This window comes from Coenobita brevimanus, chromosome 93 (genome assembly GCF_032717465.1).
Source record: "Coenobita brevimanus isolate Jiangsu-jjx chromosome 93, ASM3271746v2, whole genome shotgun sequence".
Taxonomy (NCBI): domain Eukaryota; kingdom Metazoa; phylum Arthropoda; class Malacostraca; order Decapoda; family Coenobitidae; genus Coenobita; species Coenobita brevimanus.
This window is the reverse complement of record NC_137046.1, coordinates 3,639,912-3,712,000: the sequence shown is the minus strand read 5'-3', so window position 1 is coordinate 3,712,000 and position 72,089 is coordinate 3,639,912.

The following is a 72,089-nucleotide window of genomic DNA, read 5'->3' as shown; positions in this document are numbered from 1 at the left end:
CATCTTTAACTGGAAAAAAAAAAAAGGCTGGATATGATAATGATGATGATGACCGTTGATGATTGACGATGACAACGACGACGACGACGACGATGATGAAGATGAGATTGGATAGATGTTGATGATGATGATGATGATGATGATGATGATGATGATGATGATGACGATGATGATGATGATGATGGTCGTGGATAACTGTAGTCCGGTTGTTTCAAGATAAGTTTACTGTGAAGAGGGAGAACCTAGTAACTAGGGGCTCCCTCTTTTCACTTATCATTCAATTATCTTTCACTTATCATTCAAGCCATCTATAGTTCTCGCGGCAGCTGGAACTGGGGTGGAGGCTTATTGATGATGTACAAACACTATAAAATAGAAATTCTTCAGTGCTGGTTATGGCGACATCAATACTACTTGTTTTGTGATCCACCCGTCACATCAGACAATTCCCCCCCAGTCAGGCCTTATTAGAAACCAACAGGGCATTCACTCAGTGGCCGGGATATGGCACCTGGTATAGACAGAGAAGTTGACAAATGATAAAACAGATAGGTCTTTGGTCCATCAGATGAGACAAACGCATAGAAAAGGATATATATTTTAATTCTTTCAAGGTCACATGGTGTACTTCATTAAGCAGTGCCTTTTTTAAACGAGAATTTATTATATCCATAAATACATTTGTTTTTCTTCTAAGTTTTTGCACGGGAAGCTTAATTATGAAGAAAATCTAATATATCATAGAGTGTTACAAGAATTCTCGGTAAATGCACCAACTTTAACTGGTAATAATAACCAGTTGTCATATTCAGCACTGACTCAAGTATTTTGTCTCAATATCGTTTTTCCATCCCAGAAATGATACTTTATTACGCTCGCCACAAAATGATCATTGTATTATTATTCTCCACGCACACCAACTGCCTCTATGTCAAAGTCTGGTTTTCTTTCTCCACACTATCAGTTTCAAGATATTCTGGACTTGTACAATTGGTCTGTCCTCGAAAGTATGATTTTTCTTGGACTGGAACAAGGGAGTGTGACGCAGGATGATGGTTTATGATACAGCACGGTGTTATCAAAAGAAATATGGGTTTTCTTTTACAACGTTTTTCTTTTTCCCTTCGGCGTCCTTCCTTTGCCACACCCAGTCTCATGTTTTCTTCCACCTTGCTCCCTCTCTGTTTTGTATCTCCCACTTGCCCTTATCCCTTCCTCCAAGTGAGTCTGACTCTTTGTATTCCTCCTTACCTCCGTGTCTCATCTCTCCTTCACTCCCTTATCTCTGGTACCTGCATGAGTATCTTTCGCCCTAATATTGTACCTCCCTCCCTCTCACCTTTTCCCTCCTTCTTGACCCTTCTCTCTCTCTCTCTCTCTCTCTTCCTCCCTTATCCTTTCCTTGACAGACTGTTTGCACATTCCATAAGTCTCTCTCTCTCTCTCTCTCCCTTCTACTTCTTTACTTCTCTTCCCCATCTCTCTCTTTTGCACCTGTCTCTCCCTGTCTTCTTTCTTTACCTCCCTATCCCTTCCTCTCTCCTAATACTCGCCTTCTCTTTCTCCCCCTCCTTCCTCTCCCCCCCCCTCTCTCTCTCTCGTCAGTTCCCTAAACTCCTTTCCTTACATCAAAAGTACTGCTAAAACACACACACACACACACACACACACAGTGTGTGTGTGTGTGTGTGTGTGTGTGTGTGTGTGTGTGTGTGTGTGTGTGTGTGTGTGAATCATCTTCTCTATAACGTAGGTCACTCCTTTGTGAACGGTGTGTATGTGGGTATGGCAGTGGTAATATTGGTGGGCGCCAGTATACAGGGCATCTCACGAAATGTCCTGGATGTTAGCTACAATTACTGATGACCTCATGGGTAAATTAGACTGAGGCAATTTTCACACATAAGTTATTAGTAACTGTGGCTCGGTAACGGACTGATAATTGAACACATGTTGATATACCATTTTTACTTAGAATTAGTCCTAGAATCATCTGAGGTTTGATACACATCTCCTCAGACACTCTGTATAATTCTCATTCCCCCCACGCTGCCCCGGCCCTTTGCACATACTGAGAAAAAGCTCCTGCAGAGTACCCAATCACCTCGCTTCTTGACTCATGCGAGATTCTGCCTTGGGGGAAAAATGCTAATATGGTGATGTTTTATGTAAGCAATTATACTATGAGGGAAATAGGGCTTTCGATGGCCTACTTATCATAATAACATCAACCTCCCCTACGAAGGTAATATTGCTTTATACTTTTCTACCCAGACACTCCTAGCATTCACAACTTGCACACACCCTTGAACAAAGTGCCTGCTTAATGCATGAATAAATAAGGTGGTAGATAATCATGAAGCTAAGTTTAATCTATCGGTCTATCATTCTATCTATTCGTGCTCATTTACTTCTCTTACACCGCATCCAGTGAGAAGTGACCCTGTTACAAAAGTACCTCAACGTATTACTTTTCTTTTCCTTAGTAACAATCCTACCTCAAACAGCACACCATCCTTCCCTTATACACTCCCTAGCCATAATCCTGCAATTAATTTTTGGCCAATTTCTCCTTCTCCGAACCTGAGATTGGGAAGAAGGGTAGGGTCCAGAAACAGGAGCAAGAAAGTACAAATGCAGGAGAAATATCAATTGAGATTCCAGTAAAACAGGCCATCCATCCAAATATTCAATATTAAACAAAACAGTAAATAAATAACAGACGTATAAGAAAAGGATAATGAAGCCTAATTAGGTTTATTTAGGGCAGAACACTGATGAATTCTTAGATCTGTAGTTCGGTAGAGCGGGATGGCAAGAGCGTCCATCTATCTGAACTTATACTATCTCGCCAATAAAATCTTTCAGTTAGTTAGCCTTTCACCTCGTCTTTATTCTATGTCTGTCTCTGTACTATCTGACGGCCTATCTTGTGGTGACTATGACCAACAAAAAACCGAGATAAAGAAAATAAACAAATAAATAAAAAACACCCCCTCCTACCACGACCCTTTATCTACCTCGTTCTCAGTCTCCTTCTCCTTCCACCTACAATCAGTAAAAGAAGTAGTTCTACGTAAAGACGTATTTTTGAGTATCGACCGGATATTTGTATGCACCATTCATAAGGACTGCTGGAATAATAATACAAAAATGAATTAGTGAAGCTTCCATTTAAGTGTTTCATCCAGTGTTACATTGTTGCTGGATATGAAAGTAGTGATACTCGCTTTGCTGACTGAACTTTCTGTGAATATGAACCTATGAGAGTCCACAAAGGGGTAAGTATAATCAACGTGCAGATCCCGCTGCCTTTCACAGCATCCACCAGCAGGTCATAAAAATACCCCAGCGACTGCCACCACACCAGTCCTTAATAAGACAGCCCTATTACATATTAAGTATGAACGATGTGATGCTCTGTTCAAGCAGGAATATGTGAAGTTTAGGGGGGCTAACCAATGCGCGTAACTGGGTTGTTGGGTCTAAGGGAACAGCTTGTCGTATTCATGATCAAAGTCAGACACAAAAAAAGAGAAAATGCCGGCAATGTGGTGTTTGTGGCGCAACCCCTTTCTTTCATCAATCATTACTTACACAACCCACAAAGAAAGGAAAATAAATTCATAGGAAACTATACGATGGCGTTTCAAAAATATTTTTTAGCTCATCTTTCTTTACTGTCACTTCCCACGAAAACAGTAATTTCTGCCAAAAATACTTATATATATATACACAGAAAACAAAACTGAGGGATGTACAAACTTTCCTTTATGCCAAACACAGACACAAATACACAGACATGAATTCCAAAGCATACATTCCTCCCTCTTGCACGCATCCCATCTCTCCTACACGCATCTCGATCGAAAAAAGGAAAATATCAACTGATACTGATCCAAGTCATAAAACGAGAAGCACATCAAGCAACACAGAGCGACCTGCCTTCCTCTCCAAAACTGTACCAAGAAAAAAATTAGCTCCACCTCCCCCATCCCCTACCTCCAAATCCTCCTCTTTTCCTTCACCTGTTCCTCACTCCCAAAGAGTGGTTTGGTCACGATCCTGAGTTGGTTCAGGGACGTCACAGTGTCAATAAAAGGGTCGCTCCGAGTCACAATGATACCTCTGGCCACATGTCCAGCTCTTCGAGTGATTTTTTTTTTAAATCTTTGTGTGTGTGTGTGTGTGTGTGTGTGTGTGTGTGTGTGTGTGTGTGTGTGTGTGTGTGTGTGTGTGTGTGTGTGTGTGTGTGTGTGTGTGTGTGTGTGTGTGTGTGTGTGTGTGTGTGTGTGTGTGTGTGTGTGTGAGAGAGAGAGAGAGAGAGAGAGAGAGACAGGCAACTGACTGTGTGTAATCTGAAAGTATATGCGTAGACAGTAAGTGCATCCAACCAAGAAGGGCGAGTGAGACATGTTTGTATATGGATAATAAGACACTAAATTTTTTAAAATGAATACACCAAGGACATGCTTGAGTCAGCACATACACGTAACAAGAATAAAATCATACATTATGAGGCCACCGCTGACAGTCGTCATCCCGCCCATGTGAAATATGTGGCAGAAACTGTAAGCTGAACATTACTCACACCGTCAACACCCACCCTGACTGTTTGCCTCTGATACACATCCCTCGCAAATCACTCACAGCAAAACCACGCCCTGAGAAATATGGTAACACCCAGGAGTCAGAGGTGATCTAAGCGTTCCTATAAATACTTGGGTGGTTCCACGTAACGGTCACTGGTAATCAAGGCTTCTTCATCCATCCCTGATTTATAGGCAGGGGCTTGAACTCGTCCGAGACACAAATTAGTTTCATTTCGTCTTGTGGGTGTCGAGGGAGGCTGCGTACTCCTTCAGCCGTGACACTTAAAAGATAGACTAGAAAGGGGTCCCATTTGGCTCCTTGAAGAAACTGTGATAAGACTGAATCGGTGGGAGGTTCTGGTCTTATGGCTTCTGTCAACGTTGTTGCACTACACCCTACTTCATTACTCGCGGACTGTCACCCCAAACCAGTGCGATAAATTGTGATAAAGCGTGATTAAGACAGGGACTGGGGGTGGTCGTCTGACTGTGTGGCTCCTGTCGATGCTGTTACACTGCAATCTCATTGCACCACAGGAGGAGAGACACCCCAACCAGTCCAGAGTTCATCCACGATGACAGTCACAGAACACTGCCAAGCCACTCTATCAACTTATCGGCTAAGTAATGAAGGCAGAGCTGTGTATATGCTCAGTGACCCCTTTTCAATGTCAGATCGTCAACTCATTCTGTTCCCCTACTTAAGTCCAAGTTATTATTTGGTACCGTGAGGCTCGCACTACCAATTTGGTTAAGTATATCCCCCCCCCTCTCTCTCTCTCTCAGAAAAATATGTAGACTAGTTTTTAAGCAACTTGTTATTCATGGTTCTTCAATTTGACCCTCTCTCTCTCTCTCTCTCTCTCTCTCTCTCTCTCTCTCTCTGGGAAAGGGAAGAATGGTGACCCATGACCTGACTCGACCTGACCTGACCATACATACCGCACTAGGTGAGGCCACTGCCTTCACCAAGATATTGTTATCCTTGTCTATTCTCTCGGGACATGAATTAACGATAAATACGGTACATGGGCGTATTTACATATGTTTATATATGTATCCAAGTACTGATAGAGACATGCTGGAGTTCGTGCGTTACCGGTATGTGCCCATGCAGGGGTGTACAGAGTTTTGCTTACTTACACAGCAATTAGGTATATAGTTCAAATTTCCTTCTTTCTTTATAAACAAAAAACAATAATAACTAATGCATGCAATATAAAGATTAGCCTGACATGAGGCTGTATGCTCAGCCTTTTCATTTCCATTATATTCTACATTCTGCCGATGCTATGAAATGTCCTTCAGGCTTTTTAAACCCTGCATGGTGCTACTCTTCATTTTTTTTCCTGTAGGTTAAAAGCAGGAGGGTTTGGAGGATGGGGGAGAGACCCACTTGCTGTGCTGTCCTTTTTTCCAACTTGTGCAACTTGAGTATTGTATCAGTGTCAAGGCTGGACAGCCTCGTATGGACCGTACGGTGTGTGTGCTCTGTGTGTGTAACTCCCCCCCCCCCTCTTTCTCTCTCTCAATCTATCTATTTATCTCAGACAAATCTGTATGCTTTTAGAGTAACTTTTATCCCTGACCCTTTCATTTATCTTTTAACACTGCATTCTCCGCTTACCTTCCTTCACCTCATCAATCGTTTACTCTTTTCCACTCTTCCACAGTATATCACCTCTCTTCCCATTCTACTGTACATCAGTAACAACTCCTATTCTCTTTCACTTGCCTCTTCCCTACTCCATCTTTTCGTCTTCCTCTCTGCTTCTCATTTACTCCTCTCCCACTGTTTCCCCTTCACTTCATCTACTCACTCTTTTTCTCTTATGTCTTTTTCAATGCAGTATACGAAAGGAGTTAAAAAGAGTTGCCGGGCGACTAAGAAGAGGAGGCAGGAGGTACCAGAGAAGGGAGGAGGAAGGGATGTGAGAAGAGAGGTTATGAGGAGATGAACGAAAGGAAAGAGAATGAGATGACAGAGTGGGAGAAAGAGATGACAGGACTCTTGCTAACTGTCGATGGTTGCGAGTCATTTGGCTCCTAAGGTTTCAGATTTACGAGCCAAATAAATTTTTAGTAGGCAAAATGACTACGAGCCGAAATATTTTACGAGCAATAAAAATGTTTAATTATTTACACACTGTGATGATTATAATCATATAATGAGGTTTTAAAAATTCACAATGGCGACAAGGAAAGACTTAATAATCGATCACAACGTGCTTTTTTGTTCATTTAAGTCAGATTTACTTATTCTGTTGTTTACTGGGTTTTGAAGTGGGTGTATTTTCTCCTCGCCAATAGGCGACTTGCATGTAAAATTTGTTCGCCGAAGGGAAAAAATACTCGCATTTGCGAGCTGTGGCTCGCCAAACAAGAGCCCTGGATGAAGGAAATATAAAATGAAAGTTTAGAAAGTAAAGAGGGAGAGAGTGGTGGAGGGAACAGGAAATGTGAAAGAGGTAGTAGGTAGAGAGTGAGAGGAGAAACGGAGCAAAGTCAAGAGGAGGGTGGCACGAAAGGAAGTATGACCGAAGAAAAGTGAGTTAGGAAGCGACAGAAGCAAGGGATACAAAAACTTGTCCTCCACAAGCAGGTATTAAATATTCTTCTTACATCATTAGAACTCAAGCCAGCCAATCTACATAAAAGACTAACCCCCAACAACGATACAATGCCCTGACATAGTTACACCTGCCACGCTAATCTGTGTGTCTTTTAAACTCCCTCCTAATGCCTGAAGTAGATTTTTTCCGCAAGCCTGTTGCGGCTTAGCCTGATATTCACCAAGATACCTGCCATCAACTGCGGGGCAAACTAGCATATTCATTTACTTGATCTGGGAGAATCACAAAGGGCATTTGAAAACAATGGCGCAAGGATTCCACAGTGTAGTTGTCTTCTACTGTGAATTGTATAGCCTTTATAAACAATGTGGAATGGGCACGGGGTGACTTACATTACACAGATCTATACTAACGAGTGCTGTTTCGATGCGACTATATATAAACACACACTGACTAGGATGCCACAGGAAGGAACTGGAAGTGTGATTCTCTAGTGTCCTCGGATCGGGTGAGTGGACAATTTGACCTACTGCCTATGATCTCCAGTCTTTTAAACGCAGTGGGTCCATGCATCTCGATTGGAACAGATCTTGAATTTGGCTCTCTGTTATCTTGTTTGATTTTTCTTGGAAGGAATAACTTTGCGGGCTCCTGGCCTTTGGTTTCTTTCTTATTGCATAAAAAAAAAAAAATCACTGAAAATGCTCCATTATCTGACCAAAGCGTCTGTGCTGGGTGTCTTATTCCACAAAGTAGAGTGCTGGGAAAAGGCTGAGAAAAATACAGACGACTTCGAGGTGCTTTTTAAGAGAGAAAGACTATGCATCAAGTTAGAAAGGGACAGAGAATGATAGATGAAGGGGAAAAAAAAAAAGTATTCAGATGTGGTAAGAGAGAGAGAGAGAGAGAGAGAGAGAGAGAGGCTGTGAAGGATATGCGAACGGAAGGAGAGGGGAACAGGGATACACAGAGAATGAATTAGGGAGAGAAGTGTGAAAATTGAGAGCAAAGAGAGGCAGAATAATATAAAAAGAGTGAATACAGCATTTATATATGTACAGTATGCACACTGTTGTAATGGAAAGTTTTCACAAGTCTGACACAGGTGGGCAGCTCTACCATACACGTTCAAGTCATATTTTATGGGTCCTGGGGCAGCATTTTTAACGGATCCTTAAGAATTACGAATAAAAAACAATCCTAGCAGGCAACTAATATCACAGAAGATCTTTTGTCGCTTTACTATGGCTCTAGTTTGGTGGTAATACGTATGGCAGGTGTGGTGTGGAGAAAAGCGTATATACAAGGAATCTCCTACACAGCTTTTGCTCTGAACCAAGGAACACACACTTGTCACTTGAGAAATTCTGTAACTAACCCCCATTCTGTGTTTCACACACACTGGTATAATTGCAGAAGATTTTTGTGGAGTTGGAAATGCATGTGGAAAATGTGTTGGTATGACTGTGTTTGTGAATTAGAGTCTGTAGACAGTATGTCATAAAGGGAACCCCAACAGGGGGTGAACCTGTGTGACATACTGATGCATCTTTTTCAGTGTCCGTTCCTGCGCGGCGAGGTTGTACCTAGATCAAGAGAGCGAAAGTACTCCCAAAGGAAGAAAAAGGGAGACAGGAATGGGAAGGTGGTAAGAAAAGAAAGAAAAAAGAATCATAGTAACGGCTATGATAGTTCCGATAATGTCAGTGATTATTACTCCATTAGTAAGAAGGTTACCGGTACTGGTATGTTTCTGGCTTCGTTTGCCAGTCTGTCTGTCTGAACGTCTCAGCAACATTATGGAAAACTAGTGGATCGAAGTATACAGAAGTTTGTTTGTTTTTACAATAGATGAAAAGAGGATGAAAAACAAATAAAAAAATCCGCAGGCAAGATTACAGTTGTCTTCCATTCATAAAAAATCTGTAACAGTTGGCTCTGAAATGCTGTAGGTAGAAGTTTGGGGAGAATCTAATCTGGGAAAACGAGTTCCAAAGAGAAGCAGTATGACTGTCAAAAACGGTCGGCCTTTTCTTATTTTCATCCTCACTCTCACCTCAGCCCTAGCAACCATCTGCTTCATTATCCCTACCTGGAGAGATAAGCCAAAGGGTACCGTATCGTCCCTAATGACCGTACCGCTGCCTTACTGCCATAATTAGTCATCATTAATTCCCTCATTAAGCCACATATCTCACGACAACGTCAAGATTGACAATTTTCCGATTACCTCTTCCTGAAAAATGAGCAGAAAATTAATAATCCATCTTTCCTCTATTTCATGCCTGATGCCTATACCTAGACTTCATGTGAAGTGCCTGCGTCAGAATCGTCTCCTTGCCTCTCTATCACAGTTTTACTCTGTTCACTTTACCTTGGCCTAAAACTACCCTTCCTCCATTATGAATACTAACCTGCAACAGGAGATTTACAGTAGATTATGCTGCCAATCATGAAGTGCTGCAGAAAGTATGTAGAGCCATAGTACTGTCTTCTACCACTGAGATCGTGAAATACGCTGCAAAAGAATGATAATCTGGGCCAAATTAAAGTGAAGGAACTATAGTCACCACGCCTTCCCACCTGTCTCAAGCCGTCCTCCCTCACGTGATCCTCCACCTTGTTCCCTTTATTCCTTATGGCTTAAACTATTTGGTCATTCATAATTATCAAAAATTCCCCAAAATTGTCAGTATCTAATTACATAACTGAAGTATACCCACAAAACCAATTCTCACTCAGGGTTTTGCACACTATTTTTTGTCATTATACTAACCTAACATTCATCAATCATTCTCAGTTCACCTTTATCTCATCTATCAGCGGGCATTTTACTGTAACTATCGCTTGGGGAGTCCTAGGATATGTACAGTACGTGACTGTCTGCTGCGAAGTAGTACAGGTCTCATGGTGGCTACTGTGTTCTGTGGTTCTTGTGTTGGGTTTGTTGTTCCCTCTAGTTTATCTGAGGGACTGACGCTGTTTAAAAACCGTGGAGAGCAACAAGGGTGAACACAAGGGGGGCTGAGGTGAAGTCAGATTGAATGATGAATGAGTGTGAGTCTTAGACAGCCACCGCTTTGGGAAAAACATAAAACCCCTGACGAGGGCCCACGATCCTGCGATATCAAAAGTGCTAATGGATCCTGAGTAACCAAAGGAATCAACGAATCCTGGAAAACAAAAACATCACAGAATCCTGGAGTTACAATCTGGCTTCCCTTGTTTTATAGTGCAGATTCGTCACAGGCTTCGGCTTATAGTCCATTCGTCCCTTGGCTAACAGTGAACCCAGTATCGGGGCTCAGCAACCATCCTTATGTACATTATTCCGGTACAGCCGGCTTTACGGCAAAAGACTTTGTGTTATGGAATCTCCATCGGGTTGATGGTCAAGCTAGAACAAATTAATCAAAAGATGCAGAGTGCGTGATCAAGTTTTGGGGTTAGCTGGTTAGCAAAAAAATAAAAAATAAATTAAAAAAAAAAAAATAAAAAAAATAAAGCAGCTGTAAATGGAAGCGATGGCGACGTGGCCGGAGATCTCGTATTTGTATATTTTTAAAAAGTGAGATCTGGTTACGCTTGGTTCGTTGGAACAGCTTAAACCATGTATATGAACTTTCTATTTCTTAATGCCAATCTATGGGATCATTGGCTCACAAACCTTAGAAATAGAAAAAAAAGAGTCATACTTAAGACCAAAACGCAAAGATACCCGGCAATAGAGTTCAAGAGACTAAAGGACATGTCTAGGATGATGGAGTGACTCAGAAGCATTTGTTAACGGATGACAAAGCTCGAGGTCAGCAGCTACTTAATGTGCTAAGCCTAATGACTTTTCACTTTCATATCATTATTCCTATTTCTCTCTCACACTACTGTGGTGAGTGACATTGTTGTGTTAGGAATATTCATGGTTGTAGCAAATATGTGAACTGAAGTTCCCTCTCATAGCTTTTCAGCATTCTATCCAAATTTCTTCCCTTCTCTCTGTTACTCTAGTTTTTCTCAATCCCCACTTCTCTTTAATTCCTCACCTTCCCTTCCCCTATTTCACATCCAACAGTCTCACAGCCTCACCTTGCTCCCCCATCCACATATGTCTCCCCTCCCCCTCTCGTTACATCATATCAGTATAACCTTGAACTCAGAATGATACTGTCTTGTCCCAACCCCTTCAAACTCTTCCCTTCCAACCTCACACATTTACATTCCTTCATCATTCTCTACAACTCTCTCACACTCCCCACACATTACCTTCAATCTTCATCACCACCATCCGTCCCTTACCCACCTTCATCTCCCACCTTACCCCTCCCCATCCTACCATCATCAACCGTTACCTGTTCACCCTCACCTCCACCACCACCAGCACAACCAGTCACCTCATCATCCTAATCTCCACCACTCCCACCACCACCAATCAACTATCCACCCTCACCACCCTTATCCCTACCATCATCATCGCCACCACCACCACCCATCACCTATCCACCCTCATCTCCTCCACCACCACCACCACCGTCACTACCTGTGGCCTATCCACCTAATCTCCATCCGTGGGGCAACACCATCACCTCTCGTCCCCAGTCCACCTTAAACTCAACCACCACCTCCACCAACACCATTTTTTATTCCTCGCCCCCCGGCGCTATAAATCCTTCACTAACGTAGTTCCTGTCTTGCGTAATACCGAGCTTTATATCAGGCCAAGAGATGGGGTAGGGTAAGTCTCTGCTTCAGTCCTACTTTCATATCTATAACGGAGCATCCTTTGAGGGGTGGCCACGACAAAAGTATTATCAGGTACATCTCTTTCCACCCTGCAAGGACCATTCTACCCCACCCATAACACGCCACCCTTCCTCATACACTGCTGCATCTCTCTCTCTCTCTCTCTCTCTCTCTCTCTTAATTATTCTGAGTGTTTGCAGCCCCTAGCAGACCCGGTGTGCAATAGCAGAAGGGTTATACGATAGGAGAGGGGAGTGGAGGGCACGGAAGAAGAGAGAGAGGAGGAAAAAAAAAAAGCGGAAGAATAACGGGTTGAGGAGGAAGGAGAGGAGAAACAGAAGAGAGAGGAAAAAGAGCAGGGGGAGAAGCGTGAGGAGTGGAAACAGGGAAGGGAGGATGAGGAGGAGAGGAAAAGAGGGAAAAGGAAGAAGGAAGTGCAGGGAAAAGGGGAAAGGGAATAGGAAAGAAGAAGGAAAGAAGTGAGAAAGAACAGAGGAGGGAAGGCGGAGAAGGGAGGACAGCAGGAAAAATACAGGATGGAGGGTGTGTGGTACCTGGCCTCATTTGTCACCATAAATCCAGCAATAAACTAAGAACGCGTGAGTCCTCCATCAGGTACTCAGACCACCAACACTACCATGTGTGTGTGTGTGTGTGTGTGTGTGTGTGTGTGTGTGTGATAGAGAGAGTGAGAGAATGATACGAAGAGAAAAGAGGAATACAAGTGAGGAGAAAAAGGTAAAAGAACGCTGGACCTAAAATAAGCAGATAAACACACACACACACACACACACACACACACACACACACACACACACACACACAACACACACACACACAACACACACACACACAAAGACCTGTGTCCTCTTTATCTGTGCTTTATGTCCATTGATATTCCTTTCTGTTTATCTGGGTTGTTTATCTGTCCGGTTATCCTTTCTGTGTGTTTATTTGTGCTTCTTATCTCTCTCTCTCCTCTATGGTGTTCCTTTTTATCTGTTAACCTTCCCCATCTCAGGTCATCTTGTCTGAGGCATGAAGTGTCTGGACGCATCTCTCTCTCTCTCTCTCTCTCTCTCTCTCTCTCTCTCTCTCTCTCTCTCTCTCTCTCTCTCTCTCCAAAACCACTATCGTATATCCGCATCGTTATAAGCATGTATATAGCCCTTCTCTCTGTGTTTATTTTTGTACTCACTATCTCCTGCTGCATGCTTATTAGCCTCTTCATTTTATATCTTTTCTTTTCCTTCTCTCTCTCTCTCTCTCTCTCTCTCTCTCTCTCTCTCTCTCTCTCTCGTTTCCTTTCTGTCCTATATCCCTGAATTCTTTTTGTATATACCTATTTGATCTCTCTGTCTGCCTCACCTTTTTTTCAGTCTGTTTATAACGTATAGCTACATACTAAGAGACAGAAAAGGAAGCGACTGAAAGCAATGTGTCGGAGGTGATATGTACCTGTAATGAAAAAGAAATCATGAAGGAAGAGGATGGATGGAAGGAAGGAAGGAAAGGTTAGAGAACGTGGGGTGGAAAAAGGAAGGAAGGAAGGACTGTTTATCCCCGTAAATTTATTGATGCGACATCAATTCTTGGAGTGGCCCAAATAGTCAGTCACACACTAAGGTTTTTCGGATGCGAGGTGTCTCATTCCCGTAGAGTTTAGCGACGCCCCATATTACACTCCTTTTTGGGTCCGCGTCTGTCTAACTTGTTTCTGTTCTTTATGACAACCATTTTATTTTTTGTACTTTTCTGATAATTTTGTGATTTGTGTTTCTAGGTATTCATCATCGTCCTCAGCTTCCAACCTATAATATAATTCGAATACTTTGCGAGTTTTGTAAATTTCTGGTGTTATAATTATTACTTTTTCCTCTCATTCTTCTTCCTCTATCATTCTTCCTTTGCCACTTGGTTGACCGTTGCTTGCACATCACCTGTACGTCTGTGATCCCATCTATCCACCTCTGTGATACCTAATTACCTTGGCCGTAAGCAGAATTACGACAGTCCATATCAAATTCACTGCAAGATCAGGCATTTTGCTCGATAGGACAGTGGTAGCCAGAATTTACCCTTCCCATGTTGGCGAAGTATAAAGGGGGAAGGGGTATTTAGAGTGAGGGTAATACCTGCGAATACGTAAATGTTGTAATAGCTGTTTGTGTGCGTAGAATCTGTATGAATCAACAGGAGAAAGCATACACTAGCATTTCAAAGGACATACTAGCATCAGTAGCTTTAAATATCAGCCCAGCTTAGGGATGCAAACCCAGGGCGGTATTCTCGTACGGTTAACAAGCTTATTAACACCTTTTTCCTTACCGGTTTAATTCTGCTTCTACCGGTATATTCTTGTGTGTTATTCATGCAATGTCGACATTAAAAAGATATAAGAAGCAAAAAAGTGGATATTAATGGGTAGTTTGGAAAATAAATCGCTATGGACGAGTAGGAAAGGTGCTGGGAGGAATGAAAAAAGTGTTTAGGTGTCGTTCACTTAGAATGGATGTAAAGAGAAGGTTGTATGAGGGTGTTGTGGTACCGACTGCGTTACATGGGGCTGAAACATGGAATATGGGTGTAGCAGAGAGGAAAAGTTTGAATGTAATGGAGATGAGGTGTCTGAGGAGTATGTGTGGAGTGACGCGTATGGATCGAGTGCGGAATGATGAAGTGCGAAGGAGAACTGGAGTTGTTCGGGAGATGGCTGGTAGAGTTGAGCAGAGGGTGTTGCGATGGTTTGGGCATATGGAGAGAATGGATAATGAGCGATTGGTGAAAAAGATAACTAGATCTGATGTGAGAGGTGTAAGGCTGAGAGGAAGACCACGAATAGGATGGATGGACAGGGTGAAGAGAGCACTGGATGCGAGAGGGATGTCTGTTGAGCAAGGAAGAGTGGCTGTGCGTGACAGAAATAAATGGAGAGAAATTGTGAATGAATAAGTGATGACGCAGCCCTGAGGGGATATTCTCCCGTATTTGGTCTGATCAGCTAGTCAGCTCAGGTGCGGGTAAGGGGATGGGTTTGTTATGATGTGGCAGGGGTAAACCAGCTCTGCTGTCGGGCCCTGCTGCGGATGTTACTGATTGCATTGCGCAGTTGACCCTTGTGCGGTGTGGTGCGGTGTGGATCTGTCCGTTCTTCCCTTGGGGCTAAGATGCGAATGAATGTGTCTGAATGGATGAGTAAATGGGGAGTGTGTCGTCCTGTCTCGGCTACCTCCCCTTCCGTGGGGGAAGCAGCCTAGGTATATAGATAGACAAATAGATGGACGAGGTGCTGGGGAGCCTCCTTACCCGACGAGAATACGGGCCCTACCCTTTGTGCAAATGTAGATCACGATGCCAACATATCAACGAGGCTCTACTGTGTGTAACTGTTCAATTTAAAAGGCTTTCATATTTTAAGGTGCTCTTGTAATGCGACCAAGTGGAACTCCAGCAACATCAACAAAAATAATAAGTAAATAAATAAAGCAATTCCTACCAACCAAACACCTCGTTACTGTTCACTCCAAAAACCTTCCACATTTTCCAGCACCGTAATAAAACCTGTGGCGAGAAAAGCACGTATTATTAACCAAATCCTTTCACCTCAATTAACCAAATCGTTTCACCTCTATAAACCAAAATCCTTTCACTCTACTAACTAAATCCTTTCAGTCTATTAACCAAATCCTTTCATCTCTATTAACCAAATCCATTCATTCTATTAACCAAATCCTTTCACCACTATTAACCAAATCCTTTCACCTCTATTAACAAAATCGTCTCACCTCTATTATCCAAATCCTCCCTCCTCTATTAACCAAATCCTTTCATCTCGTTCCCCACATACTACCAGTCCACAAATCCTTCTGTAACAAAGCCCAGACCCCAGCAAGCTCCCTTCCCCACCGTTCCTCCTCCCTTACCGTTCTCCCTCCACCACCATTCCCCCTCTCTCCCCAGACACATTTGCTTTCATTGTTCTCGCGGCAATATAGCTCTGTGGTATAAGACTGGTGTGATCTGGTATATTAGCGAGTGTATGGTAGTGCCCTGATACCATCTGAGTGCTGACCCTCCTACCCCTGCCCTCCATCCCTCGCACCCCTACCCTTCTTCCCCACACGTCAGTATAATGGTGCTCCACTACAATGGTGCATCTTGTAATCTTTTCACTCTGGCAAGGATTTCTGCAAGTGCAAACAAGCGTACCTTTATTGAAGTACCGGTACGTAATTATACTCGTTTCGCCTTAACTTGGTCCAGTTTCATCCTTTTGTCGCTTATCTGGCGTACCTCAGTGGCAGAAGGGCAATACGACGGCTCTACGTTCGTTCCACAGCGCTTACTCGTGACTACCATCATATTCTACTGTTAACATATAGTTGCAATTCAGCATTCAAGTTAGAGAGATGGCCATTCTGCTGCCTTCCCTCCAACTCACATTCTCTTTTCTCTCTTCTATCCTTCCACTCCACCTATCTCTTCTTTGGTCCTCCCTTCTCCTTTTCCCCTTCACCTCATTCACATACTCTCTTCTGGTCAATCTCTCATTCTCCATCCTGTCTACATGGCCAGGATGGAGAATGAGAGATTGACTAGGAGAGTAATAACAACCTGCCGAAATTATGGACAACCAAAACGTCCACCCACAACTTCAACAAACACCCACACTCACCCACCCCACCCATGACCTTCAAATTTCACTCACCATCCAACCTAATATTATTGACACCCACCCACATTCCACCCTGCTCATCCGATCACTGTATCAACCACCCACACCCACCCATACCCACATAGTCCACCCCACGACCTCCAAACCTCACCCATACCCACACACTCCACCCCACGACCTCCAAACCCCACCCACGACCTACAAACTCCACCCACGGCCTTCACACCCCACCCACAACCTCCAAACCCCACACACGACCTCCAAACTCCACCCCATGACCTCCAAACCCCACCCCACGACCTCCAAACCCCACCCCACGACCTCCAAATCCCACCCACGACCTCCACACCCCACCCACGACCTCCAAACCCCACCCACAACCACCACACCCCACCCAATCACCGTAAATATACACCGTGAAACCAATCTTACAAAATATGAAGCAAGAGAGAGGGAAATTGTTAAATGTTTGCCAAATACGTGGAGGTGGTTACTGGGTGCGGTGAGGTGCGGGACCAGACATGCCCACCAGCGAACTGAAACCCGTATTCTTGTCGGGTAAGGAAGCTCCCTAACACCTCTTCCTTTGCGGTTATTTTTAGAGAAGGGTGGTTGGTATCCTTTTGTACGTTGTTTATGCAGAGTATGGCGATGGTGGAAGGATTTAGTTAACAGAGAATAGGACAGTATGGCCGATTCGGGGTGTGAAAAAAAAAAAAAAGTAAATCGCCGGGGAAAAAGTGTTTGGGAACTTCCTCAACCGATGAGAATAAGGGTCTGTAAGATCGTTTGTTTATACTTGTTTCGTAACTCTCACAGCTACTGAATACATTATCAGAAAGATAGAGCAACAACGTCAGAAATTCGACTAAACAATTTTCGACAAATCTTAACTTGCCACGGTTACTTGTTTATGTAAAAGCCTAGGACCCGCACTGTCAACTGAGGAAGCTCCTAACCCCTTTCCCTAACCAATTTATTTTGTTTATTACACATTACTCTCCTCTTCTGTTACATAAATACTTTCACAATCTCCATAATCTGCATAAATAACGTACAAAATGATATTAGCCAGCCATATCCAGAACTATATCGCCAAGGAAGAGGTGTTAGGGAGCTTCCTTAACTGACAAGAATACAAGCCTAGGCTTAGATGCTTTATGAATACGCTCCCAAGAGTCGTATTCATAAAACCCTCTTAAGATTAGGTGGTCTATACATTCCTTTGCTTATATTTTTCCTTCACTTACATCGCCAACAAACACTTTACAACCAAACTAAAACACACAAATACCAGAAAATACGAAAAAAAGAGGATTATTCGATACTTTATTTCACTGCTTGCCAGACGCGTTTGATGTAAAAAAAAAATAAATGGTTAAGGTCTTTTACAAATACAATCCAGGGACCTTCTAGACAAACCGGTATTTTTGCCGTACCGTATATGGTCATCGCCCGCCACCTGCCCCAGGATGACCAGGTGTGTTGGGGAGGAGGTGGAGAGAAGGGAGGGGACGGGAGGTGGAGAGAAGGGAGGGACGGGAGGGGAGAGATGATTACACAGGATTACACAGGAAAGCAAACAGCAACAGACCTTATGGTCCTTTCGAGGCTGCTTGTTAGAGAAAACTATGACTACAAGATCTAACTCTACATGTTGAAGGATAAGGATAGGAAAGCAAGAAGGCTCCCCCCACCACCAAACCCTCCAGGAAAAAGTGAGAAAAACCACCATGCAGCATGGAAAAACTGACATGGAAATTTTATAGGAAACATTGGAAAGGAAAAGTCACATTCTATAATACTTTATCTATATGCTACCCGATAGAGTAACCTGAAAGAGAAAGTAAACAAATAAAATAATAGTTACGGCATGACATTATAAACCAGTTACATTGAGTTAATGGGAAGTCTGTGGACATAACGTGGAAGCTACACACTGCACAGTGTGGATGTTTAGGGGTGGTGCAGCAGCCTTGCCTGGCGCTTTTAAGGTAGGCAGCAGTCAATCAGGCCCTAGCTCCGTTTGCTCCACTGAGACAAGGAACTCTCCCATGTGGGACAAGTACACAAGTTTCATCCTGAAGCAGTGACCCCTGGTACATTAAAAAAATCCCGATGGTGGTCACTTGACTAACAGGGACCCTCAGTGATCCACAGCCCATCACAGGTCGAAAGTAAGAGTAGTGACCGTTAACTCAGGGTTATCTGTGCAGCTCCTAATCTGTGCTTATATTGCTTTCTTTGCGCTGGGGAGACTGAAAAGTATATAGGACGGGTGTCTCAGATAAAAGGGGACTGCACAGTGCACAGTGTGGATGTGCAATGCACAGAGTGGATGTTTAGGGGTGGTGCGTCAACCTTCCCTGGCGCTTTTTAGGTAGGCAGCAGTCAATCAGGCAATAGCTCCGTTCACTCCACTGAGACAAGGAACTCTCCCATGTGGGACAGTACACAAGTTTCATCCTGAAGCAGTGACCCCTGGTACATTAAAAAAATTCCGATGGTGGTCACTTGACTAACAGGGACCCTCAGTGATCCACAGCCCATCACAGGTCGAAAGTAAGAGTAGTGACCGTTAACTCAGGGTTATCTGTGCAGATCCTAATCTGTGCTTATATTGCTTTGTTTGTACCGAATAAATTGAAAATGTATAATATCGTGACGCAACACTGTGTACGGGTACATTGTTTACGGGGTGTCTTGTAGACTAAGGGGCATGAACTTACATGTACCGTAGCTATAAAAGCAAGTTATTCGGACAGAAAAAGAGTCAGCTGAGGATTTTCATGCAAATACTTGTCTAATTTGTTTTTGAATGTCTCAATTGAGATACTGTTCACGGTATCTGAGGGTAATCTGTTCCAGATATTTACAACTCTGTTAAAGAAGAAGTATTTTGCTTCGTGGGATTGGAATCGTTTTCCCATGATTTTGCAGCCATTACTTCTGGTTTGACTCGACCGGTCTATATCAAAATATTTATTCATGTCTAAGTTGTCATATCCCTTCATGATTTTGAAAACTTCAATAAGGTCCCCTCTTAACCTGCGCTTCGTTAGGCTAAATAATTTAAGTTCTTCAAGGCGTTCCTCATATGGTTTGTTTCTAAGTCGTGGTACCATTTTTGTGATTCTTCGCTGAATTTTCTCTAATTTTTCAATGTCCTTTCTGTAGTACGGAGACCAGAATTGCACACAATACTCAAGATGGGGGCGCACTAGCGAGTTGTACAAGGCAAGTATGACTTTTTCCGATTTAAACTCGAAAGTTCTTCCAATAAAACCCACTAGCTTGTTTGCAATTTTTACCGCATCGGTACACTGCTTGCTTGGTTTTAGGTCATTTGATATTATCACACCAAGATCCTTTTCACTGTCTGTACTTGATAACTGAATATTGTTCATTTTGTAATTTGCATGGACATTGTTACTTCCAATATGAAGTACTTTACATTTTTCTGTGTTGAATTTCATTTGCCACATTTCTGCCCAGCTTGCTAAAGTATTAAGGTCATTTTGTAACTGCTGCCACTGTAATTTTGAAGTGACTTTACTGGTTATTTTAGTATCATCTGCAAATTTGGATACTTTACAATTTAGACCCTCATCAATGTCATTTATATAGATAATAAAAAGTATCAGTCCAAGTACTGAGCCTTGGGGAACGCCGCTGATCACATTACGCCATTTGGATTCCTTTCCGTTTATCACAACTCGCTGTTTTCGGTCTGACAGCCAGTCTTGTAACCATTTTAGCGTCTTTCCTTTTATTCCATGTGCTTCTATTTTTCTCATGAGACGCTTGTGAGGGACAGTGTCAAATGCTTTCTGAAAGTCGAGGTAAATTATATCTACTGCTCTTGAGTCATCGTATGATTTGTAAACATCATGGAAGAAGTCCAGTAAGTTAGTTAAGCATGAACGACGATGTCTGAATCCATGTTGCGAGTCTTTAATTATATTATTTTCTTCTAGATAATTAACTATTTTATCTCTTATGATTTTTTCCATTAACTTGCACACTACTGATGTTAAGCTGATTGGTCTGTAATTTCCTGGGTGCGACTCATTTCCTTTTTGAAAATTGGTGTTACATTTGCTAGTTTCCATTTGCGTGGAACTTTCCCAGTACTTAATGATTTATTGAATAAGACAGAGAGTGGCAGCAGTAACTCATGTTTTGCTTCTTTGAGAATTCTCGGTGATATTTTATCGGGGCCAGGGGTTTTGTTTATGTCCGTACTATTTATGGCTGAAAGGATATCATTATTATGGATAGCATAGTTACTAAGGACTGTGCTATTTGCTTGGTTTGTGGGTAACAGTAGGTTTCTGGTGGTGTTTTCTACTGTAAAAACAGACGCAAAGTAATCGTTAAGAATGTTTGCCATTTCGACCTCATTTTCAGTGTGTCTGCCATTGTTTGTTTCTAGAGGACCTATTGATGTAGTCATAACCTTTTTCTTTCTAATGTAACTGTAAAATTCTTTAGGATTTGATTTGCACGTGTTAGCAATGTGGATCTCCAGTGCTCTTTTGCTTTGTTTAATAAGTCTTTTCGATGTGCGGCGTAGATTATCGTATTGTAATTTATCATCATTATTTTGTGTAGCTTTATATTTATGGTATGCCTGTTTTTTGGCTATTAAGTTACTTTTTATTTCACTGGACCACCACTTTGGTTTACTATTTCCAGCTGGACGTCTGTTACGTAGTGGCACACATGACTTTACCACTTCATTAAATTTTTCGGTGAATATTTCCCATGCTTGGTTTATGTCATCGGTTTCAGACATTTGATTCCAATCTGCAGTTGCAAGTAGCGCTCTGAGCCTGTTGAAATTAGCTCTACGATAATCTGGGACCTTTTCTTTGCTCTCCGTTTCTTTTACTTTTTCAGTAGTAATATTAAACTGTATAGTTCGATGATCACTGGAACTAAACTCAGGTCCTATTTCAACGTTGTTGACTAGGTTATCATTTGTAGTCAAGATGATGTCTAGGATATTGTTTCCTCTCGTTGGGTATTCTACGTGTTGGGAAAGGGCGCTTTCCTGAAGATTCGTATAAAGCTCTTGTCCTGAGTGTGCTGTCAGTGGTTCACCCCACTTTGTTACCGGTAGATTAAAGTCTCCAAAAATTACGCTATCCTCTTGACAACAAATTTCCGCAATTTGATCATAAAGTTTTTCATCTGTCTCAGTTGACTGTGCTGGCGGACGATAGATGAGACATATATTTATTTTGTGTGAATTAATACTTAGCTGAACATAACTGGCATCTATGTTGGTAATACTGGGTTTGGATAGCACAAGGGGATGGAGACTAGTTTTCACATATAGTAAAACACCGCCACCAGCTCGATGTGGTCGCTCACAGCTGAAAATATTGTACCCTGTTAGTGAGTATTCCGCTAGAAAGTCACGGTCAGATGTGTTAATCCAGGACTCTGTGATGCCAATGATGTCATAATTTTCTAGGTAAATTAGAGATTCTAAATCCTCAAACTTGTTACGTAGACTACGTGCGTTAGCATAGCAGACTCTAATTCCGTTCCGAACAGTTGGTGATCTGACTTTGCGGAGGAGGAAAGAGAGAGGAGGAAGGGAAAAAAAAGAGGAGGAGAAGGAAAATAAAGGGGAGAAGGAAAAAGAGGGGAGGAGGAAAGATAGAGGAGGAGAGAGAAAGGTTGCTATGAAGTAGCAGAGGGGAAGTGAGGGTGAATGGAACAGGGGAGAGGGATGGGGGTTTAGTTGGAGAGAGAAGTAGTTGCAACGAAAGACTGGTGGTGAGCTGGCACTATGGGCAGGAAGATACGTGGCGGGTAGCTGGATGATTTGGAGGGACGGGTGTGGAGAAGAGCTGGATGAGGAAGGGGGTTTTATGGGGTGGAGGGAGGGTCTGAGAGAGGCGCAAAGTATGAGATGAGGAAGGATGGGGGATTGGGGCGTAGGTAGCGAGTTGGTAAAGAGATGCATAACTTACGGGTAAAATTAAGGTTTAATATACGAGATGAGAGGAAGAGGAAGGTAAAAAGTAAGACAAGCTGGATAAAAAGTGTGGAAAAGTCTAAAAAGGCCAAAGGAAAATGAAAATAATGGAAGACAGTCTAACGATTTAATAGAACGGAAAAATTGAAAATGGCCAACAGCACATGACAACAGGACTAACAGGACACCTCAGACTTATGACCTGGTGGGAGAAATAGGCTACGCGAAGAGAGGAGACGCACCGAGTTCAGGGGAAAAAGAGCTGACGATATTTTTTCGGTCTGATAGTATCGATAACCATTGTGTTGCTCTCTGTAGGATGCTAGATTAGGGTTAAAGATGCATAAGAGTGAGGTGAGAGAGATGAAGTGAGTAAGGTGTATGGGATGGTGTGGGGACAACACAGGACAAGGATGAAGCGAGGAGGTAGTGGTGGAGTGAAAGGATGGTGTGGCGGGAGGGGGTGAGGTGAGGGTTGAGGGTGGCATAGGGTGGTGATGGGTGAAGTGTGGCTTGGCTCTCATATTTTCACCCACTCTTACCCACACATCATTATCCGTCACATACACATCCTTTACAGACAGTAGTTTCACATAATCATATATATCCTGAGCTTTAAAGACCAGAAGTAGAAACAAGGGATAAAAAGAGCAAACAAAACGTAATACAGACCTGAGGGCATGTTTGATGAAATGTGTAACTGAATGAAGAAGAAGAAGTAAGGAAAAATACAAGACTCGAAAAACAAAGACCTGTCTAATGAGAGGGAGTTATCTTAATGGAAGAAGATAATCAACATGGAGACAGAGACGGGAGAAGTATGCAAACAACAGGATATTCAGTTTCCAAACACTACCCTTTCTCATTAACGACACTCCAACATCCACTGCCCTACCTTGTTTTTGTCTCAATACACAAGGGCATTAATTTAATGGTTGCCTTAATATTGCTAAAAGTTCGCCTGGGTGTCTCTCCACCACCATAAAACCCTGGCCTCATAAACACACCATTATTATCACTCTTTGTATTCACCATTTTCACAAGTCTGTTCCCCATCACAGTCGTACCCCTGTCCCCACCTCCAGTTTTCACTCAGTTTTCACACATCAATTCACCACCCCTCTCCACCAATTCATGCAATATTTAGTGACGGAAAAACACACACACACACACACAGACACACACACACACACACACCTGCCAAGCCCGGACTTAAACGAGCGTACTAAATCCAACTCGTGACAGTGTATAAGCCACACCCTCAACACTAATAATAGCTCATCCGGCTTGCTTCACTTGTTCCATGGCTAAATCGTTTTCGCTGAAGTGATTATCTTTTCTTAAACTCCCACTTTTATCTCATCTCATATCAACATCTCCCACCGGTCCACCCAGCCTTTACCGAGACTCCACTCATATATTCAACAGCAAGTAATTTCCTAGTCAGTCGTCCATGAGGAGGGACTGTGAGGGTGACTGTCCAGAGACCACCATCCACTCCATATTTTCCTTTCTGACCATTTGTACACCTGAACTGCATCCAATATACATCACAACAGTACTGGTGCTGTAGAGGAACCTCCCATTTCGTGCAATGCTCTGCCACCACCCACACTACACTGTCCTTTCCGACCCTTGACACCTGACTTGTGGCCAATATGCAGCACAACAGCACTGGTGCTGCAGGGGAACCTCCCATTTCACACAAAGCGCTGAACTCCTCATCCTTTTAGCAACCATAAAAGACGTTTCACTCTCACCAAGACAGCATTATGGTAAAAGAAACTGGAACTCTAAAAGATAGATTGATGACTCTGATAATCCCGCCAGCACAGAGGGATCTCAGGGCTGTAAATGCGGTCGGCTTGGCTGCGACACCAAGCTTGGTTCTCCTTTGTCATGGTGGACGCACTGTCACCATCTACTGAAGTTATCGACGAAATTTCAATATGAAGTGATGGTAATGAGGCACTGACTGTGCCTGACTTGCCAGAGCACTAACGTTGACTCTGTCTACTACTGTCGACCCTATGAAAATCCTCACGATCTGTGTATGAAAATCTGTTGTTTGATACCTTATGATACACTGAGATGCGATCCAGCTCACCCTCCATGTAGATTATTTGGCAGTAGTAATTACCTAGTGACAGCCTCACCGTGAGCAAGTCAAGGTATTATCTCGTGTTATTGTCTGTATCTCCTTTATTACGTCTGCGTCAGACATCCTCAGCTGCGGCCTGTAATCCACAACAGAATAATTAATCAATAGGTATATAAGTAATGGACGGTACAAAAACTCACTCCACTGTGTCTCTACTGACAGCAATTTTCAGTACTATCATGCTCTTCCTCCACTTCTGTAACACCACACAATATGCTAAACGTAACACCTACCAGCATGCATGTCAGCACGAACACCTGGCTTCTCAAAGGACTCTTAATCCATGACAGAGCACATAAGCACATCACACTAATACTCATTTTAACGCTACACATTCCTTAACCCAACTAACACCTTCATGGCTGTATGATCTGATGGTATGCTGTTCACCATCACATTTTTCATTGTCAGCATCCCTTTCATAACACCTGCGTGTTCTTCTGTCAAAAGAGTGTCATATCTTCCACCGTCTGCTTTTGCCCTCCTTTATAGCGAAATCTAAAAACCATGAGTGAAAAAATAATAAAACATAGCAAGAGAGTCCACAAAAAGGATGCGAGGTCCACAAAAGGGGCGTATATGAATGGTGAGACTGTAATAATTATCGTCTATTCAAGATCAGTAGCGGGATCATTTGGGTGGAGTGAGACTAAGCTGGTGATGCCCACTTATGCATCCACTGTCTCTCTCACCCCATCACCCCAGAGAACGTTTACCAGTGACAAAATTGATACGTGCACTAAGAAGCTAATCATACGTGGAACATTTAGAAAAAGTAATCTGTAATAAAGAGCTGAATACGAACGGATCAAGTATGAAGAATTTTCAACGGTCATGCAAACAAATAATAAATATTTTGCACCAGACCCTTCGAATTGCATATCAGGTCACAGCTATAAAATTACTGGCAAGTGTGTCCAGTTAAATAAAACAATGCATTTCCTCTTAAAAACTATGATACTGCCTTGAAATGTGGTAAACTTTGACAGAGTAGTAACATCTAAAAGTCACTAGTCGAGTAACTGGCTTTAAATGTTATGTGAACATTTTTATGACTAAACTCTTCTACCGTACTTCTCTGCCGACCTCTATCTTAACAACATCCTTCCCTCTCTCCCTCGCCCTGCCTACTGCACCTCTCTGTCTCCCCCTCCCCTTGTTGCCTCCACCTCTCTGCCTCATCCGCACCCTCTCCACCTTGCCCACCCCGCGGCCGGGGCGGGTCCCGGCACCAGTCCATACTCCACCCACCCACCTGTGCTGCTATGGTTATTGCAGGCAGTGAAACGGATATACTCTACTTCGTCTTGCCTTTCACAATCCAGTCCTGCCAGATCCACTCCAGTCCAGCTTAATCAAATCCATCCTCGCCACACCCTCTGCCTTAACATTCCTCACCCAGTTCAAGTCAACTTCGCTCAATGTCTACTCAGTCTAATCTGTCTCTGTCTAGTCTCGAAGAAGCCTGCTTCGCATTGTCTAGCCCTGACCCAGCCTGCCCCTGCCTGGACCGAGGTAAGGTATGAAGACGTCCCTGTGTGTGGTGGTGTGGGAGTGTGTTCATCACTGAAGGTAAGTACTAGTGGAGGGGTGAGGTGACATACTGCATGGCAGGTACAGTATGTTGAGAGGCATACGTGGTATAAAGACCTAGGATGCTGCTGGTGATGTGTGCTGATACGATAGGCTGAGAAACAGATAGATACAGAAATTGCTACTAGACAGAATAAGGTTACTTTCACACAGAAAGATGAACAGTCGTGTGTGTGTGTGTGTGTGTGTGTGTGTGTGTGTGTGTGTGTGTGTGTGTGTGTGTGTGTGTGTGTGTGTGTGTGTGTGTGTGTGTGTGTGTGTGTGTGTGTGTGTGTGTGTGTGTGTGTGTGTGCGCGTAAACAAAATAATTTTATGGGCATGAAAAATACGGGTAAATAGACCCAGCACAGGCGTGTTAGCTGGACTTACATTATATTTTACCATCTCCAGACGATTTTATTCGGCTTAAGAGAAATTTTCAAACTGGACGTGTTAGATGCATTTTTTAAAAATTCCTTTGCTATTCAGGTGCTCTTCTAACATGAATAAAATTGTCTGGAGAAATCACGAAAAAATCAGAAATACGAGTACGTCCTCGAATTTTAGGGATTAAGACTGAGAGGGTTACTACTGCAGACCGAGGGGTAACACAGGTATAGAGTGATGTGTCATGCACTACGTGGCTTCCACCTCACCCCAAGCTTCATCCTAACCTGTGTACGTGGCAGCAGGGGCGTCGCTGCCCACGCACCGACCTTGTCTGAGTTGACATTCCTACCATGGCCACTACAAACACAAGGCACCCAGCAACGCACGTAGGCAGGCATGCACACAGGCAGGAATAGAGAATGGGAGGGCTGGAGGTAAAAACGCTGGTAGGCAAAAAAATAAAAATAGCAGGCAAAATAATTCGGAAGCAAGCTTGACTCATATCCTGCAGGGAGGTAGGACAGTTGATAACGAAGCAGGCTGGGTGGTGGTGATGAAGGTGACCGTGGGTGGTGGGGATTAGTTTTTACAGGGATATGTAGTTCTGGAAATAGTGGTTGTGACGGTGGTGGGGTAGGTTGTTGATGATGGTAGTAGTGGTGGTGGTGGTGGTGGTGGTGGACTGGGCTCGTCTCAGAATCTAATATAGAATACAGTAAGTCCCTTTTATGTGTCATGGATGTGTTCTAAATTATCACAACTTCTCATATAGCCAGTGCTGTATACAGGTAGGGTGGGTGGAGGTGGTGATAGTAATGGTTGATAATAGTAAAGACTGATGTACTTGTTAATTTTAACCGTTGTGATGGTAAGATAAGCTAGGGATGGTTGCGACAGAGATGTTGACAGTGGTTGATGGTGGGAGTGGTTGACGAGACTGGTAGTGGTAGTTGATAAAAACGATGGCAGTTGACGCGCGAGGTTGTTTATAACAATGATGGATGATGGTGATAATGAGGTTAAAGTCGCCCACCCTGAAGGCCTCTACGTGGGTTTCTGCATTGTTCGCAAAGTGCTCTGCTTGAAGAACGTAACCCCTTTTCTTTCTACAGCGATGTTATGCGAAGCTCCTACCTACATACAGAGTAACAGGTTAACGCTATGTATCTTTCTGAATTTTGGTCTTACTCGTTACACAATAAACGTGGAAATTATGACCAGATGACCATGGATTTTCACAGAATTACCTTAATATCCAAATTCTATCCATCACATAAAATAATGTTGCTGTAATCTGTGCAATGGGAAGGCATGGCAGCCTTTATAATCGTTCATTTTTTTTCTTATGTATCAGGCTATGCTTTCCTTCTCTCTCTTTAGCCCTTTTCATCCATACTTAATTTCTCCCATGTCTTTGCCCATGCACTCCTGTTTGCCCTCTTGCTTTATTCTTGATGTGTTCTCTCATAAATTTCCTCGTAATTCTCCCACACTTACAGTACGGTCATACCCTGCCTTAGACGGTGACCTTCTAATACTCTCTCGTCCCCTCTCCATATGGGCCAACACTCCTTCATGCACTAACTCTCACCTCTCCTCATTCCTTCGTCATACCTTCCTTTATATTCCACTTACTATCTAACTCATATTTCTCCCTCACATCCCTCAACAGAAATATTCATCATCCTACTCCCTCTCTCTCTCTCTCTCAGCATCCTGCCATTCCCCTCACCCTCACAAAATAAACGGTTACATCATTGTTTTGACAGTGTCGTGCAATTAAGGTATTTCCACCACACACACACACACACACACACACACACACACACACACACACACACACACACACATTCCATCGATCCTAACAGTGAGTCGCAAGTTCTGTTTGAGATGTTATTTTTACTAGTATTAACCATGAACTCAAAGCCGTTTTAGCTTACTGACACAGCTTCTCTTGCTTTACTAGCTTAAAAAATTATATAAACATATGGAATTTTCGTTAAGCTCCCCACGCCTATCATCAAGCAATTCAGTGCTCCACAGATCATGCACTTGCAGTCAATATCCCTCTCCCTCTTCCGCTCCCTCGTTAGGTCACTACTAAATTGTCACAAAAACCCAGGATCGTGACTGGGAGGGCAAATTTTCCTTCAGGGTTTAATGCCATTCAATAATAACCCGTGACAGCGGCTAATGAGTGGATCCTGACAGAGTGCAGGGGTTATAACATTTCCTGCCAGGTCAGAGCCAGCCTGGGTATTTTGGCCTGGGAAAGATTAAAGCAAGAGCCACTGTGCCGTCCCTCTCTGCTGCCCCAGCTTGACCATAAACAGACAGGCGTGGCTCAGTACCACTAAACCACCCACAACACACCACACCTCCATGACTATAAGCAGACAGGCGTGACTCAGTACCACTATACCAGCCACACCACAACACACCACCCCTGCTTGACCATAAGTTGACAGGCGTGACTCAGTAACCAATCTTCTGTAAAAAGTACTCACCCAGCCACACTGCCAGACGCCTCACCTGTAAAGGAGGAATATCATGTTAGCAAAAAGGTAAGATATTCCTGATACATCCTTATCAAACAACCGCATAACTCAAACCTACTTGAAATTATACGGTTTCTATGCATATACTTACCCTTCGTCTATCTCTTACCACATATAAGGAAGTTAGGGTATGACGTATGGAATTTATAAAAGAAAATCACACTATTCTCAATAGTAAGAAGAAATATGTGAGCAGCAGTGTAGCACTATGACAACGGAAATTAACAGATCATGACAAACCTGATTTCTTTGTCTCCAGTGCTCAAAGAATCAGCAAAGCATTTGAACAAGAGCAAAATTGCCTCTTGAAATTGTAAATGGATGATTATATGTATCGTTTTCACAACAAGTAGCCTACAACAGCATGTACAACAGCATTAGACACATGTGGGAAGATATGATGCTTTGCTAATGTGAATCATCACTTAAGTCTTCAGTAGTGTAACACCCTCTGTGCAATTATCCTTAGGGAGTGACTGACTAACTGGCGGGGTGCATCAAAAAAATACTCTCGCATTTACTAAAGTGGAGAGGTTGTTTGCTCTCAGACTAGGACTCTTGGAAGACCTTTAAGTACACTTTGTTTACAAAGGACCCCCCCCCAAAAAAAAAAAATAAATAAATAAAAATAACGAGCGGCCTGATCATTCCAATGGAACGGTAAATTATTTTATTTTACCTGGAAACTCACTGGAGAACAAATTCCGTGGCATGACAACTCGGGCTAGTATGTGTTGACGGGCACCGCGATGGCTACGAATGATCAGGGTAAAAATTTTCATTAACGTAAATTATAATTATGTTATTCCTTGGGCCAGCGAAGCGAGAAAGAACACAATCAGACAGTAGGGTGTGGACTCCTATATCACACACAGCATCAAAACTGCCTTATCTCAGGTACTATTACCGCTACAACGGATCTGCACACATTACTGGAAAGCTATATAAAGGCACAAGGTTACCAATGCGACTCAATATCTCGCATGATATTGTAAAAAAAAAAAAAAAAAAGTTAAAAGCGCCAAACTGAACATCAAACATCTCCAAAAAGTGTTAGGAGACTATTAAGGTTACAACAAATCGACAGACTTAACTGGGAAGCTTGTCATTCCCCTGTTCTTGGACTTTCATAACTTTTTCATTATAATCCCTTCGGGACTTGGAAAGGGCTTCTGGTTACATCCCTTCAGCTGTGGAGTGGTTTGTGTCCATTAATGTATAAGGGAAAGCCGAGGTGGGTGTGAATGAAGAGAAGGTATTGACTGGCATGATCCTTCGAAGTCCACCTCAGCAATGATGTGTACGACTGAAACCTGATGCCTCATCAAACCCTTTATGGCCTCTCATTAGAATAACAAATATCGCTTTTTACGTGCATTAATAAGGATAGGATTTAATTCAGAGCTATATGACCAGCCATTAAGAAAGACTGACTACCGGTATATACTATTTTATTGGTAACGATGCTCTCTTTACTGCATCTTGCCTATTAGTAATCGTATTGCCATGAGATGTGTATGACGGGAAAAACCACATTCTTATTTGCTGAGGAAGCAGGCTTCCTCAGTCACCTTGAATTTATATGCGTATTTTAACTGTTGTTGATTCATGCATAATTTTATAGTGTCACTGACGTAGTATATATAAAATTTTAATGTTGGATGACTATTTTGTGTCATGCTGTAATCTATATATGTGTGTATATTTTAGCTATCCTAGTCTTATTTTTACTCGTTGCACGGCGGCAATGACCTCTGTTGTTACGCTGCCACGAACTTTTTAGTGTACTCAATCAAGCATTAAGCGATCACTACCCATCAGTAAGTGTATCAAGATCACTCGTTAGCAAACAGGCTACTGCGTGCTTTTACATGCTCATAAGAAAGGAGGCGGATGTATTATGACCATATTCCCCATTACTTCTCACTAACCTTGGATACCATTGGGCCAACGAACCAGGAAGAGTATTGCTGTTTATCATCACAACACTTAAGACACATACAATTAACTCCTTTATTCAGGAAGCTCCCTAAAACCTCATCCTTAACGATTTATTTTTAGATGTGGCTGGTTAATATTCTTAAGCACGTTATGTACGTAAAGTGAGGCGACATTAGAATTATAATAACAGAGGAGGGTAATAAAGTGTAACAGGCAAAATAAATCGCTTAGGAAAAAGAGTTAGGGAGCTTCCTTACCCGATGAGAATACAGGCCTTGGTTCTTTACTTCTGACACTCGGGAGATGATTTTATTCAACAGGGAACATCATACACGTCCGACTGATTAAAACCAATTGGTATATTTCACTTCCCGTAACCCAGAAAACTGTTTACTATTCGATGGTAAACATAACTACATCATGAAAGCAGCTATGCTGTGTGTGTGTGTGTGTGTGTGTGTGTGTGTGTGTGTGTGTGTGTGTGTGTGTATTCACGCGCGAGCTTTTTGAGAAGTTGCTGTTTTAAATCACCGTGTTAGTACTGATACATGTTACACTGGGAGTGTGTGTATGCCCAGACTCAGGAGCGTCAAAATGAGAAAAGAACTCTCATTTAACCCCTTCATACAACTGCTATGTAACCTAAATCACCTTACAACCAGATAATTACCAAATAAACCTAACCTAATCTAATCATAACATAACATAACCTTACCGAACCGAACTGAACCACCTAATTTACCCCAACCCAACTCAGCCCAACCGAGTCGAATCTACCCGGACCGAACCTAGCCCAACCCAACCCAACCTAACCTAACCTAACCTAACCACCGACGAGAGATCTTAAGAGTCATTTAAACTTGGTACTTGGATGCCAACAGCTCCAGATAAGAGAGAAGGAAAACGGGAAAGAAGAGGACCCCTGCACACCCCAGCTCCATCCCAGTGAGGATACGATACCGGTTTATGATGCACAAGTGACCTCGGGGTTGGACATATAACCCGCTGGGGTAGATAGTGTGAAGGTAGAGGGTTGAGGAATACCTACAGTACTTGCTGAAGGTTAAGTTGGGATTATAAGGATTGGCTTGTCACGAATTCGCACGAGCGTATTTATAAATTCGTGACATTGTATGTCAGTGAGAAAACCACGAATTCTTGTGGAATTCCCACTGCGCATCACTCTGTTCAACCGTCCTCGTATTCACTCGATCGGGATGGTTTTCAGAACATTTTTCACTGTTTCACAAGTGATCATTCTTATGCACGATATTAGTGCCTTCACTGAGTGATTTATTGTGACCGTATATCTTTCACTTTCTCTCCGTTGACAGCTGATGCTAGGCCACGCCCTACTTCCGGCAAACACGGCCAGCCCCTGCCTCTTTCACAGTTTGAATTTAGTCAGCTTTGAGTCGTCGCGAGAATAGGACCGTTTGTGCCCAGCGTGAAGAGTGTCTCCGTTGTACAGCGAGTTCCTGAATCTCCACCTAGACGGTGAATTGGCGAAGCGGGCTTAGCGAATAGCAGCGTCTTGATGTTCAGTACAGGCGCCCAGACTACTCGCTCAGCTCCCCTCCACTGACCAGTATTTCCATTCGTTTTTCTAGGCTTAAGTGTGTTTAGCTTTTGAATGAGCGAGTGAGTGTATTCTCCTTGTTATTTTGAATTCATTTTTGAGACTCATGTAACATAAATTTATTTCATTGTAATTAATAAATTTACAGTTCTTTTCTTTGAGCTTAATGTATTTAAACTCGTGTTTTATTTCTCCACATTAAGCTTATTTTAGTTGGTGTTCCTAGTTTGCACAAACGCTTTACATTATTCATGACTGGTACTCAGGCCAGTTCTTTTGTATGAAGCTTAAATCCGTTGTGCCAGCCAGGAGTTAATGCACCGGCAAGAACCTGTTTATCATTATTAGCATTAGTTATGGATTGTCAGGGGTGGAGTCACTTTCTCAAGAGGCTAACAGTACTAACAAACAGCACACGTAAGTTGTTAGTCTCTGCTGTGTACTGTTGAGAAAGTTTATAAATTCTCGTCCTTAGAGAATCGGCGAAGTAAGCCGGAATAAAGTAAAACTGCTTGATTTTCACAAGTCAATTCCTTGTCTCTATCTTCAAGCAACATCAAGCATTCTTAATTCATAATTTCACATCCCCCCGTGACATGGCTGTGTATGTATAAGTTAATTCAAGGAGATGAGAAAAGAGTATATTTAAGAAAGTATTGATTCTCAGTATTTGATCTGTTAACACACACACACACACACACACACACACACACAGTATCGTGTGGGGAGAAGTTGTTACAGAGCAGGAATAGAAGTGCCTAAATGTTCACTCGTCGATACCATGTAAATCGTCATGTCCGTACTAAGAAGTTAAAGGCAATTTTTATTTTGTGAGGCGTGTGATGTGTTGTTCATAGTAATGGTGATGGTATGGTAATGGTCAGGCCTGGGTGTTCCTACCCACCTACCTATGTATCTCGTTGCCTACCTGCCTATTTGTCTACCTACCTGTATTCTTACCTACTCATTACCTTCTAATTTACCACCTACCAGTATTCCCGCCCACCCACTTACCTGCCTTTGATCAACTCACCTATCGGCATACCCGCAAACTTGCCTCCTAACTCATCTGCCTGCTTATTTCCCCTCGTGCTTACCTTTCTGCCCACGTACCTGCCTACATACCTGCCTACCAACTTATAGTACCAAGTAACCCACCTACTTTTGCCGATTATCTCACTAAGCTATATACCTTGTTAATTACTTCTTGTCTGCTTACCTTTCTTCCTTCCTACCCACCTACCTACTGACCTACGTACGTTCATTCCTTCCTACCTTCCTGCCTGCCTACAGTAACTATCCACCCACTTTGTAACATGTTGGGGCAGTTGTATCGTACTCACTCATCCACCGGTTTATGATCATGTCAATCCACCCACCCACATACCAGTCTGCTTTTGCACCTGCTGACTCTCTTAACCATCTACTCACCTTCCCTACCCCCTCTCATACTTGCCAACAGCTCATTCTTCCCCCTATGGATTTACACACGAGCGTTACCAATATACCAACCTATCTACCAACCTGCCTGAAAAGAATAGGCCTGAGATTCACCCTGTTGTATGTGGACCAGATTTGGGTGTTACTGTTGGTTCGTGCAGTACTATTACCTCACCGAGTTTTTTTGCGTCTGGCTTGGTTCTGACCGGCTGCCGAGGTAGTGGGTGGATGTGGGAGGGAAGGTAGGATGGAGAGAGGCAAGATAGGTATAGGAGAGCGAGGAATGAGTGGAGTTTGTGTGAATGGATCAGCGTGTGTGTGAATGAATGAGCGAAATGTGTGTATGGATGGACGTGGAATGCTGGAGTGTGTTGTGGACGTGGAATCTGAGTGCTAGACAGTGTGGGTATGTGGTGTGGATGAGAAGAGAATGGACGTGTGCGGACGCTGATGTTGGAATACAGTGTGTGGTGGTGTATTAAATGAGTATGGATGAGGAAAGAACAGGTATGGGTGAGAAGATAATGGGTAGGCAATAGCAGCGGCTGATGTGGTTGGATGTGGATGTGAGTTGACAGTGATGGTGGGTATGGCGAAGACAGGATTGTTGGCAGTACAGATAGATTGTGTGGGTTTGAGGTAGGAGAGGGTGGGTTGACAGTATGGGCAGTTAGATGCAAATACTGGACTGGGGTAAATTAGGTGGTTCAGTTCGGCTCGGTAAGGTTATGTTATGATTAGATTAGGTTAGGTTTATTTTGTAATTATCTGGTTGTAGGGTGATTTAGGTTAGATTAGGTTAGGCTGGTAATTACCTGGCTATCAGATGATTTAGATTGTGACGTACCTTCAAGCACCCGGCTCCCAGGCTCACCTGATGCGATATCAATTCCCAAACCGACGGGTTGGGGTGTAAGTTGGTGGTTAGTTCCGCCAGAGTGGTCAGTGTGAGGAGGGAGGGAGGCGAGGAGGTCTTTTCAGTGTGTTACATGTAGGCGGACGCATATCTGGTTCATCTAATGGAAATTAGGGTTAGAATGGTGATAACGATGAAGTTTATCTCTAATGGAAAATGGAGAATAGAAAAAGCAGCTCACTGGTCAGTCTGGCGGAACTAAACACCACCTCTGACTCAAAATAGCCAGTTTAGGAATTAATATGCCGTACTAAGAGGGGCATCTTTGTGATCACACCGTCCCAGATTATCAAGGAAAGGGAGAACCTAAGATAACTCAACCTAACAGCGGGGAAATTATCAATCTAACTAAACCTTACGATCAGATAAAAGAACCCCAAACCAGTTAAGCATCAGGATCAGCTGCCATCACCATCAGATACGAGAGAGAATTATGGCAGAGTGAACGAATGGATCTCTGGACACTCTCTTAAGCTGGCGATTTGTGCCGCTCACTTGGCTTGGCTTCGTTGGCATAAAATGAAGGAATGAAGCTAAAGAAGTGGATGGATGGATGGATGGATGGATGATGAACGGAGGAAGACCAGGAATGAGAGGGAGGCACATGAGTATCGTGCATGAGGAAGGGTGGGTTGGGAGGGATGTACTGTAGTTAAGTCTGGGTGGGGTTACAAGGATGTTTTGTCGATAACACACCAGGTAAAGGAGAGGGCTGAATGAAGATGGCAAGTAGAGACTGTGGGAGAATAACGGAAAGAGAATTTAGTGAAAGGGAAGAATGACTGAGGCAGAATGAAAGAAGGATGATAAATACTGGTGTGGAGGAATGGGAAGAGAAAGGAAATGAAGGAAGAAGCTATAGAAAGTGAGGAATGTCAACGAGCATGGAGGTGACGAAGAGTGACCATGGAGAAAGAAAGAGAGAGTAAGGCAGGGAGGGAAGAATGTTGACAGCTCCAAGGTAGAAAGGAAGACACAAAGAAAATAATGTCTAAGTAAAAATTAAATACAGATGAGAGAGAGGATCAAAATGACAGGGAGCGGAGGAACGACAAAAAATAATCAAACGGAGGAGAGTAAGGCCAGAAAATTCCTACAGCGTCTACCCCTCATCTTCACCCACACGCCTCCGTCTAACTACCATCACTAAACATGTGTAAGTATTCCCTTATAGACTAAATTATACGGCATAAAACACTATCATGACATCTAGGCATACGTCAGTCAGAGAATAAATTGGGAGACGCGTCAGAGATATGGGAACTGATAACGGAGGAGTGGGAGATTCTTAGATTATAGTACCTTAGCAACCTTATCTAGATATTATTTTAGCATCAAGTAACCAAGTATATCTGGGGTTGAGACGAGAACACGTATTCAACTTTTTTAATACATTCTCTCTCTCTCTCTCTCAACTTCACATCCTTTCTTCTTGTACCTATTATCTTCCATCAAGTGTTCTCCCATCATCATTTTGACAAGATGAGTGTCCATTCTCTCCCCTAAATCTTCTTACCTAAACTTAGCCCAAGTTTTAGTCCTGTTGCCGCTAATTTCACCAACCGCAGTGGCACAACACAATGCTATGGCTCTACATCCTTTACATGACACTTCTTCATGACTAGCATCATATATAGCATTAACCTCTTGCTACACCTTAGTACTCAAGATGTAAGGATAGCAATTTTAGGCCAAGTTAGAGTAAAAACGGTATAGTATATGGTGACATTTTATGGGTGTAGATGAAAGCTGTGCCAGAGTTTGGCCTTGCATCAGCCTGGGAGGTCTTCTCGGGGAAGAAGGCTGGAACATGAGGTGTGGGTTAGACTAGGGAGTAAGGGCTATAGAGGGAGTAATGTGATCACTCTCCACTGCCTCCTTTATAGAGCTTATTAGAATCCTAAGTACCTTCCCCTGGTGCCTTATAGAGCCACATCTTCCTGGGCATCCCTCATCGCCGGTAAATCGTCGATAATAACCCTGGTAACCTCAACCTTCCGCGGTGCTTTACGATGTGACCACACCATCAACATCAAATGAGACCACACAGGTATCACAGATGGCAGGGCGGTCAGGACTTAAGCAAGCGAAATTTTTTAAAACCGAGGAGGAAGAGTGAGCCTTGACAAAGAAGATAAAAGTGTCAAACAGAAAAAAAATGGGTTAGGGAAAACTATAGAACAAAGAAAATGGGCATGAAGTGACTGACACTGGCAAAAAGCAAGGTGAGTTAAATACAGGTGAGATACAACTCCAATATCCCCATATGGCAGCATAGCGAAGAGCAGTGAGACAATGCAAGTGTGGGTGTGGGGGTGGGAGGAATGCAAGTATCTCATATCTAACAGCTCTTATCCGCCATGTTATAAGATAGCTGTCCTGGGTTGAATGTTATCCTGAGCAGTAAAAACAGATTGATGTCATCGTTGTGAAAGTGTTAATGGGGATACTGTACTTTCTAATTCCTTCAATACATCGATATTTTTCGTAATGGTTAATTCAGTAACACCTCTTTGATAACAGGTATAGCTTTGCTGCTGTTCACTCCAGACAAGTCCGACCCTTATGTGCTGTCGGACACTAAATCTTCCACTAGAATTATAATAGTTTCATTATATCCCTGTAAACTTTCATCTCTCTCTCTCTCTCTCTCTCTCTCTCTCTCTCTCTCTCTCTCTCTTTCATGCGGCGGCGAGATCACTATACACTAAGATATGGCTGTGGTAGTCAGGTGGCAAATTGTCTTCAATAAAGACTGCATGAAGAAAGGCGTGATAGCCTAGCAGACAGCAATGATGATGAGATATGACTGAGAGGCCGGGTGGAGTCTTTGTCTTATTCACTAAAGGTGATTATGGGACAGGGCGTCTAACACTGGACAGATACCCTAAAGATAAGAAAGTCTCTGATATATTATGTATTGATAGACTTTTTGTAGCAGTCTTAGTGAACGAAATCTGGCGTCTGTCAGTAAGCAGATGATAACTGAAGACTGTGATGTGTATGTATAATTGGCGGCTTGGGTTAACGGGGCATAACACTGAACTCATAACCTCAGCCTCGTCTGCACCCCGCCCTCTTTACCTGTTTCTGGTGAACGGTACCTTGCTAATGTCCCCGTTAAACACACCCTCTACTGGCAAGCCCAGCATCGCTATTGCCAACCCGCCATTGGGTAGGGGAGGAGTCAGGAGGCGCCCTGATGCAAGCAAGTTTATTCCATTGGTAGGATTACACAGAAGGCAACATCAGCCAAAAATCAGGCATCACGGGGCCTCTAATTTTCCCCAGTGTACAGCAGACACGTGCCAAGCGCCATTTTAACAGATCAGTCCATATATCGGGATACTATTTATTTTTGTGATGGATGGCCACATTATTATCCCTTTTATTACCTGTCCACTGGGCCAGCACCTGCGCACAATTACTAAAGCGTCTCTCGTTCACCATACGATCTGCCAAGTGCTAATACCGTTCATATCAATGGCTTTGGGGTGAGATGATGTCGTTGAGTAGGAGTGAGGAAAAGGATGGGCTGTCGGTGGGGCTGTGGTCTGAGGGGCTGACACTTGAGTTAGGAGGTTTTTACGCCATCGCAAGACCTTCAATAAAACATATTATGTATTTCGCAATTCATACTCAGTGATGGCGAAAGGAAAGAAATGGAGCTGGGAAAAGATTAACGAAAAGGTGAAAAGGGTTGTCATCATCATCATCATCATCAACATCATCATCAACAACAATTTTCACAGCTGTAAATCATGGGGTAAGTAGATCCAGAGAGGGGGAAAGAAGACAATCGCAGGAGAACAATAAGGCAGTTTGGCAAGTGAAATGGACAATTCATCCACTAACACATCCATTCCTGTCACCGAAATAATTGGTTGCGCAAAACAGGCGAAAAGCTTTCACACAACAGCAGTTGGAGACAAGGTGGGTGCGAAAGCATTAGTGCACAGTCACCATACTTACTGGATACCACAACACTGGTGAGATACTAACAGTAGCACTGTTCTTCTGTGTACCGCCACCTACATCCACCACTCCCGTAATTACTGAATAATCCACAACACTGGTCAGTGAGATTACACTACAGTTCACAGTGCCGCCAGCTACACAGTCATACAGTGTGCCGCCAGCAACGTCCACCAGCCCCCTACACATCCCCATCCCCACAACCCCATACAGTGTGCTACCCTCCGCACCCCCATCCCCACAACCCTACACAGTGTGCCACCCTCCACACACCCATCCCCACAACCCCACACCGTGCCAGCCACCCCCGCACAGTCAGATCTCATCACTAGTCAGCAGGACGCTCGCCTCTCCTTTTTGATGATGCCGGCAGCTTTAACAAACGTACAGCCTTAAACTGCTAATGAAAGGCGTGTTATATCCAGCTTCATTAACAAATAAGCAACATTAAACGGTAATGATACGCACGTTATCTCCAGCTTCCTTGTTACCTATATGAAGCCTGGGCAGAGAGACATGGCCGCCAGAAGGTGCCTCTGTTGATGTCCCATTATGCTGCTCCCAAAAGCTGCCACACCACATAACACAACTTTCCCACACTACAGAACATTGAAGTGCCCATCCGCTGTGACTTAACCATCCATCTGTATGCCAGACGCCAAACACCAGAACTCACTGAGGGTGGTCAAGACGACAAACACACCCCAATCCTTTCTATATGATCGGACACCAAAACTTAACTAAACTTAAAATCAAATCCCTCAACAAAGAAGACATCACCCTCCACTGCACATGCCCCCTCTCCAAGCACTGAGGGAGAAAGATCGGTGCCAGGAGAGAGATCACAGGCGAGCGTCTCTGTGACTTGTATGGTACACTAAATCAATATGTATCACAATATCAGGGGATCAAGAAAATACTGCCATAGAGAGGCTACATCTCCAATATCACATAGCAATTAGTCAGGTGCGTGTGGCTGATTCAGAGGCAGGCCATGACAGTTTCCCCAGTCTTAGGACATGTTTGGCTACAGTCATGAACACACAACTGCTGTCATCCTCTGCAGCGGTGCCACAGGAGGCTGATATGGCACACCTGACTCTAAGCAAAGAAAATTGGCTGGTAACAGGTGTGACACAGGCAAGATGTCATGCTAAAACCTTGCATAGCCACCTTGCATGGCCACCTCATCAGCATGGCAAACAACATTATTATACCTGAAGACACCCACGACCGTCATTATTCATTCATTACTGCTCCCATCCACCCGTATTCTAGTAGATTAGAGAAGGTTCCTAACACCGCTTCCTAAGCTGTTTGTTTTGCTTACAACACGTTACTGTCCTATTCTGTGTCATCTAAGTCCTTTAAATATCGCAATACTCTGCAAGAACAACGCACAAAAGGATATCAACCATCCATATCCAAGAATAAATCGCCAAGGGAGAGGTGCCACGATGCCTTCTTATCCAACGTGAATACAGGCCCAGGTCTCCTTCTCTGACAGCATTCACTCTTCCCCTCGACATATAAATGTTCTTATCACCTGATATTAACTACCCGCATGGCTATAAAAACCAACCATCTACATGGAGCTTCACTAATTTGCTAAAGATGTTAATCGTCCGAGATCCTAATCTTAATCGAGGCTTCATACTCCCTTGATTGCCCCACCCAGTAAATTCTCATTACGCCCTCTGCCAAGGTCCACCCTGCGCCAAATTAATTCTATGGCTGCGCTTTACCAACTGTTTATGTTATTTTGACTGTCCGCAGATAATTTGTGCAGTTCTAAATTTAAAAAAGAAAAAAAAAAAAAGCAGCAATAAGATCACAGTGTACCATACCTGGTTTAATCCTCTGGCTACCACCTAAGACTCTTATATCTATTACCGAATTCCGGATGATTTTATTCATCTCAAAGAAACCATGCAGCAGTCAAAGGGTTAAGGTTTTCACTACTAAAAGGTTCAAGTGACGCAGCTCAGTAATGATGCGGCATTCACGCCAGTCTATTTATCTGCAGTGTATATCTACTGCCTGCTGCCGCATTCAGTATATGCGTTATGCCTGACCGACAACATGGAGGATTACTTTATGGTTTTAAAGTCGCAGTTCAGTGGCTTCTAACATTTCTTGGTAGCACTCCTTCTGATCTCATGAAGTCATCTCGCATCTGTTAACAAAACTCGATCTTAGATACTTAACACTTGCTTTTTCGCAGTAAACAGCAACTGTTGGTGAAGTAAGACAGCGACGTAAGTAGCAGTGAATTAAAACACAAAAATACACCCAAGGAGGGAGGCACTGCTGGTTTACATGACAAATACTTCTGGTCATTTAAAATGTATATTAAAAATTTATAACACGAAAAAAGGCATCATTATAGCCGAACCCACACCAAATGTATCGCCCACAACCTATTCAAAAATGTGTCCTTTGTCTTTTGACGTACGATCCTCATATACATCTTCAACACGCCCAAGATGAGCACCAAACACACCTCAGACCCATCACAGACACGCCCGTGACGCACATCTAACACCACCAATAATCACTCCTAACACCTTCCCTCCCCCATTAAGGCCTGAATTCATGTGAACACACAAAAAAAAAATAATGGAGGTAAAAGTGTGACGCTCATAAAGCTCTAATGTTGCAACCTGCCAGATTTCATCCTTCAAGAAGGTACAGTAACTCAGTGAATGAGTGAGTGGTACAGTTAGAGACACATTATTTGGCTGCAACATAACGAGAGAGAGAGAGACAGACAGACAGATGATGTAAGCTTCACTCCTTATCTAAACCAAGGTACTGCATCCCTCAACATCACCCCAGTGACATGAGAGCCGTGATGTAGGACTCGGTGTCACCAAACCTTGCATTGATGTGTTGGGCTTGCCTCCTTGTACGGCTGAATGTCTCATGTGTTTGGCTGGATTTCACCATTGTTTTGCAAGAGTTTTTGAAGGCACGGACGGATTTCTCTACGCTTTGGTATCGAGTGCTTGGTCGACATTTTGAGTCCTGAGGTTGATCACTTCTTCCTTGTTGTATATTCTTCAGTAAAAATAAATTATACTAGTAAATGACTATATCTTCAACATAATTTTAGGCCATGAGAGCAAACTTCGGAATTACAAAAGAATAGAACTAGGCTGATGTAGGAAGAAAGGGGTGAGTCATGTCATAGCTCGTTGGGGGATGGAGGGGGAGGTTTATGGGGAAGGAATGGATAGGGAGAGGGATGGGGTGTTGACAAGTGATGGGGGTGGGGGTATGGGCAGACAGTCAGCCAACACTGCCTACATTACTCCAGCCAGACAAACGAACGATAAGAAACATATTCATTACTCTCACACACACTTGTCAAGAACACCTGGGTATCGTGGCACACTCTCTCCCCATCCCCGCGCCACACACACACACACACATACACACACATACCAGTACTACAATCTGTATATTTTGACCTTCCACTTGCTGGATAAACGAAAAGAACATTCAGTAGACTCTACCTCCGCTATACTGATCATTTCACACAGGGTATTCAAGTCCTGCCTATGAGAATATCTATGAAGTCAGTTTTCAAACTTTTAGAGTCGACCTAAAAGAAACACAGTACAAATCAACTGAAACTTAGATTACGTTTCGCTGGTTTGCATAATTTTCACGCAAAACGCAGAAGATTATTGATTCCCTAACTGCATCTTACTTAAGTACAACTGTGTTGTATGGTAGGTGGTGGCGACCATCATCCACTCACTTGATACTGTGCTGTCTACTTCTCCTTTCACCTTTGTCATTCTCTTTCTGTATCTGCCTTTCTCTCTTCCTATTTCTCCCATCTTTCCTGTCACTTTTTATTATTATTATTTCCTTTTCAGGTGGCTTTACATTGTGTGACAAGCCTAATGGTTTCCTGTATGCCAGGAAACCATTTACAGCGCTGGGTGGTAACCATATGACCAACCCACACGTGTTCCCTACGTGTCAACAAGTGGGTTTGCGAATGGTTCGTGCCCCTTCCTGTAAAACAACTAACTCAAGACAGATGGCCACCCCTTACGGGATTAAGGCGTCTGGCTATAGATAGATAGACTGCCGTGTTCCTTTTTTATGAAGCACTTTCACCAAAACTCAGTCACTTTTCTCGCGAACTAGTCAAAGCATTCTCAAAAAATTTTTATCGTGATTTCCCTTCAATCAGACAGTCAGCTTTACACACAAAAATATCATCACAACCTCCTCCACATTCGGTGGTGGAGTTTATGGCAAAGAATAAGGTGCACCGTGATTCTATTTACCTTATCTGTTACTGATGGTTCCAGTATGGAAACCTGGAAAGCTTAAACAGGCAAATAACCGAGACTTAAACATTTTAATAATTTTCCAGTACCTAAGACTAAATATGTAGATACCTTCTCACCTACGGTGAGGTATGTATCTTTGTCTGACATGCAGTCTACTATAGAAACCAGAACAATAGAATCTCCAGATTTTCTATTCATACCAACCTTTGTCCCACATATCACTCTTCCTCATACACTAACCCCTACCTTGTATGTAGTGCCAGCTAATAGGGTGTGTGTAAGTCCATTTTGCTATGAACACAGGCGTATCATCATTATATTTCCTGTTATCAGCTTGCCAGATGTAAGCCAGGTCCTCGCCACCTACAGGTTCCACTTAAATGCCTCTCGGATTTGGTGACGTGTCAGGACGGTGTAAAGTTCGTAATGACGTCCATACAGCCACCGATTCCCAATACGCAGAGTGTTAAGGAGGCCGGATCCGAGAGATGTCATGCGTCATCAGATCAGACACAGGAGTCAAGATTCACTCGGTAAATCTGACAACAGTGGATTGTGGAGCACTCTCAGGCGATGAGAATGAATGTCAAGGAAGAAAGCACTATGTAGTCTCTTTCCTCAATCTGATTTACGGATACATTCACGCTGACGCAGGAATCAAAATCTGATCCATAATATCCAATCATATAGGTCGGAGTAAAAACTGGACAAAGAACTGCCCATTTCATTTGTTCATACTTGTTAAGCATTCCAGTTCTTACCGTCACCCACTAAATGTCCCTTAGACCCGCCCTGCCTAGCATGTGGTCAAACTTAATTGTTCTTCCCATTTTTTCAGTGAAATACGCATGAATTTGGTTTAATTACATAAGAGAAACAGATTTACTGGAAAACGTCCTGCCAACACCCCCGCATCCACTTACCACTCGCCTGGTATAAGATAAAGTTATCCCTTCTGACTACAACCCCCTGCCCTTCCCTCCATCATTAATATACTTGTAGCCACCCCGCCCTAAATGTCTACCCTTAATTATCTTTACTATAATCTCTCGCCACCGTCACCTCCATTACCTACACGGTCATCACCATCCCGTCCACCACCATAACAGACGCTATTAAAAGATGACTCATCAAACCGGTAGCGATGGTGTCAGTGTGAAGAGGATGGGATATATCAGTTTATTAGGGCCAGTAACGCCACGGGAGCCACCCCGCCCTCTTCACATACCCTTCATTATCGTTATTATAATCTCTCGCCACCGTCAACTTAATTAACAGGGTCATCATCATCCCGTCCAGCTCCATAACTGACGCTCTAAACGGATGACTCATCAACATCAGTGGCGGTGGAGTCAGTGTGAGGAGCGGATGGGATATAGGTTTATTAGGGCCATGGATGTCACGGGATTGACCATGGAGATAAATAAAAATATGACTGTGTAACTGCAGTTGATACACGTGTTGGTACCGAAGTCATGAAGAGAGATTCTAATCTTTCCTTTCTTGCTGTTGGTAAAAGAGAAAGAGAGAGAGAGAGAGAGAGAGAGAGAGAGAGAATAGTAATGCCTCATGCTAGTAAACCTCCAACCACGACCGAAATCTTCACTATTTTTTTTTTTTTACCACCAAGCAACTTTACTTACTAGTGAGTGACCTTAAGTGGAATATAACTGTAGGATTTATACATGCTCCAGTAAGACGAGGGATAGCGATGGTTACTTTATACCAGGTTAGCTCTAAATTTATTAAACTAATAATACAAATATTCAACGTGGCACACAATATTGTCAGCTGTGGCTGCAAAGCTTCCTTGGTGCTCCCAGGTGTTCTACGGCAGCAAAGTCTTCTTGGTATTGTCAGTGTGGGTTGGTTGATGCTCCCGCCTGTCCTGGCGCAGCCAAGTCTCCTTAGTGTTGCCAGTGTGGGTTGGTTGATGCTCCCAACCTTTCTGACGCAGTCAAGCCTCCTTGATGCTCACAGCGGTCCTGACGCAGCCAAGATTCCTTGGTGCTGTCAGTGTGGGTTGGTGACACTAAAGGATGATTCAGTTCCAGACAGAATCTAGTGCCATTAATCCGGGGCTTGTGCGAGTGAATCACCTTGAAGGAGCTGGCCTTACGCTGAAGCTGGCAAGCCGCCTTGACTCAGCCTGATGCTGACCAGTCAAAAGCAGTCACACTTTCGGTGTCAGTGTGGCTTGAAGGATGCATTAAATGGCGCTGATGCTGACATGCCACCCGGACAGCAACAGCTGGATCTTCAAATGTGTATGTATTGACTGTGAATGAGACTGTATGGCAAACGAGATGGATAGTGTAAATCTGAACGTAGAGACATGTAAACTTCTTGAAAATATTGTGCATGAAATATACAAACGTCAGCCCAGAATGGGCAGGGTGCAGGGCAACTGTAAATCTTGAATGAAAATAACAACACAATTAAAATGATAGATAATATAATGTAGTATTAATCCTGGAGGTGGGACATATTAGCGACTTATAAATCCATAATGGCTACCTGTAAATCCTGAACGTGAGACATAAAATTGTCAGTCCTGAACATTAGGGATGTTAGAACTTCGACGGAACACTGTCTTGTCGTGGCGAGGAGGTTTGTGCATCCCAGTGATTAGTGGGGCAATACTAATAGATGCATCCATACTATACTGTTAGCGTTAGCTTGATTCTCTTGTGCCCCGCCCCCTTTTGATGCACCGCCCTCTTCCAGCTCTACTCGTTGCTGATTGGCTGAGATCATTATTCTTCTTACTGATAGAATAATGAGCCTTACCACGAAATAGCATCGTATTATTTACTTTTACTTTGCATTCGTTGTATGACAAAGGAAGCACTAAAATTTGCTAACTGAATCAAATTCAGTAAAAAAAAAAAAAAAAAAAAAAAAAAAAAAAAAAAGCTCCTCCCGCGACTGCAGCTGAGTTTTGGTGCCAAGAATGTTCGGAGCTTGGCAATAACACGTCGCCACCGTGCCGCTGTTACTATTAAACATATTAAGTCATCTATCTGTCATGTCTGGTAAGTTACCACAGTATCATAACCATATTGTAATTTTCCTTATTTATTTCCTTCATCAATTTCCTGATTATCAGAGGGATCGGATATAGTAGGAAAACGAAATGTCACTGGCAATGGATAGAGTGAGTAAGGAAGATTGGAGAAAGTGCATGATGGACACCATGAAGGTGGAGGAAGGATACAGAAGAAAAGACTTGGTAGAACAATTTATCATCAGCTTAAGTGACTGAATCCGATGAGGATGAAGCCTGAATGAACAATAGTAATAGGAGAGAATTCATAATAATGTTAGAATTTAAATATAGATCACTTGATTTACAGCCAAGTTTGCTTTTCCTCAATATTTATAACGAGAGAGAGTCCGTGGGTGTTGTCTCCATAACAAATGTTTAAAAGCATGTAGGCTAATCATTATTTATACCAACAGTTCTGTACGAGAAATTTCGTTCTATACGCATGAAGTGAATGAAATCTTGGGAAAAGTTTGTGTGTGTGTGTGTGTGTGTGTGTGTGTGTGTGTGTGTGTGTGTGTGTGTGTGTGTGTGGATAACAAATATAAGGAAAAATGTCAAAACACTAAGTTCTTTGTAGAATGTGTACCTTTTTATTTTCACAAAGGGAACTTTAACAAACTTTTCAGGCCGATGACCTTCCTTGGTACTTTTTTCCAACATCCTTTACTGCAAAACATTTCTTAGTTATATGGAAAAGATATCACTGCAGTTAAAGGGTTAAATAAAAGTTTTGTTGCTTTGATTGGCGAGAACGCCTGACATGTTTACGCAAAACTGGTCAGGCAAGACTGGCTCAGAACTCTTACTTGGGCCGACGGGTGAGTGGGCGGGGCCAAGGGGGCGGGGCACAAGAGAATCAGGCTAACGCGAACAGTATAGGCAGGTTCACTGATTGTAATCAGACAAAAAGTGTTCCCCTCGCAAACATATTAGCTAATTGTACACCCTGAATGTAATGAGCATAACTGTCCTGCGTGTGATATACACTTATCAAAAGAAATCCTGAGAGACATATGAATGCTCTAAGTTAAACCTGGCGGTTAGTGTGCTGTAAATCATGATCGTGAAATATACTAGCCAACTGGAAATCCTGAACGTTACAATATTAGTCAATTATACATCTTACACGAGAGGGATATTGATTCTTTCGCTGCAATGGTCTCCCTTTTATGATATTTACTTTCATTAATTCCGGTTTATTATAATTTTTAATTAAACAGAGACCTAACGAATTCAAGAGGTCACGAAGACACTGACTCTCACTGGGATGACAGAGTTCAAGTAATTTACTTTGGTTATCTCCTGATGATTTTTGTTCAGGAGAGAGGTATGATATGTAGGCAGAGTTAAGGTACTGTTTTGGTAAATATATGATGAAAACATATGGTGCATCCGTCACCACAACCGAAATAGTGTTCTGCCCATTCCGTGTACAGTCAATAGCATAAACTGTTTCACTGGCCTCCCTGATGATGATAGCCTGTGTGTGTGTGTGTGTGTGTGTGTGTGTGTGTGTGTGTGTGTGTGTGTGTGTGTGACTGCCACTCCATTAGAAAAGTATCACTTAAGCAGAAGTGCCATGTTCATCATCGCCACATCACCTACAGACATGAGAACAAAAGGTCTTCGATATTTATTGCAGGAGTTCATGGTTTTGTATGTCAAATACATATCATGCATCACTTATAATAACCCATCTACCTGCCCGCTGCCTCAAACCTCGGCTGGGAAGTGGTAAAACAGTCAACCACATCACATTCAAAGTGTAGGTGTCAGAGGCTAAGCTATACTGCAGTCCTAAATACTTAAGGTAGGAGACCAAAAGCAGTCTCGTCACCTTCAAAGCGTATCTGTCAGAGGTTATGCCACCGTGGTTCTAAACATTTAAGGCAGGAGACCAACCTATGCTTCCGACTGCAACTTACACGGCAGAAATACCCCCACTTCCATCAGAGCAATGCGCGTAAAACATGGTTCTCAGTCTAACTCAAACACTTTCACTACATCACCTGGGAAGAGAGACCTCGATGGAGACATGCTACATTTTTTTTCACTCAGTAACGATTCATCATTCAACGTTATACCATCCTCCATTCGATTCTTTATATTAGTAACAAATGTTGATAATATCCAGGTGTCATTTGAAATTGTGGCTCTATACTGATGTGGGTTGTGTAAGTGTTGTGTTACTCTCAAGGGGCCTACAGAAAACATTAATGTTATGACAGCCGTGAATCTGTCCCCTATATCACACTATAAGTCGCGGCCCACGACTCTGAGGTTGTCATTATCGTACCCTGGCAACGTACCATTCAAAAGTGCATCCGATTTCGTATCATATTATACACGAATCATACTATTATGCACGAATATAATATACACGAATATTATTATACACGAACATATTTTACACGAATCACATGCGTCTCATATTATACATGAAATCCGACGCACTTCTGAATGGTAGGTTGCCAGGGCACGATAATAGCAACCTCAGAATCGCGCGCCGAGACTCGTATAACGATCCAGCCTTATTTCAGTCAAGCAGCAGTGAGGATATGAGTGATAGTGTGAACTGCTGTTAGAGTGACGGAGCTGTTGCATTACCCTCAGAACAAAACACACACACACACACACACACACACACACACACACACACACACCGCTCGCTGGTGCAGTGGTAACGTTCCCGCTTGTCAACTGGTGGACGGGAGTTCGCGCCTCGCTCAGGTTGCGAAGTTTCACTGACGAAGTGGGTGGTTACTGTCCCCCTTGAGCAAGGGGATGGGTGTGTGCGTGTGTGAAGGTCACAGCCTTGCCCTTAGATCGGACTATATGAGCTCTCAGCTCCCTTCCGGGAGGGTAAAAGCTGACAATCACGACCATCAAGTGATCCTGACCGACCCGGTGAATTACACACACACACACACACACACACACACACACACACACACACACACACACACACACACACAAGCATAATATCCCTTATTGCGCGAGTATAAAATTTCGACAATCAAACTCAAACACGAACACATACACAAAACTCATAACTTTCACAAATATTTTCCTTTACCACCAACACCTACATATAATCACAAACTCTGCACACACGCACACACATAGGCAAGAATTCCAAAACACACACTCCCTTTTTCCCGTTTCCTTCTGCATGGCATACCCATCCTTGCATCCCCCAAACACACACACATCAACCGGGAAAAAAAGGAAACATCAACCGGAACCAAACCAATTCAAACATTGACGAACCCATCAAATAACAAACAAAGACCTGCCTCCATCTCCAGACCTGACAACGCTAAAAATTCCTCATCTCCCCCTACCACCAACCCCCTCTTCCTTCCTCTCCCCCTCCCAACCCCAAACCCAGAAAGGAACACAGTCACGATCCAGCATTGGCTTAGTGACGTTATGGCATCCAGGAGCCACAGTGTCAACAAAAGGGGGTGGCAGAGGTCACAGAGATATCTTTGACCACACGTCCGGCTTTTTCAATCATTATTATTTACCATCGAGTGTTTGGAGTCGCCTCTATGTGTGTGTAGTGGAGGGAGGGGGACAAATGAGTGTGTGTAAAGGACAAGCATAGGTGTAGGAAGTGAGTGCATCTGAATCAATAAGGAAGAGTGTAGACAGGTTTGTATATGTGCTACTAGATTCATCATTATCATCCAAGCCTTCTTTATCCCATCAGAAGTCTACGGTCTTGGGACTTGACTACTCAGTTCCGGCAGTTAAGGTGAGAGTGACCTGCCTCACTGGCCCTCTGAGTGGCATTATGTGAGCATGAAACCCCAACTTTCTATCGGACATAAACCTTGACGAGCTCACACCAGTTAAACGTCTTGACCCACTAAACCACCAGGCGTCATTTGGTTATACAGGTATGGTTACCACCCAGCGGAGTGAAAAGTTATTGGTCTACAAGAAACCATTTGGCTCTTCAGTCAGTGTGCAATGTGTGTAAAGGATAAGCATAAATGAATGCAGTGGGTGCATCTGAATAAAAAAAAAAAAAAAAGTGTGTGTGTGTGTGTGTGTGTATATATATATATATACACCTGTGTGTATATATATATATATATATACACTACCAGACATACAAAAAATTCGAGGAAAATATACATATGACATAATATCTTCACGTCAACAAACAGACATACAGCAAAATTCAGCATATATTACCGGGTCATCGCACACACTCGTCATACTGGCTGAGGCAAACATGCCACAGAAACTGTGAGCTGAACACTGACTCATACCGTCAACACCAACCATGGGTGCTCGCCTCTGACGTAGGTGCCTCACAAAACACTCATAAGAAAACCACGCCCTGAGAAGGAAAACAATATCAGGAAGTTAAAACTGGTATAAGCTTTCCTATAATAGCTTGAGTAGTTTGACGTTGCGGTCACAGGTAATCATGCCTTCTTCAACAACCTTAATTTACAAGAAGGGATATAAATTCATCCTCATGGCAGATGAATCTCTCTCTCTCTCTCTCTCTCTCGTACTGGGTGTCGGTGGAGGCTGCCTATGTCTTCAGCTGGCCACTTGCCTCGGCTCTAAAAAGGAAGAGATAGGTCCTATATGACTCCCTGAAGAATGTGTAATAAAGAAAGAAGTGGTGGGAGGTTGTTTGGTTGTGTGGCTTCTGTCGATTCTGTTACACTACACCCTCACTTCATCAGAGAGGTACAGTCACTCCAAACAGTGTAATAAAGACAGGGAGGTTGTCTGCTTATTTTTGTCGACGCAGTTACTCTACATCCTCTTCACTTAACGCAAAGACATCTGAAGACTGGAGATGGTCTAATGAAGCCTTCTCAGTAAGTAATAAGAATTGCGGGAACTCTGTAAATGTTCTGCTAAGTCCTGTCGTAAACATTTTTTTATAGATATTGATTCCTGTATGGATTTTATTTCAATATTCAATATATTCTGAAGGGCAGGGAAGGAAAAACTGGCATTAAAGATATGTTAGTGCTCTAGAAATATATCATATTTTGTTGTTGATTTTGTCACAGGTTCAAATGGATGTGGATCCGGTTAAGTGTTGGTTAACACTATCTTCCTTCAGCAATCCACCATCCCTCTCTTGGTGGACGAAGCTGAGGAATGATTGTATAACCGGACCGAACGGCAGGCTAAATACCTCAGTGTTGCAACTCCTTACACCCTCACTTTATGCGCCGGCGTAGTGGACCAAGACGGAGTTGTACATCGCCCTTTAAAACCCGTGAAACATTATGTGTGCCGGCTCCAGCTGAGGTTGGTTGTGGGTTTTCACGAAGGCGTAGTGACACTAGACTCAAAAGGGTACACGAGCCTTGTTATGTGTTTCCCGGAGCAGCCCAGGTCATCACTGTATTCCAAAATAATCACCACCTCACGCTCCTCTATACTGCTCTCTCTCTCTCTCTCTAATTCCTTTCAAAAAAAGGCTGAAGAAAAGAAATCTAAAACAAACCAAGATTAGGTTAGATGTATTCAAACCGCTGGAGGTCATTGGAAGTGGAACAGAGTAAGCAAAGGAAGATACTCGTAGGTTTAAAGTAAGTAGGCAGGTCAGGTTAGGTCTACTTACTTTCACACACACACCCTTGCTCCTCCTCATCTCCCTCATCACCCTCACCATAACCCCAAACCCCACTTGATCATTAATAGCCATGCTCTTAATTACCTCGGATGAAGAGATAAGCCGCAGTGTGCCGCGAGAGGGAGGGTAATTACCGACCTTAATGACCCTCTTTCCGCCTCTCTCCCATAATTACTCCCTATTACGCCCTCCACTGTCATACATCACGGGTCATCCCACCGATATACCATTTTCCGATTATATTATCCAGAAAATTTGGGTAGTAAAGAAATAACGTGTGGAAATTGGAGTATACCGGGTATCAACAGGAAAAAAACCCTGGGAGTTACGCACCAACGATGAAGGACGAGAGTTTGATCATTTACCTGTCGAGTACACGACGGTCATGAGGGCTGGAGTAAGTTTGTTAGGTCTCCAATCTTCCACCAGAAATCACCCACAAAAGTCGATGCTACAGACAGGTCCCTAATTATACAACTGGATGAGAAGGTATAATGACAATGTGGCTTGTATTCTCGTCGGTTAAGAAAGCTCCCTAACACCTTTTCCTAAGCGAATTATTTTGCTTGTTACACCTTACTGAACTATTCTGTGTTATGTAAATCCTTCAAACATCGCAATACTGTGAATATATAACGTTCAAAAGGATGTTAACCAGTCATCCAAAAATAAATCGTTAAGGAAAGGGTGTTAGGGAGCTTCCTTAACCGCCGATATTACGAGGCTTTGGTCTCTCCCTAACCTGATTAAGAGTCTGAAGCTGGCCATAACGACAGACAAAATACGTCAGTACACTGATAAATGTGACTCACCTTCACTTCTTATTTTTTCCACACACACACACACACACACACACACACACACACACACACACACACAAATCATCACTACCAGCACGAGCAGCCTCAACACAAACTCCTACAGAGAATGCGAAAAAAAAAAAAAATGCACGCAGTCGACTAAGAACCTCTGTGAACAATGTGGAGAGCAGCCTGACCACACACGGAGAAGTTCACTGAGAAACCTGTCACCTCAGCAACCAAGAGGACTGCTGGTGGAGGGGGCATTTAGGAGGCAATGGGAGGAGGGCAGCAAGGGGAGGGAACGGACTAGGAAGGGCAGGGTGTGGAGAAATAGGGAGGAGAATGAGAGGAAGGGAGGAAAGAGAAAGGGAGGGGAGTGAGAGAGTGGAGAGAGGAGGTGAGGGTGAAGCCACAAAGGAGCACACAGCAAAACAAAGAACAACAAACCTATTGATGTGGCAAACTCCATTACAGGCTATAATTATGATATTATATACAGTATAAGATAGGAAAACAAATATTGGCCCCCCACCTCCCCACCCACTCCACCAATTCCTTAAGCCGACGTGGTCCCCCACCCACAAAACAAAAGAGAGAGAGAGAGAGAGAGAGAGAGAGAGGACAAATGTCAAGTGGTGCAGAAAATTTTAACGAAAATTTCATTATAACCGAATGGCATGATTTTCAAGCAGAAAATAACAGCAAGTGCATAACGATGTTATATCGCATTAACCCCAGTGAGAAAAATACTTTGGTGCCATTTAGCCGAGAATAAGAAAGACGATGAATGGAGCAGCTAATCAGAGGATGTGGAAGAGGTGAGGTGCTGAGATGTAGTTTGGTATGGTGTGCTTGGTGTAGGAGGGTGCCAGAGGCTAGATGGCGAACGTACAGTTGTATGGGTATAGTGTACGTCACTGTAAGGGTGTGGTTGTTGTTTTTTTTTTTTAATGTGAGGAAGAAGGAACCAAATAACAGTTCCCTCCAAGAGAAAAACAAAATACAAAAGAGAGCCAAATTCAAGATCCATTCATTTCGAGATGCCTGGACACACTGCGTTTGAAAGACTGGAGATCATAGGCAGCAGGAAATACAGACAGAGGGAGACAGTTCCAGAGTTGACCTGTTGCATAAATGAAGGACTGGGAGTAACGGCCAACTCTTGCATTAGAGAGTTGGACAGAAAAGGGATGAGAGGTGGAGGAATGCATGCAGACAGTTCAGAGGAGCAGTGACCATTAAAGTAGCGACAGAAAAGAGATAAAGATGCAACAGTGCGACGAAGAAACAGGGGTTGAAGGGAGTCAGAAATGGGAGGAGAGTTAATGAGACGAAAAGCCTTTGACTCCACCCTATTGAGAAGAGCTGTATGTGGGGAGCCTCCCCACACACGAGTTGTACTCCACACAGGGGCGGATAAAATCCCTGTATAGAGTCAACAATTGTGCTGAGGTAAAGAAAGAACGTACTCGGCTTAGCACACCCAATCTCTTGGAAGCAGATTTTACAAGAGATGTAATATGATCTTTCCAAGATAAGTCCCGGGTAAATGAAACCCCAAGCATGTTCAAGGATGATGCAGGATAAAGCTGAATATTATTAAACATTAGTGGGTATACCTGTGGAAGATTTTGACGGGCTGATAGGTGTAAGAACTGAATCTTTGATGCATTAAAAACAACAAGATTATTTTTACCTCAGTCGGAGACACGAGCCAAGTCAGACATTAGGTGTGCCAAAGCCTCATCCCTTGTTTGTTGGGCGGTTTGGTGTGGTGTGGGTGTCGTGTACTAAGGTATGAGGGTGTGGCAGAAACTGTAGTGGTGAGGGTGTGGTGTGCTTTGATGTGGGGGTGTTGTAACAACTGGTTGCTCTGAGTAGGATTGGTGCTGTCATGCTCAGAGGTTGACGAGAGAAACTAGGTCTGTGCCAAGAAAGAAAACATGATAGTAGGAAGTCGTCGGCCAGACAAGGATATAATGCTGCTCAGTAGGGACAGTCTTGGATACACTGGTGATCAAAGTACAATAAAAACGACGACGACGACGACGATGATGATGATGATGATAAAAATGAAGATAAAGATGATGATATACCAGCACGGGGCAGGAGACAGGCAAGGTGCAGCCTAACACCGTAAATCAAAGCATAACATATGACTGATAATTCCCGTACCGCCACCTGGAGAACATGGCTCCTGAATGTGGATCTGTCGGCCCCGCGGCATCCACACGACAACCTTACAACTCGCTAAAAACAAGCCATTGAAGGTAATTGAAAACGATGATAAACGACGGCAGAAACACACGCCAGAGATACTGTTTCTGTCTCACCCTAGCATGACAATCTGGCCGGGGTATCTGGGAATTATTGTGTCTACAGAATGGAAAAAAGTGAGGATTAACTGGGATAATCAAGGGGCTGATCCGAGGCGACAAGTGTAATCAGTGGGGAATGTATTAACCCACAAGATCATGACGAGGAACGTGAAAAAAAGAGGGAAAAATCTGATGTATTGCTTGAGAGGGAGAGAAATGTGAGGGAGGAACGGAAAAGGAAGACAGAATGGGCAAAAGAGAAGAGTGGAAAGAAAGGGATGCGGAGAAGGGGAACAGGACAGGCATGAAGGAGAGGAAAGAAGGGAATGCATTTGAGAGAGTGGAGGAAAAAAGAAAGAGACAAGCGGGACGGGGATAAAGGAAAGGAGGGGGAAAGGATACAAGGATAAAGGAAAGGTCAGAAGTGATGACGAATGGAGAAACAGAAAGAAATGAGCGAGCAGGAAAACTGGAGGCAGAGACGAGAGGAAGTACCAACAAATATATAATGACTTGCATGCAGAGCATTATGTACAGAGGGACAAGGGGACAAACTTGGCCTGAAATCCTGAGGTATGATAATGGCCGGGTGAGAAAAATGGACATGGCTTTGTTATTGTGGCGAGGTGATAATACACTTACAGAAAGGGGTGAGAGAAGCAGGGAAAAGGGATACAAGATTGGAAAGGAAGGAAGGAAAAAGTGGAGAAAAAAAGTATATATATATATATATATATATATATATATGAGAGAGCGAGAGAGAGAGAGAGCTAAGTTATATTCTTTATTTCATATGGGCATTATTTTAAGCATCCTTCTGTTTTCTACTGTATATTTGAGATTCGTCTAAGTTTCCTCCTACAACCATTGTAAATAATTTAACTTTTTATGCCCCCTTAAGACACTAATGGCCTAGTTCCAAAACATTAATCCCCTTTTCCACTGAATACTTTCGACTTAGGAGTGCCAGAAGGAAACAGAAAAGTCATCATGATAAATAGATTAACGAAGGTGGACTGAAGCACTAAAATTACTACATAATTTCCATCTCACAATCTCTGTATGAATATTTTCGAAAGTACAGTGAAATTATTTTTAACCTATACTGCTATTATCATGCAATCTTATTATTTAGTCATAAAATCCAGTTCTCACATATAGACTCAATTAAGTTGTTTACCAAGGCCTGTCTAAATAAAGCTTGTTCCTATTATTTGTAATCAGGAAAGCTGGGGATGTAATAAGGAAAGCTTTATTCAGCATCAATGGCATAAAATAATAAAACGGTCACTCAGTACTGCTTGCACTGCCATAATGTTTGCCATCAGTAAAGGTGGACGTGTAATAAAGGCCTTCATCACCATCAACAGCATAAAATAACAAAAAGGCTCGTATTCTAGTCGGGCAAGGAGGCTCCCTAGCACCTCTTCCACGGCGATTTATTTCTGGATATGGCTGCTTAATGTCCTTTTGTACATTCTTCGTGCAGAGTATGGCGATGTTCTAAGGATTTATATAACACAGACTTGGGAAGCAAGGTGTAATACGCAAAATAAATCGCTTGGGAAAAGATGTTAGGGAGGTTCCTGACTCAGTATAGCTTGCCACTCTGTCACACCATTATGGGTGGGTGCTTAAAGCTATCACGGTGTCCTCATGCAATATTGCAAAGTCCAGTCATATCACTAATGAATATTCCAAAGTGTAATGCAGGGATGTTTGGCCTGAAGGACTTAGTCAGAAATGCGCCAATTATTATTATTCCCACATACTTGCATCCTATACTCTGTTCACTTTACCTTGGCCTATAATTTTTATCCCTATATTTAATGCTAAGCTGCAAAAATGGATTAACATATATGGTGCTAGACACGGAGTGTTGTAGAAAATATGTAGAACCGCAGTATCCTCACTGCCAGCGAGCTTCGTAAAATAAGCTACGGTACAATTGGACGAAAATCTGGGTGAAGTTAGAGTAAAAACTGTATAGCGCCATTAGTTTTTCCCCTGTAATTCAAAGAACAATATGCCAAGCAATCTGACAGGACTGAAAACTAGATTCTCGCCCGTGAATGGCGGTGGATATAAAAATTACAAAATCCAGCACTAACGATAAGGTGCACCATAAAAAACATTTGCCCAATCCCACTGTTCTATATATAAGAAAATGAATCACTTGTGCACACTGTCTTTCAAGCACCGTAAGACCACTGTACAACGATCACCTCACGACGCGGCCTTCAATCACGGCATCCCGAACTATACGTTTTACTCTAACCTGGCCCAGATTTTCATCCTAAAAGATAATAGTACGGCTCTACATCCATTCCATAGCACTTCTTCATGGCAAGCATCATATTCTGGTGCTAATATATTCTTTTAACTCAGCATTAATGATGGAAAGATGGCAATTTTAGGCCAAGTTAGTGTAAGAAGAGTATACCAACAATGCAATAAATATGGTATCTTTTAAAGCCCAGATTCGCCGGTCTATACTACACCTGTAACTGCAATATCTTGGCTTTTATGTGCGATGTGGTGTTGGTATTATTGCGTGGCTCTGTCAGGTGGAGGCAAAGTTTATGAGATTACAAATATCATAAACTGTTGTTGGGGCGTGGCAGAAAGGCGGGGAGCACCAAAGCCAAGGAGAAAAATAGTGATAATTTACCGACAGCCCTGAGTTCTCAATGCCAATGCACTATGTACCCAAGTTTTGCAGCCAGATATATTCACACTGCCTTTTCTTCGGAAGGGGATGACTTATGGCGTTTCTACTGAATGGAGTTTGCTATAGCTATGCACTGGTATCGAGGACGCAGCCTGACATTACCGTCTCACCATGAAATGGCTAAAAACGAAAGTGTGCTTCTTGTTATTTTACCATGTTCAATAGCATGAAGTCTCTCTCTCTCTCTCTCTCTCTCTCTCTCTCTCTCTCTCTCTCTCTCACACACACACACACACACACACATTGGGGATGGGTGGAATGACGGTGCGGCCAGGCGGAGTGGGGTAATAGTGTGGTACTCGGAAACCCACACGTGAAGAAACGCATATGAGATGATGAAAAGAAGTGTAGAGAAAGGAGGATGACTGAAGACAAAAGAAGAAGGGAGTAGAGAAGATTTAGAGATGGAAAACTGAGGAAAGAAGAAAAGTGGAAGAAACGAAGCAAGAATCAAAGCAGAGAAAGAAAATGAAAAAGACAAGAGGGAGATGAGGAGTGAGATGAAGGGAGAAGGAAGGACGAAGGAAGAAAAGCAGTACTCAACCCTGCAAAAAAAAAAAAAAAAAAAAAAAAAAAAAAAAAAAAATGAAGCTTTCAGTATATCTTAATTAATGGAGCATATCCAGTAGGGGCTCTGTCCGTCTGTCTCTCGCTAACGATTTCGGATGCAAAGTGCTTCAATCCTATACACCTTATCGACATTAGCGATATCACACCAGATCACATCACACAACATTACACAACACAAAATTAACCTCCCACACATCACACCTTATGCTTTAACCGAAAGGCCCCGAAGTTCCCGCATCTAGTACGTCACACTTCTTCCAAAACAAGTATTACCCTCTCCCTTCTCCAACAAATAAGACCGGAATATACAGAGGGTCTAAACTAGGGAAGGCGGTGGCAGAATCGGTAGAGAGGCGGCCTGCAGCTCTAATGGGCCCAAGTTCGAATCCCGGTAGGGGCAAGGAACAGTTTAAGGATTTGAATATCTTAAAAAGCAGATTTTTCTGATCTACCAGATGACCCGCCGACATATCATAAAAGTATCCCCGCTAATACCAGTACACCAGTCCTGTATGAGACAGCCCTAGCATGTATTCACTAGGAATGGTGGGCGTTAGCGAAGTGGTGACATGTGGAGATGTAGGACCACTAGGCCCCAAGGAGGACTGCTGGGACTTGGGAATAGGCCCTAAAGCCTTTGCCCAGAGTCAGACACGTGAAATATATATATATATATATATATATATATATATATATATATATATATATATATATATATATATATATATATATATTTACATGCTCTGGCCCCCCAAGATGTGTCACTTGTAAAAGTCTGTAACTTAATCTGACGTCCAGATGGGATGGATAAGAGGTTTATAGTCGCAGGAACACGATTTTACCATTCGTATCTGCAATGGTTAACTGCGTACAAGGATCGTGAAACCCAGACTTGCATGTTATTTATATGGATGGGATGTGTTGACAATACTGCTCAGGGACACTTACCAAATCAATGGGTTCGTGCATCGCCACCAAACACATTAATCACCGCACACTAAATTATTTGTAAAATGTAACCTAATACAAAATTCCAACGAAGTTCTTTGAAATACTCATAAGTGTGGGAAATCACATGCACAGATATATTTATAACCCGGTATAACTGTAGCCTACGCTGGGTATCTTGAAGTCAATAATGAGAAAGTCGTAGGTACCGCTGACCACATATAAACCTTTGTGTGAGGCGATGGTGTAGCTACAATTTCCGACGTTCATGCATCACAATTACTTGGTCATTTCAGCTAATATTTCGCACCTCCGTTCATTCGTGTCAGTGCCACCAACAAATATGTGATTAAGTCAAGACTGTCTAGTCCACCAAATCCTACACATCAGCTACACAATGATGCTGCCCCAGGTTCTTATATTGCCAACTGTACAGGCATGTCTATTCCTATTATAATGAAGGACTACAAACTTTGCATTCGAAATAACTCTGTTCTTTATCTAAATCCGTACCGTACATCTGTAACCTACGTTGGGTATCTTGAGGTTACAAGTATATATATATATATATATATATATATATATATATATATATATATATATATATATATATATATATATATATATATATATATATATATATATATTGTTACCAAACAGAAATCAACAATTCACTATACGATCATCACCTAAAATAAAGCCACCGAAATGACAGCAGTAATTCGCTAGAGAATCAGCATCTCAAAACATTTATTTCGTGGCGATTTCTTGTGATCATTTGGTGTCACTGCTGAATATTTGATTTCCTTACGCGTTAAAACAAAGACGTCTTTCCACATTCTACTCACTCAACCTCTCATTCACATTCTTTATCCTCCCTTCCGCTTCATTTACTTAATTCTCTCTCTCTCTCTCTCTCCCAATCTCTATTCCCGTGAGCTACAGCAGTATTTTTGTCCCTCATCCTGTCCATCACGTTCTATTGCTTTTTTATCTTCATCATTCCTATATATCCTACTGTCTGTTATTATTAGGCTATCCATCCATTGCACAATATAAATGTTCCTGAAGATGTATTTTGTTATTGCCTAAGAAACAACCCCGACTCTCAACCCACAGTGTCACCACATCACATTTTACTGGCAATAATACAACAGTCATTTATTTCTTATGCAAACAAGGATGAACTAATGGTTCGAAACCAGCAATGTAAATCTTTCCGAGGAAGCACTAAACAAAAACTAACCAGATTCAAAATCCGTTCAGTTCAGTTCGAGACTGGCGGTCGTAAGCAGTTGGAAAAACCGACAAAGTACGGCAGTTCGAGTTGACCTGTTGTGTACAATGGCTGAGAGTATCGGTTAGCTCCTGCATTAAAAAGCTGGACATAAAAGGGGTGACACTGCACTGCCAGACGGGTGGTACGAGCCCACCTTCACGGAGTGGAATGCAATCACACAATTCCGAAGAACAGTGACCAATGGAACAGGAATAATAGAGAATTAATGATGCACCACAGAAGTATTAAGAGATAAGTTGAGAGGTGTCAGTAAGAGAAAGTAAGGTGATGAGAGAAAACATTCGCTCCACCCTGTTTAGAAGCGCTATACTGTACATGTGTGCTGTCCCTCCCCTTCCCTCCCGCTACCTCCACACATACATGGGCGAATAAGACCTCTGTACAAACGTTAACAGCAGTGCAGGGGTAAACAAACGTGGTCGGTTTAGCACTGATATAATATGCAAGATATGATACTGTAATTAGACACTGAATACCTGCTACTGCAAATTCCTCCCTTACCAACCACCACATCCACCAAACTCTCCTGGCATGCCAAATATCCTATTTAAGCAAGTTTTCTGCACACACATCAAAGTTACTAATGCTAGCAATTTGGTGTGCAATTTTCTTTAAGAGAACACAGTATTGTAGGTTTTGCAAGCAAAGAAGGATCAGCCACTAAAAGCCAGCAAGGTTTCTTTCCTCCAATGAAAGGGAGACATTAAAACTAATTTCAAAATAATTTCCCTCTAAGATTTCTTGACATATTATGCATCACTGATAATAAATCACAAGAATGGGGGCCAATAAACTAAGGAAGTCTGTTCCAAAACTGACCATCAGCGTACAAAAAAGCCTGAGAATACAGGTATCCTTTAAACCGGACAGCACTAATATACTGTATGAAGTTTGCGCTGAGAGATAAAACTTTCATTACCTGGCATTTAATTTTAAGTTAACCTTCATGTGTAGTCAGCAGTGTGTAATAAACCCCGTGTTCTTGATAAAGCAACTCAGGCATCATTCTGAATATTCAGAGTTATTTATTGTGTTTATCTCACTGTCCTTACAAAAGGTCGACGCGGCCACAAAGAACAGTAAAGTACATAAATGACACCGGCGGCCCTCTTGTGTGGACGTAGCTGAAATTAATGACTACTTATAAAAGGTTCGTGTGGGCTACATCCCCGCCTCTCATACCCGGTTGTGATGTATGTACTGACAGATGCAACAACACCGGTATTTTACTCATGGTTGGTGGGGCAGAGTGGAGTGGGCGGTGATGCTGGCACAAAAGTCACCATACACGGAGCTGGTGGGGTGGGGTGGGGTGGGGTGAGGTGGGGTTGGGTGAGGTGTGGTGAGTGATGATGCCGGTACAAAAGTCATCATACACAGGGATGGTGGGATGGGGTGGGGTGTGGTGAGGTGAGTGGTGATACTGGTAGACACGAACAACACATTTTACACACGGCTGGAAGGATGTGATGGGGTGAGTGGGTAGTGATGATGATGCTGGCAGTGACATGACACCTTTTACAACAGCTGTGTTACGCAAGACTCGTGGGATGGGGTGGGGAGAGTGCTGGTGCTGGCAGTGACACCACTAACAGTTGTATTACCCAAGGCTGGTGGAATGGCGTGGGGTAGATGATGATGTTGGCAGTGACACCAGCAACAGTCATATTCTCATTGATGGCGGATGTTTGTTGGTTTGTGTGGTGGTTAGGCCGTGTTGGTGAGGCAGTGATGTTTGGTAAAGGGGTCGTCCACGCTGCTACAGACACAACCAACACGATGCACAGCCACACCTGCCAGCTCTGGGCATGTCTGGTCTGGTCTGGTTTTGTCTGACTTGGTCCCCATTCTCTTCACCAATACACAGAATGCTACACGATATTTTATTTACAGTTTAAAATAATCACCTTAAACCATAACCACGTCCCAAATACAGTTCTTGGTGACAACAATAAGGTCTGTGTACTGTATATGTTTAAGTTTTGTGCAATAATGCATAACAATCACTAAACAGGCTGTCCTCATCATGGTCCCTTTCTAAACCCGCCACAAACCAGAAATGAGTATGAGAGAGAGAGAGAGAGAGAGAGAGAGAGAGAGAGAGAAACCAAGTATAGGCAATGCGTTTTTTTTTTTTTTTTTTTTTTTTTTTTTTTATGAGACCGACTCTGGGCATAGGCTTCACAGCCTGCTTTCAAGGCCCAGTAGTCCTACGTACCGCACACCTCTACATGTCACCACTTCGGCGCTAACACCCGCCGTCCATACTGAATACATGCTAGGGCTGTCTCATACAGGACTGGTGTATTGGTATGTGCTGATATTTGTGTAGCAGCCAATATGAAAGGGATCACTGGCCAAGGTGTTCCCAACAAGGCCACCCACTTAACTTGCCATAAATCACCACCAGTTCCTCCAAACAACGCTCGGTGTCGGTACATCACCCTAAGTATATGCTAATTTTTGTGCAGCATATGGACGGGAATAACTGTGCGGGCTGTCCCCTTCACGACCACCACCACCACCTGCTCAGGAACATACCACACTTACACATTGACAACAAGGAAATCAGGGGAAATTATCCAACACTTGTGGTTAATCAGCTTTTCAAAGATATGGTAAAACTTGGCTACTCATTTCGCTGACTCCAAAAGGTTTTACTTGGCAGAGAGGAACCCTGCATACTACAAGGTTTAAATGTATCTTGAAACCCCTTTTACTAAGATTCTGACTGACTTCTGAGGCTATTATTCATCACTGCAAATACCTACACAGCAAAGGGATTAATATGGCGTATCTTGACCACCCGGCCCTTTACTGAATGAGATTAGGTCCCTTTTGTTATCTTTTCTGTGTCGAAGTTTTTTATCTGTTTGCGTGGGCGGCTTACCAAGTGCCAGCCTATTCTTATTCAATTCAATTTGTTTACGGTAAAAACAGGATCCCAGCGTGGGGTGAACCCAATGCTTCTATGGAGCACCTGAGGTCGAGTATCCCCTAACTAAAGTGAGGGTGTTTGTCCAAATGACACGCAAATGATACAACTTTTAGCTGTGCGTACGTGTGTGTGGGCGGAGGGAGGCAGGGAGAGGGGTGGGAAAGAGGGTGTTAAAAGAGGGAGAGATGGGATGAGTAGGTGCAGATTATAACTATGGACGAAAGAGCGAAAACTGCTGCGCAAGGAGTACTGGGGTTGCCATGACGACAAGAGACACATAAACAATTCATACGCAATGGATGTGGCTAACCAGAAAGCCTGGAGGTCCCGTCTCCTCCTTCAGCACTAAGTCACGAGCTGCTATTTAATTTTGGTGAAGACTTTCTCGAGGGGGTGACGTGCCAGGCAAGCAAAGCACTACTGGTCTAGGTAAGTACCAGAGTTGAAAGGCAAACAGGGGCGCGAAACACTCGACCACCGGATGTTGTACCGACAACGCGGAAGGCAGAAATGCTCCCCAGACTGCTGATGATGACAAGAGACACCACCACACCACAGTGCTGGTGTGGGTAAGGCGGGATGCATCAACAGTTCAACACCACGCACAGCCACGACATATCGGTACTGCTGGTGTGGACTAAGTAAATGCATCAATTTATTAGGGTGAAAGTTAGCGTCCCTCTCATGGAATCCAAATCCACTTTCTTCACAACGTGAGTCACGAAAGTTTCCATGAATTGCTAACGAGAGAGGAAGAAGTCAAGGGCAGTCATTACCTGGGCACTGAAAGATTTGCCAGGACGCGGATAATAGCAAGAAACTTTATACCAGACGGAGATGAGGAAAGGGATCAACTGAAAGACAAGTTTTAATGATGTCCTTGTGTTATCTGGAACTGGTGTTCAGTGACAATAGACTAACTCACCCAACCCCAAATTCTCTCATGTACACCAGGCCATGTACACGGTGACAGCTGTCACCACCCTGTATGTCACAAAGCTTACATCTTCAACTTCTAATTTATCTACAAATAAAAAATAAATATTTCACATCTTTAGTCCCGTGGCTGGCAAGTAAGACTTTTGTCCTTCAACTATTCCCAGACCAATTTATTGAGGTCAGAGAAACTCACAATAAGAACAACGTCAAAACTATCATGCTTAGAAGAACGACCTAACTCTAGTAATTATTTTATTCTAGCCAGTGCCAATTGATTTTGTCAGTCTCTCTCTCTCTCTCTCTCTCTTTCTCCATAGGTAGATAGATAGATAGGTAGACAGACAGACAGATGTAGATGGCTATCTGTCTATTTATCTACCTATCTACCTTCACAGCTCTTAACGTCACCCCACCGATGCCACCTCCACCCCATATACCCTGCTCTCTCACGCCCACCAAAATTAATGTCCGACGTTGATAAACTCCGGTCCACGCCACGCCCATCACTCACCCAACGTTACTCACACGTACAACATCCATCCAAATCCTCCGCCCTTTCCGGTCTACTTCTGCAATCTGCCATCTTGAAGCCCAACGTACCCAGCCAGTCAACGCCAAACACCCCACACTTCCACCCACTTCTCGAAAAGTCCACACCAGCGACCCTCACCCCAGCCCACTTCTAGCTCAGTCCACCCCTAATGCCCCTAACGCCCGCCCATTTCTCGCCCAGTCCATGCCAAACGCCCCTCTTCCACTCACCATATACAGCACAAAACACACTCTGATTTTAAAACACATGCCCTCGCCTACCACCATACACACACAACAACATTCTCTCTCTCCCTCCCTCCCTCCCTCTCTCTCTCTCTCTCTCTCTCTCTCTCATTTTAGTGCATAGTTTTCCTTTTCTGTTTTTCCTATATAAATGTCCATGTTTGCTTCTTCTAACATGCATGGTGTTTAATACTTTTTTTCCTGACTGTTTTCCGAATGGAGTTGTGGTGGGGGGAGAGTTTTCTTCATTTCTAGCCTCTTCTTATTGTTTTTATATCTAAGTAGAATTATTTTTCCCCAACTGATAACCTCCTTATGGGTTAATAGTCCTCTTGTAACCTGGACTTCCTTTGTACTCTCTCTCTCTCTCTCTCTCTAGTATACCACACAACACACCCTTCCCCCATAAAGAAGGGCAGACAATTCCCTTTCCCGAGTTTACATGTTAAAGGAACTAATAAGCTTGCCTTAAATGGAGAGACATTCATTATTCTTAGGGTACTCTGTGTCTATGGTAGTATTTATTATAGTGGTTTTTGCATACATGTTGTGTGTGTGTGTGTGTGTGTGTGTGTGTAAGAGAGAGAGAGAGAGAGAGAGCTGGGGGAGAAATATGCCTTACGTACAACAAACGGCCCTTGCTGGTGTTTTGGGGTCATTGTGTATTTAGACTACTGGAGCATTGTAACCCTCTGATTGACTGGCTTCTCCCGGCAAGATACAATTTTACGGCACTGATCAGAGAGAATTCCATAAGGAGGCATAAATCTGGAAAAAAAAAAAAAAAAGATGAACACCCTAAACCAGAGGTGCTCAATGTTTATTGGGTCGCGCCCCCTATAGCCTTAGTCCACATCTCCACACGCCCCCCACCCCCTCATCTGACTCTAAAAACCAATTCCTAAATTATTGTTTTTAACGTTGCCGTAGGTTCGAAAGGAGATTAATCTAACTTAATAGAAGTGAATTAGTGCCTCTCCTGCAATCCATTATCCAGTTCTCGGTGGACGATGGAAGGATTGAGGGACAGTCATATATCCCGGCACTGCAGACGCCAGGCTTGGTGCCACCTCGTAAAGGGATCCCTTTTCTGTACCTACCTCATTTTAAATGAAAGAAGAAATCTGTTTTGCTATAAATTAATGCCGTAACTCCACATACATATAAACAACCTAACAGTACACAGCACATTAAAGTTTTGGCACTGATGCTCTGCTGTTGATTCTGAATACGATGTTACGTGACACAGAGGACAAGCCAGATCACCAGAGAATTCAATTTTTTCTCTGTTCTATCTTGAGAGGAATCAACGAGGAAAATGTGTCTTCAAAGATACTGTTTGTGGACATCGTTGGATCATAAAAACACATTAACCTAACACCGACACAAGAAAGATCATACACACCACCACATGTATATAAATACTCAACATGAAATAGGACATTAAGACAGCCTTATACTGCGGTCTACACTCCACATGAAACAGTATATAGATAACAATAAATAAGTCAGCTTAATACTGCACTCTATACTTCATAAGACTCAGTAAAAAGAGCTATTAGATACAGTTATTTTAAGATAACACATGAGGTAGGGGGACATATTCTATTCACACAATATAGATAATAATAAGCTATTTAAAGTCATGTTATTTACGTACATCGGTAACCTATGGGGAAAAATGATACTCTATTTAGTCAGAATAAACATTAATTACTGATGTCAAATAATTTGGTGTAACTCATGAGACAGGTTGACACTCCACTGAAACACAACATACCTCCCAGATCCAATACCTCCTTGCTGCCACACCTGAACATCCACATACCTGTAAAAGAGAAAATACAGTCGTAAAAGATATACGATAAGTACGGTAAATGAAATAATTTGGAAATAACCGAGGGATAAAATAATAATAAAAGAAGATACAATTAACAAAAATAATCAGATATTACACTTGCTTCCAATGTATCTGGGTTCTTAGCAACGCAGATTTAAAAAGGGGGGAGGAAAAAAGGGAACAAAGTGCCCCCCTCACCCACACACCCACATTTGTTAAAGAGTCTGGGTGTTGGCCTGGCTGATCAATGTCACCAGTGAAACAATACTTAACATAAATGCATCAGATGAACAGCGTACTATACATGGCTGTCATTTATTGCGGTTATCAGAGGTTGTAAAGCACAAGAATGGACCAGACTCTTATTGGCTTTATACCAGTTGTGTACATAATAATGCTTAAATGTTTCTATTTTTGGTGCTCTATAAGAAGGACATAATTAAAGTTAGGACCGACACGCACACAGCCATTATAATACTGGATTGTGCCATGTATTATAATCCTGACAGGGTGTGGTCAGCCAGATGTCTCAGCGAGAATCATAAAATTGTTAAGGTGTGAACAGTTCGGCCACAAGAAAGCCAACAGAAGCGTACCTGATGCGGAACTGTGAAAACAAAGACCAAAAAACGAGCTTAAAAACATATAGAGGAGAATACTATAACGATCACTAGCTTCTTTACCCTCTTGGCGAGGAGGTGGAAAACAAGATTGATGTAAGAATGAGGATAATGTGTGTGTGTGTGTGTGTGTGTGTGTGTGTGTGTGTGTGTGTGTGTGTGTGTGTGTGTGTGTGTGTGTGTGTGTGTGTGTGTGTGTGTGTGTGTGTGTGTGTGTGTGTGTGTGTGTGTGTGTGTGTGTGTGTGTGTGTGTGTGTGTGTGTGATGAGACGCCAATAACTGCTCCCCTGGCCTTACTCCAGCCTTGTCCTCCAATTCCCTCTTGCCAGAAGGGTAAAGAAGTTAGCGATCGCCATGGTATAGTACACGCCGAATGAAGGCCTGGAGTGATGGGAGTATCTGGTATTGCATGGTTATTGTGAGTCTTTACTTAGAGCACTCTCTCCTGGGGTATACCACAACGTACTGTAAAATTGAGGGTAGGGTAAGAGAAAGATAGATACATTATTACTGTAGAAAAAAATGACAATAAAGTGGGGAAAACAGACAGAAAATTGATGAAATGAATATGGAGAGACGATGAAAGACCATGAAGAGTTCTCGATGAGGAAAAAAAAAAAGAGAAAGAAAAAAAAAAAACAGTCGTAGATGGACCTAGTCATGCAATAGCCACAACACTCAAGCATGTAAATTTTCCCCAAAATGAGGATAATCCCTTCCCTCCCCGTGCTCTCTCAAATACGGTCAATATAAACAGAGATAACAACTTGTACGTGGTGTGTATGTCCATATATAAGTGAGTTCCACCACCTTGTACGTCCTGGTCACCAAAGACGCGTCACTTGTAAATGAGTGTACCTTATTCTGGCGTCCTGCTGCGTCGGGTAAGAGAAATTGTATGGTTAGGTTTGAGATTTACATATGTGAGGTGAAGACAGGGACCGTGGCGGCCCACTTGACTGTTATATACAAGACTAGGTGTGGTTTTCAACAATGTCTGTTGGCCCTTGAAACTGTTTATCTCTGCATTTTATACCATTCAACGGCGAAGTGATTTAAGCATTCAAAAGTCCTGCTAGAAATGTAGTAAAACCAATGTGACCAAATACTCTTGATAACTGAGGAAAAACTAAGAATCAATGTAAATATCTCTGCTTTTAGTAATAACCCTTTGTTAAAAATCAGCTTGAATACGATGGGTTAGTGAGAGTTATATACCATACTTCCTACCCAAGTGTCAATTTTATGTTACGTTCACCACTCAGTTTGGGTAAGAGTATCCTCAAGTTTCGTAAGTAAACAAATCGTGACATTATCAGGCTGGGTCCTCAATGATTCTCACTCATTCCAGTCATCCTTCCTCTATATATATCTGACCAAATAACAAGGGATACGCTATGTTAAGGCGATTCCCAGGCCCTATGAGGAATTAAACCTTGATGGAGAGTGACTGGCCCATGGGGTGGAGACTACTTAAACTGAGGCTCAGTAAATCGGATTTAGTTATGAAGGGGAGGGTGAAATATGGTTTGACAGGAGATCCCACTCTCCGGATAAATATGACACAATGGGTGGTATTCTCATGCAGTTAGGAAGCTTACTAACACCTCTCCCTTACCGATTTATTTCTGATTCTGCTCCGTTACCCTATTCTTGTGTGTGACTCATGCAATCCATGTCGACATTGAAAAAAAAAAAAAATTAGGATATTAATGGACAGTTTGGAAAGTAAATCGTTAAGGAAGAGGTGTTAGGGAGCCTCCTTGACCGACAAGAATACGGGTTAGGGTAATCACGAGGATCCAACCACATATCATTACTGCTGCAGGTTAGTGACTAGGTTTATAATCTGGCCCCAGGAAGCCCCACCCTCACCAGCTTAAGCCGTCGGGGCACAAATTTATATATTGGGGCGGGATGGAACGCGTGTTAGTTTCTATTAGCAGCCACCAGAGAATCCTGCCTTTATGAGGTTAAGTGGTGGAGGCAGGAATCGGTGAGCTGCGGTGAGATGGAACGTGACTTCAGTGATGTCAGGGGGGCATCACGACTAAGGGGAAATGAAGGTAAAAGACTGAATGTGATAAAACAAAAGACATTTATTCCCACTCAAGTCTTCATTACGCCATAAAGGAATCACTGTTGCTAATTTTAATGGGATGTAAAGGCGACGAGTATAATAAAAACTGTTCCATCCAAAGAAAACAAAAGTGACACATTCAGTATCTGTCACCTGACATGCTGGATGCAATGTGAGGTATATACCGTATTCATTAATTCAGCTCTTTCGTTCCGTATTAAATAATTCAATCTTTTAATTTTGTTGTATGGTACTATCAGTGTCTTCTATAATTCACTGTTTCTGTGTTTTTCCTCTCGAGATCAGAGGGAACTGCTTGGAAGTGGGTGTGAGGAGGGTGGAGATATCAGTGCTCAACTCTCATTTCCCTGACTACATTATCACTGTAAGTTATACCCTTAACAATACCACTCGGCAATGGGAGGGAGGAGGGTGGAGGCTTCATCGTTTATCTGTCCTTTCCCCAATTACAATGTCAGTCATACTGTCCCTAAGCAATATGCCAATGTTATTAAATGATTTCGCGGTGTTTAATGTTCTTTCTGTCACTGCGTAATTAGGCCTGGAACAAAGCTAAGTGACCCTACAAATAAGTGAACTCATGCATCGCTGTCCATGTCCGGGTGTATGTGAAGCTGTTCGAAACCAAGATATATATTTAAGTGATAGTGAAAAAAGGACAGACGGCAGTACAAAAGTGAAAGCAAATGATTGTGAAGAATAAACTGCACATTAATCTGTTCGAGTGAGGAAGCCGGACCTAAAATCATCCACCATCACTGCCTAACCTGGCTTACACCCACCCCATGTCCAGCATAGCAAGCAGTGTGCGAGCTGCCTTCATGATGGGGGGCCAGGTAGTTCATTTGCCTGGCCATTATGTAGTAGTTGTTGTTGCTGTGTATTTATCAGCCAGGTACGGCCATGGCGAGGCTCTGCATGTTTACTGACACGAATACATACATGTTAATAGCCTGGGTTCTGAGAATACTCGCGGCAGGATACTGAACAAAGGGAAAGATAGGTCAAGTTTATAAGTAAAAACAGACTCATCGTTATTATTAAAAGTGCTGATGTTTGTGCGTTATAACCCGTGATGTTTTAAAGCAAATTTTTTTAATCACTTGTAAATTTCCACATTCATTCAGTTTATTCTTTATGTTGTGAAAATATTGCTGTGAGGAGAGAAACTGAAAATGTATATGCTGTGAAACCAGATGCAAGTGGTGTATTCAGCTTTGTAAGGTGGTATTACAGTAAAGGGCAGAGGTGTTGGGTGAACTGTATTTTGGATGGTACTGATTAATAAAGGCTGAGATATTACTGTGAATGTTATAAAACAGTAAATATGTATGAATTTCAATTCAACCTTATGAAGTAATCCATAGGTTGAAATCGCCTACTTCATTATTACATCCTCTTCCACTAGCAATATTCTAAGGCTCCAAATGTAGCAGTTATATTAGACACTGTAAACGAACACTCCTTTGTGCATTTTCCACCACCACCCATCAACACATCCACCAGACTCTGTAGGATGTCAAATACTTTGCTTGAAAAATCTGATATCACCGAGGTTTAAAATTGCGAATTCCACGTGGTGCATTAGACACTTTAATAAGAATTCTGTGTGTATTGTACACAGCTTTTAATTCCTTAAAAGAATAGCTATTAGAAGAAACGCACAAAGCATGCAAGCTGCGTCTCTCATTTATAGCTAGACTAATGACAGCTGAAGTGAATATCCTATCATTTTGAGTTGCCAGGATATATTTACCGCAAAAAAAAAAAAAAAAAAAAAAAAAAAAAATATAATGACCTGTGGAAAAGACAAACAGAAAGTTCAAAGCCGACCACGTAGATACATAAATAACTGAAGATACCAGTGTCTCGTACTTCTCTTACATTAAGGAGCAATAATGTAGCTACTGTAACAAAGTATTTTCTCATAGCTAAATTCTTCATGTAATTTATTCTTCAAAGTTTTCATATCATTTTATCATCGAAGTTGGTGCCGTCAATGATAGTTATTAAATACGGTGTTTGTACAGGAACGCCAGAATCATCCTTTGTATCCTTAAGTTTTTACTATGTACAGCCAGGGAAAATTCCGCCTTACCCACTGTTCGAAGCATTGGTGGC